General features: G+C 30.7%; 2 protein-coding genes and 1 long non-coding RNA gene across 4 annotated transcripts; 1 reads left to right on the top strand and 2 right to left on the bottom strand.

Annotated features, from left to right (window-relative positions):
* The first annotated feature begins 1,512 nt into the window (after window positions 1-1,512).
* On the top strand, window positions 1,513-3,155 carry LOC130982940 (uncharacterized). The gene is made up of 3 exons (XR_009087213.1): window positions 1,513-1,792; window positions 1,879-1,979; window positions 2,946-3,155. It is a non-coding gene; the product is annotated as an uncharacterized LOC130982940 (long non-coding RNA).
* A 2,256-nt stretch (window positions 3,156-5,411) lies between these two features.
* LOC130979382 (S-type anion channel SLAH3-like) lies at window positions 5,412-9,241 on the bottom strand. Of its 2 annotated transcripts, none has more exons than XM_057902813.1 (6): window positions 9,090-9,241; window positions 8,314-8,455; window positions 7,631-8,143; window positions 6,625-7,395; window positions 6,179-6,210; window positions 5,412-6,080 (listed from the first exon to the last, which is right to left on the bottom strand). In XM_057902813.1, the coding sequence occupies exons 2-6, from the start codon at window positions 8,446-8,448 to the stop codon at window positions 5,672-5,674; spliced, it is 1,860 nt and encodes a 619-aa protein (XP_057758796.1). In that variant the 5' UTR covers window positions 8,449-8,455; window positions 9,090-9,241; the 3' UTR covers window positions 5,412-5,671. The 2 variants fall into 2 exon arrangements, with proteins under 2 accessions (XP_057758796.1, XP_057758797.1); XM_057902814.1 differs by having other exon boundaries at window positions 8,314-8,417; window positions 9,090-9,147.
* A 20,867-nt stretch (window positions 9,242-30,108) lies between these two features.
* LOC130982505 (uncharacterized) lies at window positions 30,109-33,663 on the bottom strand. Its single transcript, XM_057906539.1, has 4 exons — window positions 33,499-33,663; window positions 32,744-32,903; window positions 31,408-31,771; window positions 30,109-30,885 (listed from the first exon to the last, which is right to left on the bottom strand). The coding sequence occupies exons 1-3, from the start codon at window positions 33,560-33,562 to the stop codon at window positions 31,612-31,614; spliced, it is 384 nt and encodes a 127-aa protein (XP_057762522.1). The 5' UTR covers window positions 33,563-33,663; the 3' UTR covers window positions 30,109-30,885; window positions 31,408-31,611.
* Between the last annotated feature and the right edge of the window lie 20,206 nt (window positions 33,664-53,869).

Genomic DNA, 53,869 nt, shown 5'->3' with positions numbered 1-53,869 from the left:
AGCCATTGTGTTTTCCTCGAATCAAATTTTCCAACGCGATGTCCATCTCCGGCGGAGCCGCATTGCATCAATTGCAGAAACCAGGCCAAACTCCATTCCTCCTGTTACAGTTTTCCTGCCGGAGCTCGATTCTGGGTCTCAGGGCCAACGTAGTAAATTTGTCCCAGGTATTTTCCTAAAAATTTTCATCTTTGCCGTTTTTATTTGTTATAAATAATATTTTAATTGAGAAATTATTGCAAGTAGCACAGATTTATGTATTCCTCTTTTTAAAACGGAAAATCAATTCTAATGAGTTGGCAAAAGATGAAAATCAACCAATCACTATTTAGTAAAATGTTTTAAAAAAAATTAAAACAAAAAACTCTTATCTATTATTATTCAATTGAAACATCAAGTACTAATTAAATGCAATAAACATACACTAAAAGTGTCATAATAATAATTATTATAAAAAATTTCAGTTACAAATATTCAAATTCTACAACTTATACATATTAAGACTCTTACCACTCTTCATTTCTTAATCTCTCATACTAATTTTTATAATATATATAAGCTAATACTAGGGGTTAGGGGTGTGCATGGCCCGGCCCGGCCCGAAGACCCGGCCCGGTCCCGAACACTTTAGGGACTAATTTAGTGTGATTTCATCGGGTCTAGGGCCGGGTTAGGGTCTCAAAAATAGACCCGGTCATTATTTCGGGTCGGGTCTGGGCCATAGCTCGGGTCACCCGAAATCGGCCCGGTGGCCCGGTCACCATATACAATAAATATTTTGTATTATTAGTGATGGATGATGGCTATTATTATGTGGAATTTAAGTATTGTAAACCTTAATATTTTGTGTTATTAGTCATTATATATAAGACTATAAGTTAATGTTTTATATTTAAAATGCATAAGACTTTAGACTAATGCATAATATTATGTTATTTATATTGATTTAAATATTTGGTGTTATTAGGCAATATTAGTATTGATTATGGTTATGCTTTAATTTTAGAGAAGAGTTGGTTCTTGTTATATTTTTCTAAGTGAATTTTACCATGTCAAATAATGGTTGGAGTCTTGGAAATTTGGATATTTTTACATGCTAACTTACAAGAAGGTATCAAGGTAATATAATGTTAACGGCCCGGTTTTCACCCGGTATAATTGTGGCCCGAAATGGTATAGGTTTCATCGGGTCTAGGGTCGGGTTCGGGTCTCGTAAATGGACCCGGTACATATTTCGGGCCGGGTCTGGGTCACATCAAACCCGGTTTCACCCGGCCCATGCACACCTCTACTAGGGGTGGCAGGAGTACCCGAACCCGAGGGTACCCGACCCGCCCCTACCCGCACGGGACGGGTTTAAACCCGACCCGATGGCGGAGCGGGTTTTGATCGGGGCGGGTAGTTTGGCGGGGCAGGGCGGGGTCGGGTTCAGGGTAAACCCGCCCCTATCCGCCCCGGAGTACTTAATATATATATGTTTTTATGAGATTAGGGTTTGCCTCCAGTCCACCAACCATCAGACCCTAAGTCCCCAAATCCCTAGGTGGTCATCTTCTTCTTCATAGGCATAGAACCAAAGCTCTTTGCTCCTCATCTCAGCCTCCCATCCCCTCTCCGCCATTGCGCCGTCGCTCCGCAGCTCCTTGCCGTCACTACTTAGTCCCACTGCTCTTTGCTGTCGGTGCTCACCTCCCGCCTGCCGTTGGCCAGTCGCTGCTCAGCCGTACAACTCCTCGCCCTCGCTGCTCAATCGCGCAACTCCTCGCCCTCACTGCTCAGCTCGCACATCTCCGTAAGTTCCTCTCTCTCTCTCTCTCTCTCGTGCTCTCTGTCTCTCCATCATTGTGAGATCTAAGTTCTTCTTATGTTCTTCCACAGATTCATCGCTTGGTCGCCGTCGTTGTGAGCTTGACTGTCGCTGTTGCATGTGAGCCTGTCACCGACTCACCGGAGCCCTTTTTCTCTGTCTCTGACCGCCGGTAAGTCTTTAAGCCCCTCTGCCTTTGCAGATTTTCCATCCCACAAGCATGCTCTACCAGATTTGAAAAAATAAAGTTGTTTTGATTGATAAGAAGTGCATATTTAATTTTAATAACAATCTAATTATGGAGAGAATTGTGCATTTGAAATTTCTCCTGGAGAATAAATATAAAGTCACCCATATGATAAATCCTTTAAACAGAATTGAACAATATTCAAGATTACTGAGCTACAGATAATGATTATTTGAATAACAAATTCTATTACATATCTATGGGCCAAAATCGATTTTCACATTGTTAACTCATTACTTGCAATAAATGGTCTAGAGAGATGAAACTTGCTAGCAGTAAAGGTGCTAACATTTATATGCTAAAAAGGAAGAAGGCCATTAGAAAACTAAGTCTCAAATCTAATCTGACTGAACTTGAACATTTTTATATCCTATAAGATGGCAGATTTATAAACTGCTAGATAGATAGAAGAATTCTTATGCCTCCTTCTCAAAGGTTTTTCTTTGAGACACTTGGTGTGGTTCTTTATAGGGTATCATAAACTCTAACTATGCGCCAATGCGATCATTGCTGATAATTTAAATTAAACTTATTTACAAGTTATAGTATATGTATGTTAGCTCATGCTTTAAACCCGAAGAGCTCTGGCAGTTTTACATGAAATGTGAAGGAGATGAAAAATAATAAATTGGTCATCACCTAATAACTGTGCCTTTCAAATCTTCATTGTTTTGCATAAACCATAAATTCTGCTATTTTTTTTTTTCTATTTTATAGTGTAATGTTAACTGTTAGAATTAGTAATGTGCGTCAGCTTATTATATTAGGAACAAAGGTATATTAATAAATTAGTAGCTGAATTAAAGGTGATATATTGATTAATCTTCGTTTACATTAATTTTTTACATAGTACCAATTAATTTGTTAATTGTTATATCTTTTGATTTTCAGGTTTAAATCTTGATTTGCAAACTTTTAATGATGATGAAGATGTTGACAGTGATCAAGAATAAAGGTTGAAGATTCCCTTATATCTAATATTGTAATTTCTTTATTATGGTGTTAAATTTGTAGTGATCTAATACTTTTTTTTTTTATTTCAAGTTATTTGAGCTAATGACATTATATGAATTTTTATGTTTGCATTTTAATTTATCTATGAATTTTAAGTTTTTGTCTTAATTTAGATATGAATATGTAAAAATTAAAATATTTAATTTTTATAGGGGCGGGTAGGGGTGGGGCAGGTACCCGCAGGGGCGGGTTCGGGTACTGCAGTTTACTACCCGCGGTTGTGGCGGGGCGGGTAGTACTTGAGTGACGGGACGGCGGGGCGGGGTCGGGTAGAGTAAAAACCCGCCCCTACCCGCCCCACTGCCACCCCTAGCTAATACTAACTTTATCCACAATGAGTTTAAGCCATCTTTTCTTTACTAATACTAACTTTCTCCACAATGAGTTTAAGTCATATTTTCTTTCCTAATGATGCCACATCAACAATTCTAAGGACTTGGCAAATGATGAAAATCAACCAATCACTATTTAGTAAAATATTTTTAAAAAAATTAAAACAAAAAACTCTTATCTATTATTATTCAAGTACTAATTAAATGCAATAAACATACATTAAAAGTGTCATAATAATAATTACTATAAAAATTTTAGTTACAAATATTCAAATTCTACAACTTATACATATTAAGACTTTTACTACTCTTCATTTCTTAATCTCTCATATTAATTGTAAAAAATTTCTTAAATTTAATTTAACATTTTTATAATATATAAAAGCTGATACTAACTTTCTCCACAATGAATTTAAGCCATCTTTTCTTTGCTAATGATGCCACATCAGCAATTCTAATAACTTGGTAAAAGATGAAAATCAACCAATCACTATTTAGTAAAATGTTTTAAAAAAATTAAAACAAAAAATTCTTATCTATTATTATTCAATTGAAACATCAAGTACTAATTAAATGCAATAAACATACATTAAAAGTGTCATAATAATAATTATTATAAAAAATTTCAGTTACAAATATTCAAATTCTACAATTTATACATATTAAGACTCTTACTACTCTTCATTTCTTAATTTCTCATACTAATTGTCAAAAATTTTTTAAATTTATTTTCACATTTTTATATGTTTTTCATTCTCATTCATTTATTTTTTTAATTATTTACAAAAAAAACGCAAAAAAATAAAGTGTAGCAATTAATGCAAATCAAAAAATGAAAAAAAAATGAAAATGCAGTTTTATATAACTCTAATATAAATAATTTATGTCTTTTATAAAAAAAATAAATTCAAAATCTATTTATAATATAAGTAATCTACCTCTCCGCGCATTGCGCGGGTCTCACTCTAGTATGTGTTAATTAGCTAGATCAATATATAGATAGATCATGCAAGTTGGGGGAAAAAATGTGAGTTTAGTGGTTAACGTGTTATGTTTTAACAAAAATTAATTCATTTAATTCAACCATTTGACTCATGACAAAATACAACAAGAATACACATATTTTTTACATACATTTTAATAATAGTTATCTTATCTCACACGAAAAATATATATAAAAAAAAAAGAAAAAAACACATGTAAAGCAATGTATAATTACAAAATTGGCATTGCCAAAAACTTTTAAAGAAAATGAGGTCCGGTTAAAACGTGCCTTAAAATAACATCTGTTAAAGTAAGCAAAAGTGAAAAGTTTTTGTTAAAGTATTTATTTTTTAATATTACCAATATACTTTTAAAACATTAAATGCATAAAAATATAGAAACTGATTATTGTGTTTGATTATTAGAAACTGAAACTAAAATTTTAATCGCGAGATACAAAATTTCAGTCGTTCAGTACCTTTAAAATGATGAATATTGTGCTTTGTTTGAGACTCTCTTGTATCTCATTTGATTATAGTGGAGCTATTTCATTAGTTTGGACGAACTCGTGGTTTTTACCTCTCACACTGAGGGGGTTTTCTACGTTAAAATCTCAGGGTGTTCTTGTTATTGCCTTACTTGCTATATTTGCTTGTTATAGTTGCTGCCATATTGTGTTGTGAGTGCTTCCATATTGTTCTTGTGTTGGATATTTGTGTCGTTTCCACTGCTAGGCTCTTTCAAAATACTATTTGTATACCAAAATCAGCCACCAATATATTTGTGTATAAATATATGTGTGATTTAATTTATTTTCAATGCGTATTTGTATTCCAGCATGTATTTTATACTGGTGGCTGATTTTAGTGTATACCTAGCATAACTCTTTTGAAATAATGGAAACTGAGATCTCCTTTATTTCAATGTTATATATTATATGGTAACATAAGAAAGGATAAATAATGCATAAAAGACCATTATTTAGCTTTTGTTGATCACATTCACAAATCACATACATTACTGTTATACTTTTTATATACTATAGGATCATTGTATTATTATTATAATTAAGTACTCATTATTTATAGTGATTCTCAAATATATTACAATCACACAAACCTTTGCTACAAAATTCAGTTCTTCAATCTTCATACACAAACCTTCACATATTCTAACATACATGGTCACTGGAACAATAATCAAAACTCTTAATTATTATGCTCCTCACATGTGTAACTATCCTCATGATTTTATTATTCTTATGAAGAACTAATTAGTACCATATCCTCAGGTAGATGGTGATGAAGAATCCTCTATGCTATTAGAGGGATGAAGTGTTGTTGAAGCTTCTATATCAATTTTATCTGAATCCACAAACTTCAAGTAATTCTCAATCTCTTTAGTGTCATGGCTTCCATGCCCAAGATGAAACCATTTCCTATGATGATGATGATGGTGGGGTTTTCTTTTTCTGTCACTTATGGCAATAGCTATGTCATTGGGAAACAGATCCTTGAACACAAATGCACGCAACATGGTTGTTACAACAAGTGCTGTTACCACCAATGTAGAGATGATACTTAGTATTACACACATTGTTTTTGTGAAAACATTTGTGACCTCATTTGAGTATTTTATTGTTGCAATTGCTGCACCAGTCATTGGAAATGTATAGGCCCACCATGAAAGTGAGAATCTGCATAATCAAGAATCACATAAATATATATATCAGATACTTTAGTCAGAAAGTTCATAACCAATAAGAGATATATGGAAGAAGATGGATCAACATACTGGAAGCCTCTGAAAAAATTGATCCGTACAGCCTGCAAAATCATAGGATCATGAAACTAATTAATAAGAGATTTTTAAGCTAGAAATAAAAAAAAAGTACTAAAATTAAAGTGTTTGATGTGAAAAGGTTTGGTTTCATTATGCTAGAAAAGTTCAATTTGGTCCCAAGGTTACATTTCTTCAAACATTTTAGTTTTGGACAGTCAACTATTCCTTGTCATTACATAATATTTCTTCTGACATGCCATGTCACCAGTCAACATAACTTAACATGACACGTTAGTAGAACAGTAATAATTGACTTATGGTTGACTGTCTAATAAGACTAAATTGATTTGCAAAATGTAATCTATATTGTTACTTTCGAAATTTAAGGGACTAAATAAAGCATCTTTGCAATTCATGATTAATATGCATATTTCATCAAATATGAGGAGAAAACTAACCAGTGAGAAATAAAGGAACATGGCAATGAAATAAGCAATCCTTGATCCATAATCGAAAGAGCCCTGAATCTTAGCCCAAGCCATTGAAGCAACACTAGGTGCAGCCACAAATAGAAAGAACACTGGATGCAACTCCTTAGGGAGTGTCTCATTTGTTGGAAGTCTCTGATAGAGAGTCACAAACAAGACAGTGTAATGAGCCAAACCTATAGCAAAGAAGAAAATAGGCCCTTCTTTCAGTCCCATTGTTGCACCAAGCAATGCTCCAACAAAGTTTCCAACAACTGAAAGATGGTTTGATGGGTTTGCAACCTTTGATAGCCTCCTTTGGCCTCCAGACATCCACTGTCCATAGATCTTAAGCTCAAGGCAGAAAATTGGTGTCATTAGAATGTACCAAAGTGAATGGTGAAGGTTCTTTGTGATTGATGGTGGAACACCAAGAGCCAAGAACAAAAGGGCTATCCAGGGTGCAAAGAAGAAGTTAACACGGATCGGATGGTAGTACTCGCGACGAACTGCTTCAAAGTAGAGAATTATCTTGAAAAGATATGTGGTGAAGATAGTAATAACAAGAGCAATGGAGATGAACCATAGGACTAAGTTTATTCTGAGGCTTAAGTGAAGAAACTCAGTGGATGGAGAAATTGCAAGTGTTTTCCAGAGAATTGCTTGGCTGCTAACTCCAAGACAGATACCGATAGCCGAGACAGGAAATCGAAGAAGAAATGGCCATTTGCTGTCCTGAGGAAGCAGTATCTCTTCTGAAGACTGTTGGAGCAGGAAAACAAGATAGCATGTTAGAACCAATCTATAATAAGTAAATTATTTAGACCTTCAATGAGTTAAATAGTATCTTGTTCACTTGTGCAAAGTAAATTTAAGTCTAGATTTTCTGGCATCACAAGTCTATTATGTATGAAATATAATGGCTAATTTCAGATTACCCAAAATTGGACTTTTTAATAACTGTTTTGGATGTGGAAGAAGGCTACCACATACATACCCTTAGTGTCTCCAATTCTGGTCCTTCCAATGCATCGAAATATCGATCAACCGGTACAGGCCTTTCAGTGTTCCTGACATTGTTGTTGTTGTTATTATTGTTTTCTTCTTCTCTAGTATGTCTGGGTGACTTCCCTCTAAGCATTGATATCTGTCTCTCAAGTGTTCCAGACCATGTTTTGAAGGAATCAAATCTCTTATCCCTGAAGGCTCTGATGCCAGGATGGTTTGGAATTTCTGCTCCATGAGGTGATGAATCAGTAGGGTGCACATAGGCCTTTGGCATTGGTTGAGAGTAATATTTAGATTGCTGTGGAGACTTAGAATCTGCATCAACTGCAGAAATGGGAACACCGTCTCTACCAACTTCATCACTGAAGAAAACCATGTTGGTTTCATGTGGCAGAGCCTCTTCACAGGTTAGTGGCATGCTGATTGAAACAGATTGCTTCCTTTGGTGGTTGATCACCACAGCTTCATCACCTTGTCTTTCTATTGATGTTAATTCACTTTCCTGTTGCAACATTCAAAATTCAATCAATTGGATTTTGAACATAAATTCGAGATTATAAACGAGTTTTGAAAAAGTACAGAGGGTGTGTGTGGTTCACAGAATGCTTTCGCACTCCCAGGAACGCAAAATCCTTCTGTGAACCACACCGAAAGGAGCTAAATATGTCTTACTTTGGTAGATGGGCTTGGAAGTTGAGCATCACCAGTATCAAATCCAACTACTTCATTTGATGATATATACTTAATTAGTGATGGAACTTCAGGAGAACCTTGTTCTGCTAATTCAATTTTTTTGTTAGTTTCCATGCTAGACCTGAAAAGATGTATAAAAATTTGTTTAGTTACATCCACAAGATTCTGAGCCAAATTGAAAATCTTTGCAATTATGAATGGGATCACAATCATCCACTTAGTTCACAAAGTGTCCTTTTCTTTCTCAGAGAAACTATGTTCCAATGATGTAAACATATTCACTCTAATACAATCAAATCTTAATGGCAATGCCTAATGCATTTGTGTGCAATCTAATTAAGATACTGGTTCAGTCATAATAACAAACAGGGAAAGGTCCTTTATTTTTTTTTTCTTAAATAAAAAAGGTGGCAGAAAATAACTAATTAATTTAGTGGACCAACAATAAGCATTATTATATGGTGAAAACTTTAGATACATGAAGCTTTTGTCCCTTTCAATCTTCCATAGAAACAGTGATAACATTTATCAAGTCTGGTTAAAAATTAAAACCATAAATGCAATATACCCCATCTAATGAATTGGATTCTTATTAGCCATGAATCCACATGAAGATATGAAGCAGCAATTTATTAAGACTTCTCAACATCAAAATCAAATAAAAAAGGAAAATTTCAAGAATGATCAAATACTATCATAGTATAAATAAAGCTGCAGAAAATGCAAAAAACATAACAAGAAAAGAGAATTCAAACCTTCAAAAGTAGTTATCTTCTTTTCCAGTGATGACTGAAAGATGATCGAAGAAAATGAACCAATGTGAGAAATTTTCACCTACTGAGGAAATAAGTAGAACACATGGTAGGCATAAAATAGTTTGAAGTCAAAGGAAGATGATGAATTAGGATCCAAGTACATCAAAAGCACATTTGAGATAATCACGGCTGCTTATTAATGGTTTTTGTGAGAAGGACGTGTCCTTTGCTAAAAGACAAAGCTGCATAAAAATATATATGGTAGGAATATGACAGGCAAGAATTCATATTATTTTGTTAACTTTGAAAAGACTTAACATCATTCTTAAACAAGCTTATAATGTTGTTGTTTTTCTCACTTAAACAATTTGGATGTGAATTCAATGTAAACAAAAAAAACATTGAGTAGGTGCCAGCCATGTTTAGATGTAGAAGTGTAGAACCTCCTCCAATTGCATACTCAAGAACATTCAACATTCATGAAATTGTTAACATACATCAATTGATTTTTTTTGGTTAGGTAAACTATATTTTTTTTCCCCACCGTATCTCTAGTGCGACAGGTCAAAGACTGTCGCAGTCGCAAATCTGAGCTCCTATCTAATGGTCAATTGATTCGAATCTTTTAATACTTGCTTAAGCGAACGAATAAGTTGACTATTCAATCAACCCAAATTAATGAAGTAAATTTGTTGAAAAAACTGTTAACATATAAGATATAATAAGACATTCAAATTGTAAATATATGAAAAAATAATAAATTTTTTAGTTTATTTTATTTTATTTATTCTCTTACTAAACTGCTGATAATTATTATTTTAGCGATTTTCAGTAGTTCTATAGAAATATGAATTGTTATTTTTTTATTTTTTATTTTTTTGTTTTATCTCATATTACTATCAAACAAAATCTTTCCTTACACAATCCAAAATACTAGTACATTTTTTTGGGTCTATATTTCTGATTATCTTGAATATTTATAAATTTATGTCATGCTATAATCTCCAAACAAAGTTACATACATTTACAAAACCAAAGACAAAGGAGTAGTCTTTTATGGTCACAAAATTTTGGAGCTATATTTTTCTTCTAAAATACATAAGAGTCCAATATAAATGGAGCATAAAGGGCAAAACTGGTAACACATAAAATAATAAAAAAAAATAAAAAAATATGGACACTATAGACAATCAGACATAGCTAGCAAGAATATTAAAAGGTGAAGATAGTTTGAAGTAGATGGATGACAAGATGCCAAGTCAATGGATTCAATTATGTCATTATCATTACAACATGCACTGAATTGGCTGCTCTTTATAACCTTTTGGATCCCTTGATTTTAGGTTAGGATTTAGTAACCTTAAAGCATCCTTAATGGAATGTTTTTTCTAGAGTATTATTTTTTATATTTTTAAAAAATAAATTGACTTAAAATTAAAATTGATTGATAAAATAAATTGATATTATTTTAGAAATACGATATTATTTTGATAAAGAACCAATAAAATTTTGTCATTCGTATAATTATGTTAATAAAATAATTAAAAATAATATAAAATTTTAATTTTAAATTAAATATTAAAAAAATAAATTTTATTATTAATTTTAAATTACTATTTATGACATATAATTCTATAAATATTTATATATAATCTTATAAGACTTAAAATAAAATTAAAATTAGAACTATCATCAAAAATATATTCTAAATATTTTATGGAAGAGATAAACATGCTTAGCACGTAACATGTCATCAGCAACACAAAAATTTCAAACTAATCTGAAAACAACACAAATTTATTATCTTTAATTTAAATGCAAAACAAGTAAACAACACGTTGAATCCTTGATAAATTTGTTTTTGAATATATAATAAAAAAATTCCTGAAGACCGTGTTTTAATACCAGTATTTTTTTAACAATCAATGCACGTTTTCTTTGGTTTTGTTAATAAAAAATAACATCAATAATTAATTAATTAATTATTTAATAACAACTTATTTTTATATGAATATGAGAAATGTTTAGTATATGAATAATAGTATTGAAAAAAATCTAAAATATTTTACAATAGTGGTTCACCACGAGTAAAACAAAATAAATATCTATTTTGTGATAATTATAATCAATTATGACAAGCAACCAATATTGACATTTTTTTTTTGGTAGATAATATTGACATATAAATCCGGTTTAATTAATATGCCTGATTTAGTTGAAGATGTACTACTGAAAAATCGCAATCAACACTAGAAAAAAAAATTATTAATAATGATAAACGGCCTAAATACACTCTCCATTCTGGTATTTTAAGATTTTTTGATTTATTAATAAACTTTACAATTCGAATTATTCAATCATGTACGATTATATAGGGTCACATATAATAATAGAAAAAACTTATAGGAATTGACTTTACGTACAATTAATAATTAAGAACGGTTATATAAAAAATTTATTAAAATAATATATTAAATTAATTAATAATTTTTAATTATTAATTTTATATAAAAATATTATATATACACGAATTTTTAGCTATAATAATAGACCGCTTTATTTTTTCACTGATCATACAATAATTATATATTTTTTCAACAACTCCATTATTATATTATAGATGTCGAATAATCCATCCGATTTTTTTTTTTTTGGTGACTAAATAATCCATCCGATTGATATGCGCATATGAGTGTGTAATAAATTACAAATATAATCACCAACTCAATTATATTATCGGGAATATTAATTTAAAAAAAAAAAACATAATAGTAGGGTGGAGAAAATTATTATATTCCAATCAAAACTCATCAGTCATCACCAGACGAAACAAAATAAATAACAAATTGTAATAGAACCAATACATCAGTACAAATCTTTATAATTTATTAGAAAGTAACAAATAATTACAATATTCAAAAAATTGATTTTCAGAAAACATCTTTCGGGCGTGTGTGTGTATTTTTATTTGTTTATGTTTTCATTTCATGATGTACACTATACACTAAATTATTTATTTATAGCATCAATTTTTGGGCAGCGAAACTTTTCTTAAGAAAAAAAAATAAAATTGTATAATAATATAGATTGATACCATACGTGGAGAAAGTTGAATGATTAGTCAAAGGCGTAGTTGCAAACTATATGGCAATATCTATATAGCAGTCCCCACTTACAGCTATAACAGTAAGATGTGCCATTCAATTGGAACTCAATTTTAATTTGTTAGTAATAATAATAACAAATTATTATTATTATTATTATTATTATTATTATTATTATTATTATTATTATTATTATGTGGTACGTAGCCTAATACACGCCTCAATTTTCTCTGTTTGGTCATCTATATGGATATATCTCTGGGAGGAATATCATGATTATATTTATATGCGAGGAATATAATGGGAAAGTTCTTCAAGTATATATATATATACAGCCGCCGAACCCTTTTAAGCATCCAGAAATGATATTATGAGGGGGCCAAAAACACATATAATATTAAAAATTATGTAAAAAATTATATAATATAAGATGTATTACAAAAATATACCGACAGAGAATATATTTTAAAGTAAAAAAAATACGTGTATACTTTTTATTAACGAAGTGGTCGAATCTTCGTATCATAAAATTCACCGATAATAGAATTTGTGTCAAATTTTTCAGTAATTTTCTTTTCAATATAATTAAAAGACAATTAGCAAGAAATTCATCTTTTATTTTATTTCTAAGTTATTTTTCACAATATTCATAGTTAAAAAAGATCTCTTAATTGTAGCAGTTGAAACAGAGAGAATTAATACCAAATGAGTAAAAAAGATGGCCACAAGAAGAAAAAGAATTCACTTTATGAGATATGAAAATTTTTATTTAATTAAAAAATATTAGTAATAATATCTTTTTCAGATTTTTTTAATATTATTATTTATTTTTTAAATATTAAAAATTATTAATATTTAAATTAGACTGAACTTTTATTTATACTAGACTAAATAATAAATAATTTTTTTAAAAAAAATTAAATTATACATAATAACTTATTACTATTAAAAAAAGTTGGGGGCCGAAGCCACCACTCGTCCCCCCTTATGTCCGTCCCTGCTTTTAAGTTATAATTCAAATGGCATAATTTTTTTATTTATTTAAAAAATTATGCATTTAAATTTTTTATTTTTAATAAAAAAAATTATTAACAAATTATAATTCAAAAATTATAATCTTTGTTTTTATTTAAAAATTTTAAATTTAAATCTCACTTTTAATTATAAAATATATACATATAGATTAAAAAAATCAAAATAGTCTAAATTTAACTTATTTAATAATTATTAACTATACAATTTAATATTTATTAATTATAATATAAATAATAGATATTAAATAAAATAAATTTGGATCGAACTGTTTTCTTTTTTATTTTTCTAACATTGCCGAATAACTAGGCTAACTAACACTTTAGATTAATGGTTGTACAACAACCAAGAACATATTTAATTTTGATTATATTTTTTATAATAAATTTAGTTTAATTTCATGCGTAGATAATATAATATAGCTTTATACAGATATTCAATCATCTATTATTATATTATAAAAAATAACTAATTTTTAAATTTATTATCTAAAAATATTATTTAAACAGGAAAATATAAAAGAATAAATATATTATTGATTTATTAAGTTGTTTAATGCTATACAACTTAGTTTGATGCATTTGCTAGCTATAGATGTTGAGTTGATGAGTCAAATTTCACATACAATGCTATTAACACCATGAATATTCGTGTGCCTTATTGGATGAACTAAAACACATAAAGTATTACCTTTTTCTTAGTGAGTCTCCACATATATACACTACTTTTGAAATGCGGAATATATTTGTCAACTAAAAAGCATTTTCAGCTTTAACCTTTCAACTTTGTGAAAGCTAATAAATTTGTTCATTATTTATTATAATATATGAGAGGAGTTCGTAGAAATTAAACAAAATATGTTTCCTTGTTTTTGGTCCAAAGCGACGCTCAAGTTGAACCCTTTGATTTGATCAGGAGAGAAAATTCAAATGACCAAAATAAATAAAACTAGAAAAAGGAGAAATGAATGAATAAAAGAGAAAATATACAAGAAGCGAAAAAATCAACTTGAGTTAGTCGAGTGGTTAACTCACTCGTCCATTTAAGCAAGTATCGAAAGTTCAAATTTTATCTTATGCATGCAACAACTCATCATTAGTTCTTAAATAAAACTCCAATCCGTGACAGATTAGTCATTAACCTGTTAGATTAAGAGATACCATAAAAAAAATATATAAGAAGAGAATAGTATCAAATAACTCATCACTTGGATTTTTTTTTTTGGAAGGAAGTCAGGATGAAGAGTAAATGAATAATGATATATTTGTTTTCAAAATTAATATTTAAATAAAATATTTGTTACGGTGTCTAAAAATTATTATTTAATTATTAAAAAAATTAAATAAATAATTTAAAATTTAAAAATTTAAAAGTTAAAAAATTTTAAAATAATTAAAATTATTATAAAAAATAAGTTAATAAAAAATTAGATACCAAATAAAAAAATCATAAATTTAATTTTTAAATAATGGAGACAACATATTTTTAGTGGACCACACATTCTTATAGTAGAGGGTCATTGATTTACTTGATTGTTTATACTTTATATATAACATAACTGTTACGATGGGTAACCGGAGATTAGTGGACTGGACTCGTTGGGTTGGCCCAATCGTCTGAAAGGGAAAGTTCTTTGACTAGTCCCGCGTCTGTGAGCCCCCGTCCGACTTGTGTATGTGGAAGAACGGGGGTGGTACCTGCAAAAACACTCTGATGCTTAACTCAGTAGGGGCCTAAGCAGGTTTAGAGGATATTGGAATTTAGTGGGTGTCAGTGTATTTATAGTGGTGAATCAATAACCACCGTTGGAGTAGTTCCACCTTTTAAGGAGGATAACCGCCCCTTTATCTTAGGGAAGTTGGGATATCACTCCTGGAAGCGGATTGAGAGATTTTAGGGACAGTTACTTATTTGAATAGGTGTTATCTGCCAGCTAATCTTTATCCCCGACTTCCTTAGAGCAAGTCGTGATTAACTTCGACTTCTGGAGAGAAGGTCGGTGTTGAATGGGGGCCAATCCTTAGATTGGGCCTTTCATTTGGACATGGGCCTTAGTGTTGGGCCAGGGTATGAACAGTGCCCCTACTCGAGTATAATCTCTTTTCTTTAAGAGTTGGACTCGAGTATTTCAACTCGGGCTTGTAGCCGACATGGTGAGAAACCGACGTGATTCAAAATTTTTCAACAGTCGCGTCTAATCAAACATCGCATCCGTTAGGGGTTTTCGTATTTACACATGGGGAGCAGTTACATTGGTAACGGCGCATCTCTTTAATGACCGTTTTGATTTTATCGTCATGCCTCTGGAGTGTTTATAAATACTTTTCTCTCTCTTTCTTTGTTTCGTTTCTGAAAACTTTTGCACTCACACTCTTCGTTCGAAAGAAAGCTTCTTCCTTCTTTTGAGTGCTTGCTGTTGCGCCTGATCCTCTCCGAAAGTAAAGGTAAATTCTTTTCCTTCCCCTCTTTTATGAAATGCTCTTATTTACATCTTTTCGTTTTAGAGGAGTGTTTACGATGCGTCTGACTGTAGGCCTAGGGACTCTGTTTTATTGAGGAACTTACTCTAGGTCCTTTAGAGGCCCTGTTTCTGATCCTTCCCCTTTTTCTTTTGTAGGTTTCGTCACCCTTTTACCAGAAAAAGATGTATTCCCTAGAGTCTCTTTTACAGTGGGTGGATGTCAGCGTTCTTGGGGAGAGCCCCTTAGTAGACACCGACTACATTACTGATCTTCATACTCACCATAGAATCTGTGTTCTTGATGAGGATGAGCCAAAATATGAATTGACTGTCCCGGGTCCGGAAGACCAGGTTTGCTTCGGGAGGGCTTCTGATGCAGACCCTTATTTCTTTTTTATGTATGAGAGCCTTTTTACTCGCCTGGGAGTTTCTCTACCCTTTTCTGATTTTGAGATGGTTGTTTTGTCTCACTGCCGTGTTGCTCCTACCCAACTTCATCCCAACTCTTGGGGTTTCTTGAAGATTTACCAACTTGTCAGCCGAGCACTGGATTTTCCGACCTCTTTGAAAATTTTCTTTTATCTCTTTCATATGACCAAGCCCTTTAGTGGGCAAAACAATAAGCAACAGTGGATGTCTTTCCGAGCTATTCAGAGCCGGAGAGTTTTCAACTTTTTTGATAAGTCATTCCATGACTTTAAAAATTTCTTCTTTAAAGTTCAAGCTATAGAGGGTCATCACCCCTTTTTCCTGGATCAATCTCCTTCTCTTCGCTTTTCCCTTTATTGGGTAGAGGCTTCTCCTATGGAAAAGTATGGTCCGGATGATCTGGATAAGGTTGAGAAGCTAGTTATAGGGTTCTTCCGAGAAGTTTGGGAAAGGGCCCCTTATCTGGACACGAAGAAATTCCTTCAGGGGTCTCCGGGTTTTGTTCGGACCCAAATAGGTAGATTTTGTTGTTTTGATTTTCTCCGACTTAATTTAGTTGCTTCCGACTTTGGTATCTGTATTATTTCCGACTTCTTTTGGTATGAGAATTGATTCTTTGCTTTCTTCTTTTTCAGAAATGAAGAAATTTTCTGCCTCCTCCTACCAAAAAGTCCAAGATGCCAGGAAGAGGTCTCGGGCGTGGGTGAACGCGGCAAGGGCTGCTGGCACTCTTCCTCCTTCTCCTCCCCCTCCTGCTCCTCCTCGTCCTCCTCACAACTTGGGGATTTCCTTTCGTCCTATCATGGTATCTTCCTCTTCTACCTCTTCTCTTCCTTCTATGGTTCGGAACCATCTGAATGTTATAGTTCAGAGGAGCGTCCGAGCAGCTGGGGTGTGTACAAAACTCCTTGATATTTTGGAGCAGATTCCCCTTAGCTCTTTGGGTTCTACCCAAAAGGTTGAGGTGCTTGAGGGGAGGGTTTTCCTATATCAGGAGGAGGAGAAAAGGCTAAAGGAAAAGGTCACCAGGTTGAAGGAGGAGAAGGATCGACTTCGGAAGAGGGAGAAGAAGTTGATGGGCCAGTGTGCTATGACGGAGGGCCTTAATAAGGAGAAGGCGGAGCAGAATTATATTAGGCACTTTGGGGAGAACCTGGATCTGAAGAAGGAGATCTCTGGATGTTGGGATGCTTTCCAGGATTTGGAGGATTCGATTGCTGAGGGTGCAGAGGAGGCCTGGAGGATCTTTAAGGAACAAGTCGGAGTTATCACTCCCGACTTGGGCCTTTCTCCGTTAGATCCTGACAAGATCGTAGTGGATGGTGCCATTGTCTCTCCTCCCCGACCTGAGACCGACTCCGACTTGAAGACGAATGGTCAAAGGATAGTGGAGTCCCATCCTCGTCAAGGTGGAGACCTGCCAAGTTCCTCCGGGGTTCCTTCTCAAGGTTCTGAACAATCTGCTTCGTCCTCCGTGGGTGCTGCTCCAACTTGTCTCCCTGTAGATCCCTCTTCTGGTGGTAGTGGCCTTCCTTCTGGTGGTACCAATCTTCCTACTGACTAAAATTGGCTAATGGGGCCCAGCATGTGAGCCCCTTATTTTTTTGAACAATTTATTTATTCTGCTTTTCTGTTGTGGTTGGTTGGCATTTTCTGGCCCTTTGTGGTCGTAAACAAAATATTTTATTAAAAATACCCTTTTTTGGATAAGGGTTTAGGTTATCTTTATCGCGTGCATGCCTTTTGTTTAGTTCTTTGAGAAAACCTTTTTGATCTCTTCGTTTTTGGAAAATCTTCTATTTTGGCTGCTGTCTTTTGTCTTAAGTCGTTTTGAATTTTTCAAGATTTTGGACAACCTCTGCCTTCGATTTTTGATGGATTTTCTTATCTCTTTTCGTATTCCTTGTACTCAATTTTTTGTTTCATTAAGTTTCTGTAACTAAGGTTATTTTCGCGATGCATTTCCGTTCTCCTCGGTTTTGCCGACTTGTGGGTCGGTATATTTCCGAGTTTGTCATAATCGACTTTTATAACCTCTTTACATCGACTTGCACCTCGTTGTTTTATCCTGACAACATTTTAGGTCGGTTCATGGGATTTTCACGTTTTGTCGAGTTTAAGTCGGCGCATTTCGTAAAAAGAATGATAATAACAAAAAAGAAATTTATAAAGAGATGTGGAGAGAAAAGATCTTTATTTATTCACAAAGGTACTTTTTGCTACTAAGGGTTTTGACAATTGGTTACCCCTTAGTCCCCACTTTGACGCCTCGTTAAAAACCCCCTTCAGAAAAACCCCTTCTTTGGGAAAAAACCATGAAGTTGGAAAAAGATTACATCAAGAAGTGGAGTTCACTTTTAACTATAGTAGATTTTCATATTACAAGCATGCCATGACCTAGGTAGTTCGGTGCCGTTTAAGTCGGTCACCTTATAGTAGCCCCTTCCTAAGACATCACTAATTTTGTAGGATCCTTTCCAATTGGTAGCAAGCTTTCCATCGCCAGATTTGTTGACTCCGATGTTATTTCTAATTAGAACCAGGTCGTCTGGGGTGAAACTTCTTCAAATGACCTTTTTATTATATCTGTTTGTCATCCTTTGTTTCAACGCTGCTTCTCTTATCTGGGCTTTTTCTCGGACTTCAGGGAGTAGCTCAAGTTCTTCTTTGTGCCCCTGTATGTTTTTGACCTCGTCGTAGAAGCTCACCCTTGGACTTTGCTCATTGATTTCAACTGGTATCATGGCTTCTACGCCATAAGCAAGTCGGAAGGGTGTTTTCCCTGTGGCAAACTAAGGTGTGGTCCGATAAACCCATAATACTTGAGGAAGCTCTTCGGCCCATGCTCCCTTTGCATCTTGCAATCTCTTCTTCAACACTGCTAGTATGACTTTGTTGGCTGCCTCGCCTTGTCCATTCACTTGTGGATGTTCTACCGAGGTAAATTGATGCTTGATCTTCATACTGGCTACCAAATTTCTGAAGGTCGAGTCGGTGAACTGAGTGCCATTATCAGTGGTAATGGAGTGAGGTACCACATACCTTGCGATAATATTTTTGTAGAGGAACTTCCTACTTTTTTGAGCCGTGATGGTAGCCAATGGTTCTGCTTCTATCCACTTCGTGAAGTAGTCCACTCCCACAATTAGGTATTTTACTTGTTCAGGCGCTTGGAGAAAGGGTCCTAATAAGTCCAATCCCCATTTTGCGAAAGGTCATGGAGAAGTTATACTAATAAGCTCCTCGGGGGAAACGACAAGGAAGTTTGCATGCATTTGGCATGACTGGCACTTTTTCACAAATTTTGTGGCATCTTTCTGCAAGGTCGGCCAGTAGAACCCGGCTCAAATGACTTTCCTGGCTAGTGACCTGGCTCCGAGATAGTTTCCGTAGATACCATTATGGACCTACTCTAAAACTTCTATTGTCCTTGGGGTTGGGACGCACTTCAATAGTGGTGTTGATATCCCCCTTTTATAGAGAATATTTTTCACCAAAGTGTAGTTTTGCGCTTCTCTCCGTATTTTCTCAGCCTCTTTTTCCTTTTTGGGTAGGATGTCGAACTTTAGGTATTCGATTAAAGGGTTCATCCATCTGAGGTCTAATCCAAAGACTTCAAGGACATTTTGTTTGGCCTCTATTTTTGCCACAGAGGGTTCTTGGAGAATTTCTTGGATCAGACTTCTATTATTCCCCCCAGGTTTGGTACTTGCTAACTTGGAGAGGGCGTCTGCTCTGCTGTTGAGATCCCGAGCTATATGCTTGACCTCGGTTTCTGCAAAGCACCTAAGATACTCCATGGTTTTGTCCAACTACCTCTTCATATTGGGATCTTTAACCTGATACTCTCCATTTATTTGTGAGGTCACCACCTAAGAGTCACTGAATATCACTACTTTGGTTGCACCGACTTCTTCTGCCAGCTTTAACCCTGCAATCAAGGCTTGATATTCTGCCTGATTGTTAGAAGTTGGAAAGTCGAATTTGAGAGAGACTTCTATTTGTGTTCCCCCTTAGTTGACTAGTATTATCCTCGCACTGCTTCCGATTTTGTTAGAAGATCCATCTATATATAGCTCCTACGTAGTGGATTCTTCCTCTTGATCTCCTGCATATTCTGCTACGAAGTCGGTGAGGCACTGGGCTTTTATTGCAATCCGAGTTTCGTACTGTAAGTCAAACTCGAATAGCTCTATTGTCCATTGAACCATTCTCCCTACAATATCCATCTTTTGGAGGATTTGCTTCATGGGCTGGTTCGTTCGAACCTTTATTGTGTGGGCTTGGAAATAAGGCCTTAACCTTCGAGAGGCTATTATTAAGGTATACGCAAACTTCTCAAGTTTTTTATATCTTAATTCAGGGCCTTGTAGGACTTTGCTGGTGAAATATACAGGATGCTGCCCGACCTCGTCTTCCCGTATTAGAGCTGATGCCACAGCTTTGTCTGCTACGGACAAATACAGGACGAGTTCTTTCCCAACTTTAGGTCGGGTCAGAATGGGAGGTTGGCTTAAAAACCTTTTGAATTCCTAGAATGCTTCTTCACACTCAGGAGTCCATTCGAACTGGAATCCTTTTCTTAGTAGAGAGAAGAGTGGCAGGGACCTTAATGCTGATCCCGCCAAGACCCTGGAGAGGGCGGCAAGTCGGCCGTTCAGCTGCTGGACCTCTTTCAAGCAAGTCGAGCTCTTCATTTCCATGACTGCTTTACACTTGTCGGGATTGGCTTCGATTCCCCTTTGTGTAAGCATGAATCCTAGAAACTTTCTTGCCTCCACCGCAAAGGTGCATTTTGCAGGATTTAGCATCTTCCCGTGCATCCTTATGGTGCTAAAGACTTGCAAAAGGTTAGCGGGGAGGTCGGCCTCATCCTTGATTTTTACTAGCATGTTGTCTACGTAGACTTCCATTAATCTCCCAAGGTGAGGCGCGAACACCTTATTCATCAGCCTTTGATATGTGGTCCCAGCGTTTTTCAGTCCAAAGGGCATGACCACATAGCAATAGTTTGCTCTAGGCGTGATGAATGATGTTTTTTCTTGATCCGGCTTTTGTTCTCCAGGTTCTCTGCTAAGTTTCTTGATGAGGTTGTGGGCATCTTCAAGACTAGAAATTATGGAATTAGCTCTCTCTAGTTGCTTGTTGAGAACCATTGTATTTTGATTGACTTCATTTAGTGATTTTGTTCAGGTTCACTTTTCTTTTCAATTTGAATTAATTCTTTTAAAGTAATTTTGTTAATTTTTTGTGGTACTTTTGTTGACTGTTAATTGTTGATTTAATTCTCTAATTGTTTGGATTCTGACTTCTGAATTTGTTTTTTGAACTTTTGATGTCAAATGTAATTGATAATTTTTTGTTTTGAACTTTTGGTGCTGCATGTATTCTTTGCTTCTAAATATTGATAATTTTCAACAATCAATATTTAGTCATTGGCTGTAATTGTATTTAATTCGTGTTTGTAAATTGTAGTTGTTACTGATTAGAAATTTTTATTTTTAAAGATAGAACAACTAGATAGTGATCAAACATTTTTACATATATTAATTTTTAATAATTTTATTTAATATTTAATTAAATCGGTTAAACCCCGATCGAACCATTAAACCAGTGAACCAGTTGCCTTATCAGTTTATTGACCGGTCTAATTCTCGCAACCTTGAGTGTAATATATGTAAGTTTTGTGGTTGTTTGATTCTTTTTCTTTTTTTTGCTGATGAATGGTGTTTAGGATTGATTTCTTGCTGTTTTTATATTAGTGTGGTGAATTGAGATACTTTTTTATATTGTTCTGTGAATTTATATTGTTGGATAGTGGATAGGTTCTATTGAAATTGAGTTACTACTTTATTTATATTGTTTTGGATAGTGGATAGGTCATAGAAATGTATATTGTTATACTCATGTTTATTTTGTTGCATAATTTTCTAATTTTTTGGTTTTGTTTGCAAGGGTTTAAACTAGGAGTATTTGGCACTTCTCAATTCTAAGCTTTATGTTTAAAAGTTCAAACTTTTGAAACTTTATTACATTCTAAGATGCTCACGCATCACCTCACAAGCAAAGTTAGGCGTGCCTTCCTACGAAGCAAGTGGTCCCCATCCATCAATTGAAGACGCACAAATTGTTTTAATTAATTCTGATTTAAACTTTATTTTATTTTTAAGAAAAGATATTATTTTAGTTTTAAAAAGATAGATTTTAAATTAATTAGGATTAGATATAAAAGAGAAAAAAAACTTCTCTTCTATAGGGGGATTCCACTTTTCATTCCACCTCAGCCCAATTTACAGTTTACCTGAATCCTTATTTTCTCCCTGAACCATGAACAACTAAACCCCCACTGTTAAGGTTAGGAGCTCTGTATATTGTATGGATTGATCCTATTGCTTTTCTATTTTAATTCACGTACTGATTTATAATTTAAGAATTGTTTTCGTTCTTTATCTTATGAATTTGGGTGAAACGGAAGTATGACTCTCTTTCTAATTGAGTTCTTGTATAACTTGGAAAAGCTCTTTACTTGAACAACAGCTTGAAAACAATTTCTCCTAAATTCTAATTATCTGGACTTAACGGGATACGTGATATATATCCTCTTATATTTGGATAATTAGGATTTTTGTGGCATAATAACTAGAATTAAACTTCACCCCCTAATTGGAATTAATTGACCAAGAAATTGGGAGTTGATGAGAGTTAGATGAGACTAGAAAGGTCTAAGGAATTAGAGTCTAGTCACATACAGTTTGCCATAAATTAAATCTTGCATGATTAAAATAGTTAGTGAGAAAAGTTAATCCGGAAAATAGATAACTCCGAAGCCTTAACTGTTTCTCTATATATTATTCACACCAATCTACTGCTTGCTTTCTTATTTACTGAATTTACTGTTTAATGCTTTTTGAACTCTCAAACATTATTTTCTGCTTGCCTAACTAAATATATCACTTAACCATTGTTGCTTAGTCCATCAATCCTCGTAGAATCAATCCTCACTCACCTGAGGTATTACTTGGTACGACCTGGTGCACTTGCCAGATAATTTGTGGTTGTAAATTCCATACCATGAGGCAAGCTCCTTAATCTGTTTTCTGGGCTAAAAACTAGGTCAAAACAGCCCAGAAATCGCCGGGGCGATTTCTGAGTTTTCTGCACGTGGCGCATGTTACGCGTACGCATCCGGTACACGCACGTGTCGCTGTGCAAATATTCAAACCACGCGCACGCGTCAGGTACGCGCACGCATCGCTCCTCGCTGATTATCTCCCTTAATTATTGTGCTCCTTCCACTTTTACATGCTTCCTTTCCATCAAATCCAGCCAAATGCTACCTAAAATAATCAGAATTGCACACGATTCAAAGTAACATCCAAAGTGATTAAAAGATAATTAATTCTTTATTAAACTCATCAAATTAAATGCAACTTCACTAGGAAAATATAGAAAAGATGCTCACGCATCACAACACCAAACTTGAATTGTTGCTTGTCATCAAGCAACCAAAACTAACATAGGCTTAAGATGTGAATTTGCATGAGTGAGAGTTCAATTAAGCTCATGTCTCTTCTTATAGTGGGATTTATGACTATGATCCTGAATAGTTTTGGCATCTCACTCTCCTTTGAATCGGAAGGATGTCATTGTCATTCGGAATTAGAATCCGGATAATATTATGAATTCTCTAATCTTTTGTAACTCAATTTACCCCTTGAACACAGCAAATTTTTCTTTTGATTTTCTTTTCTTTGGTGCTTTGCACCTTGAGCCTAACCGTGACTTTAAATGTTTTGTCTCAAGTTTTACTGACACAAAAACACCACAAGCATTTAACTGGAGAACTCTCTTGAAGTTCTGATTTTTCGTTCAGTTACTCCCAGACAGTGGTGCTCAAAGCCTTTGGCATACTCTGTTTAAATGCATTTGATCTCGACTCTTAGTGTTATGTCTCAAGGATTACTTGACACAATCACACCACAAGCATATGACTAGAGAAACAACTCTTTGAGCTTTTAATTATGTCTGACCTCCCTTGTCATTGATGCTCAGAGCCTTGGACCTTGCTTTTATTTTTCTTTTGCTTCAAGGATTAAACTTCCATTAACTTCAAAGAAGTCATAATAGTTCTCTAAATTCCTGTTCTTTATACATCAACATCCTTTGATTCAAATTCAACTATGCACTGTTCATATCATGCATTCAGAATTACAAATAATACCACCACATTTAAGTAAATAAGACTATTCTTAAAATTAGACTCAATTTCTCATACACTACATCTTTTTTTCTTTCTTTTTGATTTCAAGCTTAGTGAGCAATACATGAGACAAAAAATGAAACTAAATCTAAAAACTGAAAGTACCAAAGATCATGCAAGCAATCAAAGTAACAGAAAACAGAAGACAACACAATAAAAATGGAAGATATATAGAATGAAAGAAACTCAACCACCTTAGTTATCCTAGTGGCCATCTCATTCTTCAGGTTGTGCTCTTCCGTAAAAATGATTTGCCTCCCTTTAGTACCATTAAAATAGAAAATCTACAAGCGAAGCAACATTTGACAAATAATGATTTGGTGGAATTAGTTCATATTCTGTGCATGAAGGGTTTATGATTATATACTTTTGAAAATTCTAGTCACAATTGTCTTTTATGGGAAGCGATAAAAACAAGTCTCAAATTAGTTATTTTTAGAAATTGAGACAATTGTTATTAAAATGTTAGTGACGATATGTATTTCAAATTTTAATTTTAAGTTTTTGATTATTTTATAATTTTTATTTACGTGAGATCGAGTCAACCGGTTGAACCAATGACCCAGTAATTTGACTGGTTCGATCACCGCTTCGATTCTAACAACTATGCTTAGAATTGTTATTGAATCTGGTTAATGTTGCTGTTGTATTATCGTGCAGTAAAATGCCTAAGCAGAGGAGAAATGGAAGGAAGAAGAAGTAGACGCCCTCATTTGAGACATCGGGAAACATAAAGCAGGCAATTGGATGAATATTTTAAATGATCCGGAATTCGCACATGACCTGACTTCACGTGACAACAAACAGCTTAAGGTAAAAATTCCAAAAAACTGAGTCTAAGTGTTTATAGTTTTTAATTTTTGTTGTTTTGTGTAATTCAGGATAAATGGAGAAATCTCAAGAAGCATGCTCCAAGTGATGCAGGAAGTTCCGAGCCCTCCGAGGAGGGGAATAAGGTGAATGTGCTATCTGAGCGGATGATCGTATTTGGACAATTATTTTTTTTGCTGAAGTACTTAGGTGATTGTTATGTTGGTGTTTTCAGAAAACTAAAACACCAACATAACAATCACCTAAGTATTTCAGCAAAAAAAATTGTCCAAATAAGATCCTCCGCACAGATAACACATTCACCTTATTCCCCTCCACGGAGGGCTCGGAACTTCCTGCATCACTTGGAGCATGTTTCTTGAGATTTCTCCATTTATCCTAAATTACACAAAACAACAAAAATTAAAAACTATAAAAACTTAGACTCAGTTTTTTGGAATTTTTACCTTGAGCTGTTTGTTGTCACGTGAAGTCAGGTCGTGTGCGAATTCCGGATCATTCAAAATATTCATCCAATTGCCTGCTTTTTATGTTTCCCGACGTCTCGAACGAGGGCGTCTACTTCTTCTTCCTTCCATCTCTCCCTCTGCTTAGGCATTTTACTGCACGATAATACAACATCAACATTAACCAGATTCAATAACAATTCTAAGCATAGTTGTTAGAACCGAAGCGGTAATCGAACCGGTCAAATTACTAAGTCATTGGTTCAACCGGTTGACTCGATTTCACGTAAATAAAAATTATAAAATAATCCAAAACTTAAAATTAAAATTTGAAATACATATCGTCACTAATATTTTAATAACAATTGTCTCCATTTCTAAAAATAACTAATTTGAGACTTGTTTTTATCACTTCCCATAAAAGACAATTGTGACTAGAATTTTTAAAAGTATATAATCATAAACCCTTCATGCACAGAATATGAACTAATTCCACCAAATCATTATTTGTCAAAGTCGTATGTTGCAGATAAAAGGGATAAAAGAATGAAATAAAGTTTCAAAAGTTTGAACTTTTAAACATAAAGCTTAGAATTAAGAAGTCCCAAATACTCCTAGTTTAAACCCTTGCAAACAAAACCAAAAAAATAGAAAATCTACTATCCAAAAACAATATAAATAAAGCAGTAACTCAATTTCAACAGAACCTATCCACTATCCAACAATATAAATTCACAGAACAATATAAAAAACAACACCAACAATATAAAAACAGTATCTCAATTCACCACCACACTAATATAAAAACAGCAAGAAATCAACCCTAAACACCCATCATCAGCAAAAAAAGAAAAAGCATCTAACAGCCACAAAACCTACATATATTACACTCAAGGTTGCGAGAACCAGACGGGTCAATGAACCGGTAAGGCAACTGGTTCACTAGTTCAATGGTTCGATCGGAGTTCAACCGATTTAATTAAATATTAAATAAAGTTATTAAAAATTAATATATGTAAAAATGCTTGATTACTATCTAGTTGTTCTATCTTCAAAAATAAAAATTTCTAATCAGTAACAACTACAATTTACAAACACAAATTTACACGAATTAAATACAGTTACAGCCAATGACTAAATATTGATTGTTGAACAGATTTACAGAATTTTTAATCACATCAAGAAGCAAAGAATACATGCAACACCAAAAGTTCAAAACAAAAAATTATCAATTATATTCGGCATCAAAAGTTCAGAAAACAAATTTAGAAGTCAGAATCCAAACAACTAGACAATTAAATCAACAATTAACAATCAACAAAAATTAATAAGTACCACAAAAAATTAACAAAATTATTTTAAAAGAATTAATTCAAATTGAAAAGAAAAGTGAACTTGAACAAAATCACTAAATGAAGTCAATCAAAATACAATGGTTCTCAACAAGCAACTAGAAAGGGCTAATTCCATAATTTCTAGCCTTGAAGATGCCCACATCCTCATCAAGAAACTTAGCAGGGAAAGAGAGAACCTGGAGAACAAAGGGGAAGCTCGACTGCTCGAGCGTTCCACAGAGGTGAAAGCAAGGTCCATACGCTCTTGGAGGAAGAACTAAAAGGGCTGGTGCAGAAAATCCCCTGGTGCAGACAAATATATCAATTCATACCATTCATACAGCATTCAACATAATTAAATTCATCAATTCATCAGTTAATTCACCAAAACTCAATATAGCAAAATTCAATACAGCAGAATTGAACTTATATAGCAAACTTCAAAATTCAAAAATTGAATTTAGATCAATATAGCAGAATTGAATTTATTCAGAATTACAGAAACTTTAATCCATATAATTAACAAAATAAAAAAGAATTTGAAAAGCAGAACAAGAACTCAGAAGAAAAACTGAAAAACTCTGCATATGCCATCTGAAGCTCTAAACTGAAATCTGCCCTAAATTCCTCACTGAATAAAAAATCAATTGAAAATAAAAACCAAAAAACCCATGAGCTCAATAACATCGGCAGATAAACAAAATTCAGCAAGTCAGCAACCCAAACCAAATAAACAACTCGTCCGCGACAGTGAAGCTTCATTCAGGCGTTTGTTGGAGGTGACGGTGGCGTTCCAGCCTTGGAGGTGGGGATTGGCTTCGAAGAGGAAATTAGGGTTGTGAGTTTGTAACTTGGGAGTTGGGACACTCAGTCTTCGAAGAGAAGGTGGCAGTAGCCGTGCGGTGGCGATCAGCGGATGGTTTTTTTGGGCGGGAGAGGAAGAGCACTCAGTGAGATTGAAAGTTGAGAGAAAGAGGGGGGAAGGGGGGCTTCGAGAAGGGTTACAAGGTTTTGGTAGGGTTTCTTTCCTTTTTTTTTTTCTTTTTTTGAAAAAACGGTCCTGGTTTCAAATCCGCCGGTTCTCCGATTTTGACACCCGGACGGTCCAATTAAGTCATACCGGTTCTTTTTTTTATACGATCAAATTACTCAACCAGACCGACTTTGTGACTGGTTCGCCGATTTTCTTATCCGACCAGATGGGTCGGTCCGGTTCTAACAACTGATTCTATGACATCAACAACCCTAAATTCAAAGCAATATCAACAAAAACAACTATAAACATAAACAGATGCACAGTAAAAATTTTAATAAATTCAAGAAATTCAAATTCAAAAATTAATAAATTCATAAACCTTAAATTCCCTATTCAACATCACCTATATCAACAAAAACAACTATAAACCTAAACAGATGCACAGTAAAAAATTTAACAAATTCAAGAAATTCATATTCAAAAATCAATAAATTCATAAACCTTAAATTTCCTATTCAATATCATCTATTTCAACAATCAGATTCATACTAAATTTTATAATTTCAACAAGCAAATTCTACCTCTATTATAATTATTATAGTCACCGTAATATAAATAAATATATTTATGAAGATACTATTTGGATGGTTTTATTGGGAAATTTTTTTTAAGTATTTATTAAAAATTAATTTTATATAATTTTAAAGTGTGTGGATATAACTTTAAGAAGGTAATTTTATTTTAAAATAAAGTACATGTGTGGACATACTAAATTAATGTAGCAACTAATGAGCATATATAATGCTAAAAGTAAAAAAGCAATTTAAGTAAAGGAAAATAAAATCCTATCAATCTCTTCAATTTTTCCAGGTGAGATTTCTATGAAAAATAAAAAACTGCAGCTTGTTCTTTGAATGCTCTCCAACTCCAAGACGTAAATGTTGACCTTTCCATTCATTGCTGCTCATATTCAAACATATACATTGCAATCCATCTTCAATTTGAGTGAAAATAATATACATCAAGAAAACTAATTTACTGGACTGGAAGCCAATGTCCCCCCCCCCCCCTCCCCCTCTTTTTCTCTCTCTCCCTTCCCTCTTTTCTCTTCCTGAAGATAAGCCAATGCAATAACAGAATTGGAATCATATGGATATGTTTTCCATTAAAAAATGAGCAGCCAGCTGGAAAATTGAAAGAAAGATAGCTGCTAAACCTATAGAAATGGTATGGTGATGAATAGCAAAAAACAGAGAATAGAATTTGCAAGTGCCGGATAATCATTGATCAAAACGGACCATGCATCTTATAACCCTAAACATACAGTCATAGGCGTACAAAAATATTTAAGTTCATGCAAGTTGCACAATTTACCTTCGGGTTTCCCCACATAGTTGGCTTCTTTGAAGCCAATACACCACTAATCTCCCGATTATTGCTGTTGGCCATATGGAAAACATTAGCAAACTTAATAATACCCCTATAGAATGCTTTTGTAAAGAATACAGAAATTAAAAGGAAAAAAATTAACCGATCTAACGAAAAGAAGAAAATGTAGCAATACGGCAACAGCATGTTTTTTGGATCATTACTGCATATTTCAGGTAAAATATAGACAATTGTTCAAAGACTAAATAAAGCAAAAGTGCAAAACTATACTACAGATATATTCAGATTACAAAGTTGCACTACTAACATTGTTTACCTCTTTTACCCATTCTATATTTCAGGACTCTTACGTTTTTTCAAATATAAACTAAGGTGGAAACTCAAGTGCAGTCAACTTCACATGAAGTTGATAATTGATAACGGTTAGATTATTTGACTGATTTGATTAAATTTTCATCTAATGGTTTTCAACTATCAACTTTACCTAAAGTCGATTGCACCTGAGTTTTCGCCATAAACTAATGCTTTCATGTAAACTTGATTGCAAGTCACAAAATGTTATCATTTTAGAATATTACCAGGAAGTAACATACTTCTTTGTCATGTTACTCCTGCCCAAAATTATTCTTTCAAGTATATAAACAGTATGTGTATATCAGTGTATGTTTGTATGAGTGGCCGTATTCTATCATGGTATTATTTTATCTCAATATACATTAATTTTATGTTCATTTGTGCAAATTATTTCTCCACATCATTAATTAAACTTTCTGTTCAATTTAGAATCTGCACTATCTTTTAATCACCAACACAGAATATACTTGGAACATTTAACTTTGTTGAACTACATATCCACACCACCTAGTTCTATACCATACCAATGACACGCATTGGTACTGTTACTTCACAAGACATAATGCAAGTAAAAATAATATCGTACTAGCTGCGACAAAAAATTCTATATATCCAACAAAATAAGAAAACTTAAATTTTCGACTCATTAAATTCTGAAGACCCTTGAGATTGCTCCAATTTATGGTTTGGAATGCCAAGGGCATCTTTTACAGCACTTTGCTCTTTCGTCTCATAACCAGCTTTCCTAAAGCTTTTCTCAAGGATTGGATGCTTTTCCATATCAACAAACTCAGAATCATGGCTCCGAGCTATGCTGTGACTACTGCTAGATTTTTTAACAGATGAGGCGGAAATATCTTCTGTTTCTTCATTTAGCTGGTGCCTCTCTGGTGTAACAGAAGCAGAAGAATAACTAGGCATATCATTCCCAGACCTTACATCTTTTGGTACCTGGAGGGTTGAATGGGAAGTCTCTCCATAAATGTCTCCGAGGGAGCTTTCTCCCTTTTCTCATAACCTTCTTTCCCAATGCATCTTTCCTCCACTACTTGATGATTTTCCATTTCAACAAATTCGATACATGGCCTTCAGCTTTGTCATACACATTACCATTGCTATCACTTGAAGGACTAGAAGGACTTTTTCGTCTCTCTTGTAGCAGCTGGCTTGTTGGTGCATCCTGAAACAATGCAGAAGGAAAATTTGTAATAATATGAAAAGATCCCCCTCCCCCTTCTTTTTTCAATAATAATAAAACATTGATTCAACTAATAGTATGAACTATTTAAAAAGAAAAGAAAAGAAAAGAAAAGAACAGGGGAAGCCAAAAACATCAAAAGGTGTAACTAACAACCTAAAAGAATTTGAGTTTTCATAATAGAACAGATTTACTATTAATAAGGTTATTCAAAATCATGCAGAATGCACTATCTATATTAATATCAGGGCAAGGACAAAAGTTACACAGATAATGCAGTGTCGTTCTTTGAAGCTTTGACAATTTATAATATACACTGGAACCAAAAAGATAACAAAAAGGTACAGTTCAGCAATTAGACATCAAAGCAAGGCATACAGTTATTATTTGTGTGGGTGGGTGGATGGTGAAAAAAGAAAAACTATGAATTGTAATGTCAATTTTCCTTTATGGCTTATCATTTTTCATCACATTTACACCTACACAATAAAGTTCAATGCTTACTGGTGCATAGATAATTTCAGCTCCATATGACGTCTGTGATTGTCTATTTACTTTAAGATGATCACAACCAGGATAAATAATCTCTCGTTCATCAAAACCTATTGACTGAGAATCATCTTGGGCTGTCCTTTCTTTTGCATTCCCAGTATTATCTGATGAAACCTTCCGGGCTACAGTGATTTGAAGTTTACTCACATTGAGTTTCTACTGTTCCAACAGATTCTCATTCATTTCTTTCGAAGAATTCGTTCTAGATTTGTATTCCAGTTCCTGTATGATTTCCCGTAGAAAATAATAACCACCACCAACTTGTCTTTGGACATCCTTTGTTGTCAGGAACTTCCCTGCATTTATTGTTCTATATCTGTGGAAAGATAAAACAAGTAATATTCAGCCATTTCTAAATGGCTAATAAGAAATAAGTGCACCACTCTAGCATAACAGGAGCCCACATGGATCGTTTTCTTGTTAAGGAAAACAAATAATAAAGAGAGCATTTGTGATGTTGAATTGTTTCTAGAGAAGAAAGAAGGGAATACTTAAGAAAGTGAAACTTTTTCTTCATATATTATATATATAGGAAACTTTTTCTTCACCACAAACTAGTAGATCATTATATACAGGGTCATGGGTATTGTTTTCTGTCTTTTAAAAGCCCTTTGTTGCATTTTAAGGCATAAACTAGTAACAACATGTGGGACTAAGTCAAGAGATCAATGAACTCAACCAAAAAATGACCAGAGACTCAGAATACCATATGGGTGTGTTTTCTACTCCTGAAAAGTAGGTTTCTAATAAAAACTATGATGGATGCACCTCAACCTTCTTGAAATACTCAAGCTTGGTTTGGTAAAATTTTTACTTTTCAAAAGTAGCTTACCAAAGTTGTCTTTTGAAAGACATCGTTTTAAAAGCTGCAACACCTATATTTGGTAAAATCAAACTAAAATGGCTTTCAATAAGCTCACGCAACAATAATTGTGTTTGGTAAAATAACTTTTAAAATCTAAAAGGACCACAATAGATATAAATATAAGAGTAAATTTAGATGGTTATCAATATATACAATTATACTAGAATATTTAATTAAGCATAAGTCAACTTGGAAAAGCTCCTCTTTAGGTGCTTACAAAAACACCCCCTAAATTTTGAACAAACACATTTTCTTTTTGATTTACCAAACACAAAACGAGGTGCTTGAGTTTTTGAAAAAGTATACGCAGCTCTTCAAATGCTTTACCAAACTAAGCGTCAGTATTACATAGACAAAGCAAAATGCAAGAAACCTCAAAAGATGTTGAATAAAGCTTCAACTTCAAAAGAAATGAAAAATTACTTGTTCACAAAAGACTCAACCATCGCTCTACGTTCACATTGACGAATCTTCTTCCGGCCTTTTGGGGCATTTGGCATGTCAGAAGAGACAGAAGCAGCATATGACCATCTGCACGACTGGACATACAATGGACCAACAGAATTGCTTACATCGAAGGATGCTGTCACACACACACAAGACATGCATTAGATCTATGATTGTTAATTAAAGAATTCAACAAAACAATATCCAAGTAAGCAAGCATTTTGAAATTCCACGCTCAATTTCATAGAAAGGCATTATAACCAGATAGTCTGATACAAACAGACAAAACCTAATAACACAAAAATCCATTTCACATAGATATAAACACACTTGGCCTTCAACGTCACTGGCTCACTGCACTAAGCTACAAAAAGTTAACAGTTCAAGAAAAATTAACGTATAAAATGCAGCTTCAGTGCTCAAATGTCATTCACCTAATTCCAATTTCTATAACTTCAATTCCATGGCAGACGAAACCAAAGATGACCAAAGATGATTGGCACTGATCAAGCTTTCATTATTGATTCATTGCAGCCACATGAAACAATCTCTGAAACAATGTGATGCATGCAATTCATAGATTATTAACCTTAGCTTCATTTCCATGTCAAGCTAATAAAACAACAGCAAATAAAACCCTATGTCTAAATAAATAATCTAAAACTGAAAATTTATTCCAAAGAAAAAACTAAACAAAAAACTGAGGTGAAAATCATTAAAAGAGAGTTTACGAGGTTTCTGAATGGAGCGGAAGGAGAGGCGTGCTGCTGCTGCTATCAGAAGCTTCTTCCTCATCGTGATGTGATGCTCTGCACTTCAACTTTTTAGAGAGAGAGAGAGAGAGAGAGAGAGAGAGAGCGGGTAGGGTTTTGAAGCTGATCTATAACATTGTAGGGTTTAAGCGTTTCGATCTGCTGCAGAAGCCAGAACTTTTCAAATCAGAGACGGTTCCGAAACGCCGTTTCTCTATGGCTAATTTAGTAATTTACCATCATCATCATCATCATCATCATCATCATCATCATCATCATCATCATCATCATCATCATCATCATTATTATTATTATTATTATTATTATTATTATTAATTTAGTAATTTACCATCATCATCATCATCATCATCATCATCATCATCATCATCATCATCATCATCAGATTTAATTACTGTTTAGATACTATAATTTTATCAAATTCGTAATTAGATTCTTATTATTTTTCTTTCAGTTTGGTCTTTTTACATTATTTTTAATTTTATAATCAGATTTTTATTAATATAAAAAATATTAAAATTAATAAAATATTTTTCTACACATTGAAAGTATCTACAATTGAAAACTTAATTAGATATTTTATCAAATATATTTGTTTTAGGAATATTCTATTAATTTTATCTTTTTTATATAAAATGAATCTAATTATAAATTTAAAAACAATATAAAGATTCAATTAAAAAATATATATATATAAACCTAATTATAAATTTAGTAAAATGATAGAGACCAAAAGAGTAATTAAACATTATTATTAGTATTAGAGTTAATACTTGCATTTGAAGTTACATTTTCATCTCAATTTAGTATTTAAAGTTTCAATTTACTCATTTAATCTCTTAACATTTGTGATTTACATTAGTCTTTAATCTTATTTTTGTACAAAACTGTTCACAATATACTGAGATAAACTTACAACTATCCTATTAGACTTCTTAATAAATATCTGAAGTAGCAATTAAATTATTTTTTTATCCCAATTTGTTCTTTGCGATACGTTTAAAACCTTAATCCATGTTTAATCCAAAGGTTTGAAAGGCTTTTTGACAACAAATTAAGGTAAAAGTTTCAATTGCTACGTTAGATTACCATTAGGAATAAATCCAGCATGGTAGATGTCAATTTATCTTAGCATGTCATTAACTGTTCTATAATAAAAATAAAATTAGAGACTAATATGAATTACAGATGCCATATTGAGAAACTAACTTGAATAAATTAAAACTTTGAGCATCGATTGAGGCACAAATGTAATTTTAAAGAGTAATTTAACTATTAACTATGTTAGAGTATAAACACAAATATACATAGAAGAATTTGAAGAGGACAAAAATATACATTAAAATTTATAAATATCAAACTACATTAGTGGGAGTGTGAATACTAAATATCAAATTCTGTTTTTAAATCCTAAATTCTTAACTACAACTTTTAATCTCAAAACTTATAACTTTTAACCTTAATCCGAAATCTTAAACTCTAAACATGAAACCTTATCTCATAAATAACAAGTTTTAAAGAGTCATGCTGCGTGATTTTTCTTTTCCTCCTCTTTTTTTGGTGATTTTGTAGTATTATGCGTTTCTTCTTCTTCTTTATTTGATTTTTTTTATCTTTATTCTTATTAAGAGAGTAAACCAGAAGATAATGAGAAGGTAAAATAAGAAGAAGATGATAATAATTATGAAGAAGAAGGAGGAGGAGTTTTGAGTTCGGTGTATTTTAAATTTAAATTGCAGTGCATTCTAAATTTAAATAAGGTGCTCTTTTGGTATGAACTTGTTTTGCACTGAGTTTGTTTGTGTGTCGTTATTATTAAGTAATTTTGGTGCATTCTAAATTTAAATAAGGTGCACTTTTAATCTGAGTTTGTTTGTGTATCATTATCATTAAGGAATTTCGTTGCATTTTGAATTTAAACTATTATACATAAAAAAAAAAAGAAAACAACGATGATAATAATAACGATAAAGATAATGATAATAATGATGATGGAGGAAGAGGAGAAAAAGGAAGGAGGAGATCGAAGAAATTCAAATGGTAAAAGAAAAAGGAGGAGGAGGAGGAGATGAGGTGGTGGTATGGTGGTAGTAATTGTTACATTGGTACAAAGGGTTTAGGAAAGAAAAGAAGAATAATTTAGAAAAGCATCATCTTGATTTCTTATCTTAATTACAAGGTCCTTACTAATATATAGACTAAGAGTACGCTGATGAGTACGGTAATTATAAAATAATATCCTAATAAATTGCATTGATTTTTTTTTTTTCATTCTCTTTGATATTTTTCTGATTTTGTTTCGTAATTATGATATTCTAATACTCCCGCTCAAGGTGAGTAGTGGGATCACCAATGCTCAGCTTGGTTAGAACTTTAGCATGAGCTTGTCTTGAAACTGCTTTAGTAAGAATATCAGCCAACTGATCTACTGATCTCACAAATAGAAGCTCAATAGTACCATTCTCAATTTTTTTAGTGTCGATCTATCTCAACATATTTTGTTCTATCATATTGTACGGGATTCTCTGAAATTCTTATTGCAGTTTTGTTATCACATTTCAATTTTTTTATGCACAATACTTTAGTTATGCCTTTAACGATCCCTCCAACTAGTGTAAAGTAACCAACCATTGATCTTCTATTATTTGGCCATTCCTTTTGAATATGATTTCAATTCCTCGAGCTCCCTTCAAATATTGAACTATCCTCATAGCGGCTTCATATTATCTTCTTGTGGCTTATGCATAAACTGATTTACTATTTCCACAACATAAGCTATGTCAGGCTGAGTATATGACAAGTAAATTAGTTTCTCAACCAGTCGCTGGTACCTCTCCTTATCTGCTAGGGTGGCACATTTTACTATCTTCAACTTGTGATTAACTTGCATGGGCATATCTATTGGTTTGCAATCTACTATTCCTGTTTCTACCAAAAGGTCCAAAATGTACTTTCTTTGGGAGATAAAGATTCCTTTGCTGGCTCGTATAACCTCTATTTCTAAGAAATATTTTAGTCTTCCCAAATCCTTCATTTCAAAGTCTGTAAATAGGTTCTTCTTAATTTTACAATTTTTTCATCATTACTTCCCGTTATGATCATATCATCCACATAGATTATTAGGCAAGTGATTAAATCTCCCCGTTTTTTCAAAAAAAAAAAAGAGTATGATTAGAGTTGCTTTGCTTGTATCCATACCTTTTTCATGGTCACTGTGAATCTTACAAACCAGGCACGTAGAAATTGTTTAAACCCATAAAGAGCCTTCTTTAACCGGCAAACTTCATGTTTTCTAAATCCCGTTGAGAAATCTGGAGGAACATCTATGTACACTTCTTCTTTCAACTCTCCATGCAAGAAAGCATTCTTGACTTCAAATTGATGGAGTGGCCAATCTTCAGTTGCTGCTATTGAAAACAACACTCTGATGGTGTTAATCTTTGCAACCGGTGAAAAAGTTTTAGTATAGTCGATACCATAGGTCTGTGTATAACCTTTGGCCACCAACCTTGTCTTGTATTGTTCAATGGTGTCATCTGCCTTGTGTTTAATGGTAAAAATCCATTTGCACCCGACTAGCTTTTTTTCTATCGGTAAGGTACACTTCTTTCAAGTTTCGTTCTTCTCTAGAGCTTTCATTTTTTGTATTAATGGCTTTTTGCTATCCAGCTTTCTCATTGGCTTCTCGAACAGTTCTTGAAATGTCTTCTGTCAAGAGTGTGGTGGAAAAAGCCTTTGCAATATTTGTTATTCCTTCTCAAGCCACCCTTATCGGGTATCTTGAGTTACGGATAACATGTTCTGGTGAGTACCGATTAGGAGACATTCCTCTGTTTCTTCTTGAAGGAAGAATAAAAGGTATTGGGCTTTGGTTCTTCATATTCCAATGCTATACTGTTATTGTTAGTGGCCTCATTAAAAACAGAGAGAAAATTATCAGATTGACAATTAACATTCTCAAAAGAACTTTCATTGGTTGTATGTATTGAGTTGTTTCCTATGTAACTATGTTGAGTGAAGTATACTCAGTGGCTCCATCAACTTGCTCTGTTTGAATAGTTTCTGGGAAACAAAGGTTATTTAGCCAACTTGATGGTTCATTATTATTCTCTTCCTAAATGCCATGTTGGCGGCTGAAGTAAAATTCGAATTCTAAAAAATCACAATCCATGGTCACATGAACACGACAAGTGATTAGATTATAGCACCTATACCCCTTTTGGTGTGTAGCATACCCAATGAAAACACATTTTTCTGCACAAAAATTGAGTTTGGTTCAATTGACTTTAGGGGTATGAAAAAGATGAAACATCCAAATATGGTAAGATTAGAATAGGCGGGATTGCAGTTTGAGTAGCCAAGACTTGTAAAGGTATTTTGTGGTGGAGAACTTGGATATGTAGGCTATTCAGTAAGCAGGCAGAGGTCGCTATAACTTCAGGCCAAAAAGTTTTTGGAACTTATGCATCAAAAAGCATGGCTCGAGTCATATCAAGTAACTTACGATTTCGTCACTCAATCACACCATTTTGTTGGGTGTATTTGGGAAAGAAGTTTGATGGATAAGGCCATTTTGCATAAAAAAATCGTGCATTCTCCACCATTATCTGAGCGAAGTACTTGAATTTTCTTGTTGAATTGAATTTGAATCATTTGGTAGAAAGCAGAGAATTTATCAAGTACTTCAGATTTGTATTTTAAAAAATATAACCAACTCATGCGAGAGAAATCGTTCACAAATAACATAAAATATTAAAAATTATTATGAAAAATAGAAGCAGGACCCCATACATCAAAGTTTATTAAAGAAAAAATGGAATTGACTTTAGTGTTGGTGGGAGGAAAAGAAACTCTTAATATAGCTTTATACAGATATTCAATAATCTATTATTATATTATAAAAAGTAACTAATTTTTAAATTTATTATCTAAAAACATTATTTAAATAGAAAAATATAAAAGAATAAATATATTATTGATTTAGGTGAATTTTATGATGTAGAAAAAAAGATTCTTTTACATGTGTATGTTTGTGTTGTCAAAAGAGTAGTGTGACAAGTGTTTGAAAAGAGAGTAATTGAAAAGACAAGATTTGACATGTTACAAGTAAAAATGTAGTGTATTTTTCTTTTTCATTAATTTTCATCTAAGTTAATAATTTTTCTTCCAACTCATGTTACCTTGAAAAAAAAAATTCAATTAATTATTTTTATTTACATAATAAATATCATCTGAAAAATTAATTTTTACACATAAAAATTTATTAATATTTATTTTAAATTAAATTAATGAATGTATAATATATATTAGAAAAATTATCATCTTTCTTCAACACACTTCTATGCCTTCAAAGAGAAACTAATTATATAGTTTTGTTAAATCTGTTTAGAGGACATATTTTTTTCGTTTAATAAAATAATAAATATTAAATATTCACTCAATAACATAGTTTATTTATTATAAAAAATTAATAATTTAATTATAAATAATAGATTGCATTTAAAATATTCCAATAATAACTTGAAATATTTAATTTTTTTAGACAATTTTTTTAAATATTAATTATTAAAAGATTTTTCTTTTTTTAGTATTTAAAATTTTCTTTTAATTTTTTTATAAACAACTGTAAATAGATATTTTAATGCAAACAAAATAACAAGATATCATCTACATACTACATAGTACCGAAAAATAACTATGTTTTCTTATATTTTTCTTGGTGTCTACCATATTTTTCTATATGTCTGGTGTTATGAGTCACAAAAAAAATGTCTGGTGTTATACAAATTTTGAGTGCACATATTTTTAGTGAATTTAATTTTGATGTATTGACAGTATAAAATGTGTTTTGTACAGTCGTGTAATTATATTTGGTCTTTTGGATGACAATAAACATTGTCTATAAAAAGTTATTATTTTTGTTAATGTAGTGTTACGTTATTAGATATAAATATAAAATTATTTTATACTAACACTATATTAAAATTAAATTTATTTTTAATTTTTCTTTATAACAAAAAGCAAAATTTCTTATTACAATTTTTATTCTTAAACAAATCAACTCTTCCAAAATATATATTCTCTCTTTCTGCACCATAAAAATAGCAGTATTATAAATGCTATTTTGACATCAATATTTTTTTAAATAATTAAATATAAATTTTTTTGTTTTATTAATTAAAACATTTTTAATATATAAATAATTAATAACAAACTATTTTTATAAGATGTCAAAACTATGTGGTGTTTGAATAATATTTTTTTTATAAATATCTATATGTATTCCGAGTAATATTGATAGATATATTGATATAATATTTAAATTAGATATATATAAATATTACCGTTAATTTAAATGTATGTAAATACGTAAAGTTATATGTTTTTTTGTTGGTTAAAATATGTAAATACATTTTTATATTTATGAAACTGAATATAGCTAAGTCATCAAAAAAGAAAAAGGTATATATTAAAATAAATAAATATTAATAAATTTTTGTGTGTAAAGTTAATATTTTTGGAGAGAAAGAGTGTACATTCAAAAAGTCCAAACATAAAAAAGTTATACAAAGTCCAATATTATTTGTAATAATTAATTAACATAAATATAATTAGTCTATTTAATCAATACATTATTTACATATTACATAAGACAAAATACACTATATTTTACTTGTAACATGTTAAATCTTGTCTCTTTAATTACTCACTTTTTAAATACTTATCACACTATCCTTTTAACAACACAAACATACACATATAGAAGAATTTTTTTTCTACGTCATATAATTTACCATTGATTTATTAAGTTGTTTAATGCTACAACTTAGTTTGATGCATTTGCAAGCTAGATGTTGGGTTGATGAGTCAAATTTCACATACAAGGCTATTAATACCATGAATATTCGTGTGCCTTATTGGATGAACTAAAACACATAAAGTATTACCTTTTTCTTAGTGAGTCTCCACATATATACACTACTTTTGAAATGCGGAATATATTTGTCAACTAAAAAGCATTTTCAGCTTTAACCTTTCAACTTTGTGAAAGCTAATAAATTTGTTCATTATTTATTATAATATATGAGAGGAGTTTGTAGAAATTAAACAAAATATGTTTCCTTGTTTTTGGTCCAAAGCGACGCTCAAGTTGAACCCTTTGATTTGATCATGAGAGAAAATTCAAATGACCAAAATAAATAAAACTAGAAAAAGGAGAAATGAATGAATAAAAGAGAAAATATATAAGAAGCGAAAAAAATAAATTGAGTTGGTCGAGTGATTAACTCACTCGTCTATTTAAACAAGTATCGAAAGTTCGAATTTTATTTTATATATACAACAACTCATTATTAGGAGATACCATGAAAAAAATATAAAAAGAAAATAGTATCAAATAACTCATAAGTGGAATTTTTTTTTTTTTTGAAAAGGAGTCCGGATGAAGAGTAAATAAGTAATAATATATTTGTTTTCAAAATTAATATTTAAATAAAATATTTGTTATGGTATCTAAAAATTATTATTTAATTATTAAAAAGATTAAATAAATCATTTAAAATTTAAAAATATAAAACTTAAAAAATTTTAAGATATTTAAAATTATTATAAAAAATAAGTTAATAAAAAATTAAATACCAAATAAAAAATATCATAGAATTGGTTTTTAAATAATGGAGACAACATATTTTTAGTGGACCCTACATTCTTATTTTCTGTTTGGTATAGAACAAATTATATTTTTTTTGGTTTCTACAGTATCCTCAACCTAACAGGTCAAGGACTAATTCGTCGCGGTACTGAGCTCCATTTAAGGGTTTGCCGCTGGCCAATGGGTTGCTGCTCAAATTATATTTATATTATTATTATATAATCTATATTTTGGGCTTTCACATAGGTCCAAACTATTGTTTGTCCTTACAGGCCCAACAAAGTTTTAGGACATAATAAATGGGCCCAAATTAACGTAAACCTTCCATTAAGGGTACCAACTAATGGATAAGGATGAAACCATTTACAAGCTATGAAGTTCTCCCAAAAAAAAAAAAGAAGACCACACTATGAAGTTCAATATCTTTGAAGTCCCTGAAGCGCAAGTCCACAAATAAACTAACCGTATTTTAAAAAAAATAAAGAAAATGAAAAACTCTTGTTAGGGAAAAAAAAAAGAAAAGAAAAAAGAGAAAGGAAGCTAGCTAGCTAGTCATCAACATACTCTTTTTTTGACTAATTTGCAATACTTTTCTTTGAAAAAGTTGAAAATTCAAGCTGTACTCGATGAGAAATAAGAAGACTAGTTTTTCTTTTCTTTTTCTTTTTTTATTAGGTGTTATAGAACAGCTGTTTCTTAGATACTAAGGATAAGGATTAAGTTTGAGACAGAAGGAGTTGTTAACTAACAGTGTTATGAATGGAAAAAGCAAAGTTGAATATTTCTTGAGTCTTGATCACTTGATGATGTTACTTGTTACTACTTATTTGTCCTGAAAATGTGTGGATATATATAAACGGAAACAATAAAAAGTTATATTTATTCTTTGCCAATCTTATTCTCGCAATGGATATTTTCTTTTATTTGTGATGTTATCATATATAAGAAAAAAAACATAATGGCTGTTCTTGTTCTACTATTGAGACTTCTTTGTAGAGCTCGTTCTTTTTTAAGTTTGATTTTTTGTTTGGAGTTATACATCGGTCATTAGAGAGTAAACAATGTGGCTAAAAAATTGACGAAGCAAATTTTAAATCCATCTAAATTAATAATATTTTTTGTATAAAAAATTATTATAATAATTTATTATAAAAAATAATTAAAATATTTATTTTTTATAAAAAGAATATATTATTTTATACCGATTCAAAATTTAGTTTATCGATTTTTTTGTCAAATTAATTTATTTAATCTAATTTTGACATAAATAACACGGTTTAATCAGTTATATGTATTGAATTTTAATTATTAGCAAATATTTTTAAAAAATACATTTTAAACATTTTTATCTAAATGACTCCCATAAGAGATATTTTAGTGCTTAAATTAGTCTTTAAAATATTTTTTTTTAGTGAAATAGCTGAAATTAAGAACTTACCTCTTTTTCTTATTCAATTATTTAGCTGCCTTTACAAGAGAAAAAAATTATGATCATTTATCCATTTTAATCATGTTTATGAGAGTAAATTCTTGTAATTGTTATTTATATTTGTGACTGATTTGTTTTGAAACTCGAATCATAGTCCATTACAATCGAGTTATAACTTATAACGAAGGAATCAAAGCTAAGTCTATATCTACATACTCAAATAGATAATATTTTATATATAATGAATTCTCAAATCCAATCCATCCTCATATTTATCACATATTTTATAGCATGACTGTTTGGAGTAGTAAAAAAGTATATCGAAATTTAATTTGTTATCATTTTATATATCGAATCATGGTTTAAGAAAAAACTCATTTTCCACCCTAAGTGCGTAACTAATCGTACCTAAAACTAAAATAGCTTTCGCTTTCTTTTTATTTTATTTTCACACTTAGCTACTTCAATTTAATGAACATTAGTGGATATCTTATAATTGAAATGGAAAATTAAAGAAGCTAGCTACTACTAGCTAGGAGTCTAGGATTATTAGCTAGCTAGATTGTCATTAATTGTAAGCAACCAATTGCTAATCCCACAAAGAAAGCAAATTAATCTTATTATATAAGAATGATGAACTCAATTATCCACTTAAATAAATATCGTAATAATTTATTGATTAGCACCAGACATATAAATAGACTTTAGATTACCGCAAAACAAATAAATTAATTAATCTTAAAAAATGAAAGATGATTGGTTATTCTAACAAAGTACAGTTTGAAAAGGATATATAGTAAAGAACAGAAATTAAAATTTACTACTTAGTCAAAATCAAAACCGGCATATTTGGTTTATGAAAACAATGTAAGGGTATATAGTGCATGCACTATCACATGGCGTCTTGTTCAGTTATGAAAAGGACTCAGCCACAATCATTTAATCCTTTTTTAATTTCAAGTCTTTGTCCACCAAAGTCCTTTTCTATGCAAAGAAAAGGGGGAAAAGAAAACAAAGAAACAAAATTTGATTGAAGAATGATAGCTCCATATACAATTTTCAAGTATGGAAGTGCATTAGTCCACAAATATATTATTATTGCTCCGTCCCTATTGCTAAAGTGATGACATGGTACTCCTCTATACCTCACTTTTATTATGACCTACTCACATTCACAAACTACATTCTTATATTTGTTTTTTTTTATATATTATTATTACAAGAGCTTACTTTTAATGCATAGTAATCCGACGTTACATATTCAATCTTATAACTCGGCATTATGACAAATAAATCGGTTCTCTATGACTATAACTCGGCGACATGTGTTATGATTGGACTCAACGGACTGCATTTTAGAATAAAAACGTCCGACCATGCACTAAACTCTAATAACTACTCTTCAATGCAAATGACCAAGAGCAGCATAACCGACCTATCCTATTCCATTTATAAAGGTACAATATCTCATTCTTAGAGGGATACATTGAATTCTCAATATTAACTTAAATTTCGGAGTGCCTTTGCAGGTACACTCCTCCCTTTTTTCTTTTTCATACTCTGCACGATTGGACATCTCCTTAGACAGAAAGCTCAAACTGTGCCAAAACTCATAAATCGGCATCAAAGATAACAACTCGACGTCGATTCTCTGCAGCCGAGCTCTCCTCTAGGTATTCATACAGGAACACATAGTATAACAAATTTTATTTTATGTTATCATTTGGTTAGATATTATTCAAATTATCATGAAATTTTAACTGTTTATTTTAAAATAGTTTTAAGTTATTATCAATTAGGTAAAGTCATAAATAAATGATTGTATATCTAATTTTCTCTTCCACATATATATATATTTTTTGGTTGAGTTTGAAGTATAAAATTTGTAAAAATATTTTGTTCTCTTAAAAATATATAATCAATATAAGTAATATAAATTTCTTTTAATGCTTGTAGTGATATACATTAAATTCTTATATTATTATAATATAAATATACAAATTTAGTGGAACAAGCCATGCAATGAGTCAACGACACACTATCAATTTGACAAAACACAAACTTATTATTATAAAATTAATTAGAGAGAGATGTATGTTTCTTAAGCTAGAGAAAACCAAAACTACTTTTTGAATATTTATAAAATGAAAATAATTATTGGGGCTGAAACATCACTAAGAAACTATTCCAATAATGTGTCATTGGGCACCAATGTGCAACTTGCAAGGGAGCAGAAAGAAAAATAATGGAGATTGATGAAAAAGTTTGCACCAACTTGCACAAATTTAATATAATATTAAACTACTATATTACGTATATATTAAAATTAGTCATTAAAATTAGCTACTAATATAAAATATATGTTTAAATATAAATATATATTAAAAATAAATTAAATCACATATATATTTATACATAAATATATTAATGACTAATTTTAGTGACTGATTTTGATGTACAAATAACATTTTTGAACATTAAAACAAAGCCAGTCGGCAGTTTGTGAGTGGATCAATCTGGCTTATTTTGTTCTCTTCTCTTTTCTCTCTCTCTCTGCCAATTAGGTATGTTAGGTTTTACACCCTGTTTGTCGGTTCTACTTTAGTCTATTCTTTCTTCTGCTGCATCTTTTATTTAACCATGACATATTATTGAAAGTTTGAAACCACAGTATTGGAAAGATAAAAAAAAGTTAAAATTTATTTTATTTATTATTTATTAATTATTTTTAAAATTAATAAATATTAAATAAAATAATTTTTAGTTGTTTTTGATTAATTTTTTTTACTGTTAAATATTTTTGTTATTAAAATTGCAGAGAGTTGGTAACACTATTTATTTGAAATTAGTGATTTTTCCATGAAGAATCATGTAAAAAATTTGATTGTGAATTGTTATATGATTTTACATATTTAATTTAATATGTTTAATTAAAGTATTTAATAATTTATAATATTATTTTTATTGAAGTAATTACTTTTAAAATTTTGAATCCATAAGTATCTAATATAAGTATATAACTATTTAGATAATTTAGAATTTAAGGTTTTTGTGGGAAAAAGAAAAGAATTTAAGATTTAGAATTTTTATATAAGTTTGCATTTTTTATTTAAGGAATTTTGTGATATAATATTCTACAAAAAATAAGTATAAATTTAATTTTTATTGACCTCTAAATAAATAATTTTAGTGTTAAACAAAATAAAAAAAACATTTAATTATACAAGCTTAATAATGGCTATTTAAACTTTTGAATCAAATCGTTTCATGACAAATTCACTTTCAATGGAAGGGGAGTTGCTTCTGGTGAGGGTCAATTCTATTATGCACTATGTATGCTTTTATAAAAGTTTTAGGAAAATTTTCGACTTTTTTTAAAATATCGGTGTTTCGGTAATTTTAATTATTGATTTTAATTAATATATTATATATTTTTTATAATTAAGATTAATGACTAAAATAATTAGAATATTGGTGTTCTGGGAATATCTAAAATTTTATATATAAAATTTAAAATTTTTTAATACTTTATACATACATTATTATATATTGTCAAATATGTATGTATATAGTATTAAAAATTTATTATCAGCCCTTATTCTACCCTTCTTTGTATCAAATATGTTGTTTGATCTATTTGTGTATGTGGTTGTTGCAATCTATATCACTTATCAATATTAAAATAAATATAGTACTTTTAGCGTTTTATCTCTTCTATTGTTCATCCAAGATCAACTTACTTATAGTATTATTTATTCGAAGGAATTAATGATATAGTATTCTAAAATAATTATTTCTACACATGGCAATGCAAAAATAATCATTAGTTCCATATATAAAAAAGACAAAGAAAGAAACATATTATAATAAATTAAGAAGTATATGAATGTATTATGAGTCATCAAATAATTAATATATATAAGTAGCCAGCACGGCAGCACTAAACAACAATTAAATACTAATTAGGGTAATGTTAATTAGACCAACAAAAATTAACCAAAATTTATTTTATTTAATATTTTTTAATTATTATAATAATTAATAAATATTAAATGAGATAAATTCTAATTATTTATGATTAGTAATTTATGATTTGTTTGAAATGAAAGATAAATAAAATAATATAATTGCAATTAAACATTTGTTGTTTAGCAATGAGGAAGTGATCATAAATAATTATTTGAAAAATGAAGGACAAGGGTGAAGAAAGTGGGACAATGGTCTTCCAAATAATTCTTTGATGCAGGCATGTCCTACACAAATTGAAACAAAGCATTCCCATCCACTAATAATGTTTAGTATAAAACTGCTTTGCTTTGCTTTTCTAACATGCATATCTACCACAAGACATTCTTTTTTTTTTCACACTATTAATCATTTATTTTGTAGTTAATTTAATTATTCGACATAAGTATATATATAGCATGTTGAAAACTCACATGCGTAGATATCTTCATATGAAATTTATAATCAAAAATCGTTATGTAATAATTTAGTCAAACCTATTAAATCATCTAACGATTTTTAAATATCAACTTCGTATAAAAATAATTGTATATAAATTTTCACCCCATGGTATATAGCGGCACTTTTATTTTTGTGTGTTTAGCGACCGTTTGAGAATTTTTTATTTTTAATATTAGAGTGGTAGTGGTGTTTTTCTTAAATGTGAATTGTTGGGATGTTATACTTAAATGTGGAATCATTTAACTAGAAAAGCAGAAATCGGACCATCCGATTTATTAGAGGTACACAAATTGGACTGTCCAATTTCTAGAGGTACAAAAATCGAACCGTTCGATTTCTGAGAGGTACACAAATCGAACCCAGAAATATCTGGGAGGTACACAAATCGGTCCAAAGATCTGTGTTAGAAAAAATTAAAAAAATTTAAGTACAGAAATCGGACCCAGAAATTTGTGTACTTTCACAATTTTAAAAAACACCAAAAATTATAATATTAAAATATATCACCACTTTTACTTCCATAACAAAAAAAATTAGCCACCGTGCGTTTGATGCTGCTAAACCGTTTTACTACATGTCACTCCCCTTCTTTTCCTATTTTTTTTCCTCCATGGTACAATATTTACTTTAAAGTGGTTATTCATGTTAAAATACTTTTCATATGAAAATGATAACAAATAAATGAACCACTATACCATATATATTTGATTTTTTTTAACATTTAAAAGATGTTATCGAATCATATTAAAATATTATCTATTTATATTAGTAATGTTTTAATAAATATTATGACAAATAATTTAATCAAATATATTAAACTATTTAACGATTTATTTTCCGTTATCATTTTTATATGGACGGACTTTAATTTGATGGTTCACTTTAAATTTAGGTGAGCAAGAAAGGGTTTGGTGATATGAAAATAAAGAGTTCAGAAAAAAATTTATGTCTCTCTCACACACATTGAAAATGTCATAGAAATGAGATTATTCAAAAAAAATAAATAAATAATATTTTTTTTCAATTGATCTTACGAAATTAGCTAAGACACTTATTAATGTATGGTATTGGTATGTAAAAGGTTATTATTTAAAAAAATAAAAAAGATTAATTATTAAGTAGTTTTAAATACAGCCTTCAATGATGAGAAAAAAATTTAATCTTTTTTTATGGGAATAACCTTAATTAACAATATACCCTCTAGAAAATTAAAATTCTGATCCCAATAATCATTTATAAAAAATTTAAAAAATATTTAAGATTTTTTAGAACATATTTATTTAATGTGTGCTATAAAAATATTTAGTATCACTTATTTTCATTTATAATATGTAAAATTTATATAAAAAGTCGAAACAATGATTATCTCGATGCTTAAATTTTAGGGAACACATTAAATATGTATTAGTAATATTAATATACAAGTATTTAAATTTAAGGAATTACTCAGATAAAGACGTTTAAAAACGTCTTTTTTTAAAGATATTTTTTTAATAATTAAAATTCAACTTATATAATCGATCAAACTGTGTTATTTTTGTCAAAATTAGATAAAATAAATCAGTTTGACCGAAAAATCGATAAACTAAATCTTGAACCAATTTAAATTAATATTTTTTATAAAAATAGTTATAATATTCCTATTATAAAAAATGACTTAAAATATTTTTATTATATATTTTAAAAACTTTAAATTCTAATCTTTTTTTTCTCTCTATGCCATTATTGAATTAGAATTTAAAATTTTTAAAATTAATATATATAATAAGAATATTTTAATTTTTTTATAATAAGAGTATTATAGCCATTTTCTATAAAAAAATATTAATTTAGATCGATTCAAGATTTGATTTATCAATTTTTCAATTAAAACACAATTTGATCGATTATATAGATTAAATTTTAATTATTAAAAAATATTTTTAAAAAAAATATTTTAAGAGTTTTTATATGAGTGGCTCCCTTTAATTTATTATTGGTACCCTTTCATTTTTTAGTCTACACCCACTAAAAATAGTTGGTTCAAAAAATAAATAAGACTATCAATCAATTTAGATATAAAAGCTAAGTGAAATCTACCACTTTAATTGTATGTGTATATGGATGGAGGATTTTGTTGGGTCCATAGTGTAAAGGTGTTTAAATGTATGTGGTTGTGCCTTTTAGACTTCCTCAAATATGAAAGAGAAGCCAGTTGAAGAGAAAGTTCTTAGAATTGTGAGCAGTGAGAGCTCTTATCAAAGTTATCAAAAACAAAAAGGGAGGGCATGCAATGATTTAAAAAATAAAAATAAAAAATGGACAAGACATGCAATAATAGACTAATTTTTTTTATGGAGGTGAAATAAGTCACTTTTTAATTTATATATGGAAGAGAGAATACTGTAAGACGCAGTTATGGAGTGTATAGGTGCTTTACGCAATTATGATGTTAGGAATAAAAATTGGACTGTTTGATTTTTGGGTAGGTTCAATTTGTGTTTAAAAAATTAAAATCCGATTTGTGTACTCCAACTTTTTAAAATTTTTTAAACACAAATCGGAGAGTCCGATTACAGTCGCCGAAATTTAAATTTTTTCTTCCACACTAATCAGATTGTTCGATTAGTAGCTTAATTTTTTTTACAAAGAGATCGGATGGTCCAATTTCTTCATCCCTTATTTCTAAAAAAGCTGTCTCACATCTATGTCTAGCACCCACATTCTCCACAACAATGCACAACACACACATACTTTTCATGTCCAAAAATATGAGCCGAAATAAGTGATATACTGATTAAATATTTAATTTTTGATTTTTTTAAAATTGTAGAAATTAAAGTACACAAATCGAAAGGTCTGATTTTTTATACCTCAAATTTTTAATTTGTTTAAAACAGAAAATCGGACGATCCGATTTCAGAAATCAATGAGTCTAATTTTTGTATTTAAAAAATCGGATAATCCAATTCATGTACCTTTTAAAAACTGAATCTTTTGATTTTTTTATTTTAAATTAAACGATATTACATTTAAAATTAATACCTTAATAATTTATGAGCCAAAAAAATACCATTATCACCACAATATAAAAAATAAAATGTGTGCAATAATACTCAGCTTGAATCTTTTCTTATGTGGAGTTTTTTTCTTTTTCTTTTTTCACTTTCCTATCATTCTTAGCTTCTAGGGAAATAAACCCTAAAAGAAAAATCTATAGATTATTCCTCTGGTATATCCATGCCATCTTCCTTTTTCCCTTAGGGTACCCTTTTTCCAACTCAGCATCACATGCTTTGGCTCACAATCTTTTTCTTACATTTTGATTTGTGGATTACACGCAATGCCACTATTATTTTTCATACTAATAAACACTACTTTACAATGGAAAACTCACATCACTCCAAAAGCTTCTTTCACAAAAAGGTATAAATAAACAAACTCAAAAAGTAGTAACAAGAAGGTAGTATTAGTGGTGTTTTGGTCAATAGCCAAAAATCCATTGAGAGGAGCTTTATCTTTGACCCTTAATTAACATGGGACATTCTTAAGATTTTGTTCTTGTGTTCATTTTATTCTCTTTTATTTTTTTAATTATTAGTTACCAGTATATTTGAAATGTTTCTAAACCCTGTTACTTTGACTTTAATGAGAGATTAATTATTCATCATATATTATGATAAAACACTTTCATTATTACTTTTTTTGGTTTAATTACTCTGTTGGTCCTTATAATTTCGCAAAATTTTTAATTAGGTTCTTGTACTTTTTTTTTTCTTTTAATTGAGTCGTTGCATCAAAATTTTTTTTTAATTAGGTCTCTACACTTTTTTTTCCTTTTATTTGAATTCCTGTACCGTTTTTTTTTTTAGTTAAGTCTCTATAAAATTAAGCTAATTATTGCTAAAAGGGATCTAATTGAAAAAAAATAATACAAAAATCCAATTAAAAAAATATAGGAATCTAATTAAAAATTTTGTAAAACTATAAAAACTAATAAAATAATTAAACCTATTTTTTTCAAGAAAATGACCCAAATAATGGAAAAAAATAAGTCGAAGTCACTTGGACCAATATATAAAGTTGGAGTTGTTTTACCTTTTAATATTAAAATAATATTACGAAACTTTAGCCTCAATTATATATAATAATGCTATCTTTCCTCAGATCAATTAAATAAATTTAAGGACTAAAAGTAATTATCTTGAAATATGGAAATGCTAAATAATAAACAATCTTATTCAAAGTTAGTCGTCCGATGTCAGTTTTCTTTTTAAAAATATTTAGTAACTTTAATTTCTCTTCCTCTTATTAAATCTATTTCTTTCTAATGAAGTTTGTGTATTATGTATATATATTAACCTTCAAGAAGCCAGAAAAGCTAATATTGTTCATAATCTTTCGGAACATTGAAAAGCTTATTGAGAACAAAATAAATAAAAAGTTATAACTTAAGAAAAAGAAAATACTATATATTATCAATTTCTAATTCCACTTTTGAGTCATTATCATGCTTGGGTCAAATCCATTTTAATTAGTGGTTTGAATAGAGTGACATTAAATTTATCCCGCTTGAGTAGTAAGAGCAAGAAACCATATAGTACCAATATAAGAAAAGAATATTAATCACACTTTTGGTACGTTATTAGAATCTTAACATACATACACATGCACATATATGCGAAACTTTCACTAACATTTTCATACATATAATCATCATTCATATATTTTATTAACATTGATGGTATAGAAAGATAATTCGTGCACAAGTATCCTACATTAATATAGAATTTGAGGCGCCAATGAGTAATAGCTCAAATGGCATAGTCTTCCCATACTCAATTAAGAGATTGCGTGTTCGAGTCTCCTATCTTTGATAAAAAAAATATATATATTTAGAATTTGAGGCAAGTGTCTGATTTCGAATCCCGCGTTATGCGGCGAATTAGCTCTTTTCATAACTTGAATTCGTGACTTCAATTAAAAATTATAAAATTTAAGTTAAAAAAGTTTTATTCAATATCTAATTTCATGCATAAAATGAAAAGATAAATTTCTCGTTGTTACATGTATATTTTTTATATAATTTTTTTAAATATTATTTTTATTAATCATGCATACTTCTTTATATAAAATATATTTTTGAATAAGATGAAAATAAAATATCCAAAAAAATACACAAAAAATTTCTCTAATTTTTTTTTTTATGATATATAGTCTTTAATATGGTTACTAACAAAACCTTAGTCTAGTCTACTCTCTATGTCTAGCTTTTTATATTATTTATTATTTATTAATTGGTGTCTTGCCTTTTGTCATTTCATTTCCTTCCTTTTGACTCAAAAAATGACTCGGATACACGAATATTTCCCACATGTTGAATGCATCAAAATAAAGTCACTACTATGCATTATATATGTGCTTTATTTTTTTTTTTTTTTTTTTTTTGCTGCATGCTCCTTTACTCATTGGCTAAGCAAAACTTTCATAGTCAAAAGAGAAGCTGATGGAAAGTTGGAAGAATACATAAAGAGGACGAAATGACTGAAAAAACATTAAAGAAAAAAATAGAGGAAATTAAAGTATATATTATATATATATTTTTTAAAAATTGAATATATATGGAACAGTTTTGGTTGCTTATATGTGAGCCAATAATCTTACTTAAATGTACTTTGCATATTCTAAAAGTGATCGGTTGCTCAAAAGTGTCGACATGATGATCAAGACACTTCCCATGAAACTCTTATCATTGCAACTTGTAATTTATTTTACCAATGATAATCAACATTCTGCTGTTCTAATTTTTATATGAAAATTCAAGGCTCTATAATTAATTTTTGGATTTTGTTACAAATGATGTTAAATAAGATTTCTCAAATGGTAGATTATTAAGATTTCAATATTGTATCAAGGCTTTAATTTCTCCACTCCCACACATTCAAAATTATTTATATTGGTCGATAATTTATTATTTTTATTAATATTTTTAATTATTAGTTCATATTAATAAATATTGTTGGTCAAATATAATAAAATTTGTTGATTTTTTAATATTTATCTTTTATTAATTTTTATTGTCTTTTCATGTTTATTCTTAAAAGTTGCGCTTCTAATTTTATTTCAAGAAAAATATTAATGTTAGCATCCAACCACACACAATTTTCATTTTCTTAGTACCAAATAATGAATCTCTTTAAGAAGTATTTCATCCAAAGATACTATTTTCAAAATTTTGACACACTATTATTTTACACCAACATTAATTATTATTTAAAATTTGAATTTTAAATATCACATGTTTAGTTCATGAATAATTGAAGTTAAAATTGACTAATTGGGATCTCTTAAAGAATGGGTTAGGTTAAACATGGATTTCTTTCTTCATTCTCTTTTTATTTTTCTTGTTTTTAAATGATTTTTAATATTATTTTATTTATTAGTCGCTTAATCAATAAAATATCATTAATCAAAGAAATAATAATGTTTTGTCAAGAGCAAAACTTCTAAAATTTTAAAAACATCATAATTTTCTATAAATTACATATTAGCCAAACGTCCATGATTAAATTCTTCTTCAATAAAAAAAGTTCGTTATCTTATAAGTTATTCATTTTTCAAAAATATAATCTCTATATAATACTTAAAAAGTTTGAAACATGCATCATTTATTTCTTAAACAATGTTTAAAGTAAATAAAATTTCCTCAATTCTAATATGATATTAAAATCTATGTATACTATTTAATCTCAGGCTCAATTTTTTTGATATTGTAATAAAATATGTGATATATTTCGTTATTTTTG

Source organism: Arachis stenosperma, chromosome 5, assembly GCF_014773155.1.
Source record: "Arachis stenosperma cultivar V10309 chromosome 5, arast.V10309.gnm1.PFL2, whole genome shotgun sequence".
In the NCBI taxonomy this organism is placed as follows: Eukaryota; Viridiplantae; Streptophyta; class Magnoliopsida; order Fabales; family Fabaceae; genus Arachis; species Arachis stenosperma.
The sequence above is the reverse complement of the archived record's forward strand: the minus strand, read 5'-3'. Positions and strand labels throughout refer to the sequence as shown.

What these genes read in the sequence shown, in the direction of transcription:
- LOC130979382 (XM_057902813.1), bottom strand. Translation starts at nt 8,448, where the DNA reads ATGGAAACTAACAAAAAAATTGAATTAGCAGAACAAGGTTCTCCTGAA. An exon ending in TGTTCCTTTATTTCTCACTG is followed by an intron (nt 6,211 to 6,624) that starts GTTAGTTTTCTC and finishes ATGATTTTGCAG; the next exon opens with GCTGTACGGATCAATTTTTT. An exon ending in AATTTTTTCAGAGGCTTCCA is followed by an intron (nt 6,081 to 6,178) that starts GTATGTTGATCC and finishes TTGATTATGCAG; the next exon opens with ATTCTCACTTTCATGGTGGG.
- LOC130982505 (XM_057906539.1), bottom strand. Translation starts at nt 33,562, where the DNA reads ATGAGGAAGAAGCTTCTGATAGCAGCAGCAGCACGCCTCTCCTTCCGC. An exon ending in CCGCTCCATTCAGAAACCTC is followed by an intron (nt 32,904 to 33,498) that starts GTAAACTCTCTT and finishes TGTGTGTGACAG; the next exon opens with CATCCTTCGATGTAAGCAAT. An exon ending in GTTGAGTCTTTTGTGAACAA is followed by an intron (nt 31,772 to 32,743) that starts GTAATTTTTCAT and finishes ATCTTTCCACAG; the next exon opens with ATATAGAACAATAAATGCAG.